Genomic DNA, 72089 nt, shown 5'->3' on the forward strand with positions numbered 1-72089 from the left:
TACACCTGAAACATTGACTTCTCCACCTGATTGACAGCTGTGACTGTGAGTACTATTGTCACCTTCACAATATTTATTTAATCGAGGTTAAGAGTTTCAGTGTTTGTGGTTTCTGCAGTTAAAGCTGCAATGAGTTTTGATGATTGCCAACATTTATATCCCACCGTAAAAAGAGGTTTATTTTAACGGAGTGGAAAGTTATGAAAGAATGAACTTCTAAAAAAATTTTCATAAATCCTGCTGTCAATATGTGGGTCATTGCTTCTGTACAGTGTACCGTGGGTAAATAGGCAGTGGTGCTCCCTAGCATTGGGGACTTGAGGGTCTATGGAGTTTGAGGGGCATACATTGACCTGGGCATACAAGAAACTGTAGGGTTTGTTTGTGGCCTGGATGGAAGGTTGGGGTGGGGATGACAGAATGGGTTTGGGACAATGACTGCAGGGTTTTTCTGTTTTTATTGGAACTGGGATGAAAAGGCTGCCTCCAAACTTTTTCCCAGGTTCATGGCCTGGCAGCAGCTCACAGCTGACTTCTGAGTGTCTTCCTTGTCATTTCCTCCAAGCGCAGGGAAGACAACTCTCACTTTCCATTTTCAGATGAAAATCTAGGCCTGCATCTCCAGATTCTCCAGCCAAGACAGACAGTTTCTCAGAATTCACCCTCTCAAGTGTCATCAGCAACTTGGATCTTGTAATGGGATCACCTTCTTCTAACATCTGGGGCCTCAGCACTTATATCCAGAGCATCCATTAATTATGCTTGCCATCATGAAAATGCTACTTTTATTTCTACTTCCTTTTTTCCTTCATTAACCAATACTCTTTCTTGCCGATATTTTACCTCCAATACTTACTGTCAAATTAGGTTTTTATGAACAACCTTATCAAAACATTTTAGAACTTTAAGCATTCTATTGGTACTGATTCCCTTTTACCCTCAAAAACCTCTTGCTTTCATTACCTAGATCACTGAGGAAAGGAATTGGGACGTCATGTTTTGACTGTACAGGATACTGGTGAAGTCAATTTTGGAGTCATGTATACAGTCTTTGTTGCACTGCTAAAGGAGAGATATTATTAAATTGGAGAAGGTTGAGAAAAGGTTTGCCAGGATGTTGCTGGTTCTGGAGGCTTTGAGTTATCAGGAGAGGCAGGATAGGCTGGAACTTTTTTCACTGGTGTGGCGGGGGTTGCTTGGTAACTTTATAGAGTCTTACAAGATCATGAGGGGCATAGATAAGATAAATAACAAATAACTCTGTGGTGTGTGAGTTCAAAAATAGAGGGCATTAGTTTTAATGTGAGAGGAGAAACATTTAAAAGGGACCTGAGGGTCAATGATGTTTCTTATGTGGAATAAACTGCCAGAGGCAGTGGTAGATGCAGGTACAGTTACAACATTTAAAAGACATTTGGGCAAGTTGATGAATAGGAAAGGTTTCAAGGAATATGGGCCAAACACGGGCAAGTGGAACTAATTTACTTTGGGAAACACGATCAGCATGGATGAGTTGGACTAAAGGGAATGTTTCTGTGCTTTATGGCTATGACTCTTTTACTGTATTTTAGCATCTGGAGAGATTTGGAAAATTAGACCTCACAGTTCCATTTTTCAGAACCTTTTCTATTCTATTGGTCTTCTTGAAATGTTTCTATCCTGGAATATTTATTTCCAAACATTGGTGTCTTTGTAAGAATATCTCTGGGTACTGGATCTATTTTCCTTTTATCTATTTATGTAACCAGTTTACCTGAAGTATTACAATTTATTTACTGATAATCTTTACATTGACCTTACTCACCGATACGCTATCCCCATGAAACTCTCTGTCTCTTCCTATGTCACTTGGCTTACCTTTTTCCAGGTCACCCCTCTGCCCTATTGCCTTGACTTTTGTCCCTGAGATTAGAAAACCTTACTTTACCCCACCTCGCTCTGGGCTGGATAAGGTTGCCATGTCCAAAGACAAATCAGAGATCATGATTGGAATGAGAAAGTGTGCTTGGTATCCCACTGTACCCATATATGGACAGCTTCCACAGATTCCAATAGGTTAGTAATGGAGGGCACAATGGACAGAATCCTGGAACAACCACTAAGATCAGCAAGCTGGAATCCTTTGGTCAGTGTGTTTCTACATACAGAAAGTTTCAAATAAGCCAGGTCAAATATTTCAGGGTTGTTTTCAATTCCAATGTTACAGTGAAGGAACAGGAAAATTACCTGCATCATTGTGGAACTGTGAATATTCAAAAAATCTTTTGAGGCCGGCCTCCACCACATTATTGATAACCATTCCGTGTATTTCTGTTTCAACCCAGGGGGCAAATTTAAATTCTGCTTCTTCATAACCCTAAAACAAGAAAATAACATTTATTAACATATGATGTGTGGGAAATCGTGTCTCACGAACTTAACTGAGATTTTTGAGCAAGTAACAAGATTGATGAGGGCAGAGTGGTGGCCATGATCTATATGAACTTCAGTAAGGTATTTGACAAGGTTCCTCATGGAAGACTGGTTAGCAAGGTTAGATCTCACAGAATTCAGGGAGAACTAGCCATTTGGATACAGAACTGGCTCAAAGATAGAAGACAGAGGGTGGTGGTGGAGGGTTGCCTTTCAAACTGGAGGCCTGTGACCAGTGGAGTGTCACAAGGATCGGTGCTGGGTCCTCTACTTTTTGTCATTTACATAAATGATTTGAATGTGAACAAGTAGGTATACTTGGTAACTTTGCAGATGACACCAAAATTGGAGGTGTAGTGGGCAGCAAAGTTACCTTGGAGTACAACATGATCTTGACCAAATGAGCCAATGGGCTGAGGCATGGCAGATTGAGTTAATTTAGATAAATGTGAGGCACTACATTTTGATTAAACAAATCACAGCAGGATTTATACTCTTAATAGTACGGTCCTAGCGAGTGTTGCTTAAAAAAGACCTTGGAGTGTAGGTTCATAGCTACTTGAGAGTAGAGTCGCGGGTAGATAGAGTAGTGAAAAGGGAGTTTAGTATGCTTTCGTTTATTGGTCAGAACATTGAGTATAGGAGTTGGGAGGTCATGTTGAGACTATAGAGAACATTGGCTCAGCCACATTTGGAATATTGCGTGCAATTCTGGTCTCCTTCCTAACGGAAGAATGTTGTGAAATTTGAACGCGTTCCAAAAAGATTTACAAAGATGTTGCCAGGGGTGGAGGATTTGAGCTATAGGGAGAGGCTGACTCTGCTGGGGCTGTTGTCCGTGGAGCATCGGAGGCTTAGGGGTGACCTTATAGAAGTTTGTAAAATCATGAGGGGCATGGATAGGATAAGTAGACAAACTCTTTTCCCTGGGGTAGGGGAGTCCAGAAATAGAGGGCATAGATTTAGGGTGAGAGGGGAAAGATGTAAAGGGACCTAAAGGGCAACCTTTCCACACAGAAGGTGCCACCGGAATGGAGGAGGCCGGCACAATTACAGCTTTTAAAAGGCATCTGGATGGGAATGGAAATAGGGAAGGTTTAGAATTACAATCTCTATAGTATGGAAATAGGCCCTTCGGCCCAACAAGTCCACACCGATCCTCCAAAGACTAACCCACCCAGACCCATTCCCCTACTCTATCTAATGCACCTAACCCTATGGGCAATTTAGCATGGCCAATTCACCTGACTTGCACATCTTTGGATTGTGGGAGGAAACCAGAGCACCCGGAGGAAACCCACACAGACACAGGGAGAGTGTGCAAACTCCACACAGACACTCGCCCGAGGCTGGAATTGAACCCAGGTCCCTGGTGCTGTGAGGCAGCAATGATGGCCACTGAGCCACCTTCAAGTTTAGAGGGATATGGGCCAAAGGCTGGCAAATGGGACTAGATTAGTTTAGGATAACTGGTTGACATGGATGAGTTTGACCAAAGGGTCTGTTTCCGTGCTGTACATCTCTATGACTGTAAAATGTCTCTGAAAAAGAACTTTGTTCAGAGGACTGTCCCAGGTGTCTGGATGGAGCATTAAGGTGTCATTTAAGCTTTGAGTTTTAAAGGGAATTGGGAGATGTTGTTGGGATCTTGGTCTCAACACTTCTTAATTCATTTTGTTTTCCATTCAACTCTTTCATCTTGGTCATTTTTTACACAATGGGCCATTTTCTCCCTTGGGTCTTTGGTATAAAATGTATGGAATGTTATTGAAAATCTTCCACACTCAGTTACTGCAGATGTACACAAGATCAAGAAAATGTCAATGGCGTTGAATTTGGTCCTCGTTTCTGGTTGAGAAATTTGGACAAAAAATAACCAATTTCAAAAGAATGTCTGATATTAGAAACAGGAACAAGGCAGTAAGATTTTGGCTGATCTTTGACTACACTTGATCTTCCAGTTTCTCACCTTGTTATGATACCTCCTGATGTGTTTTGAGCCCAAAGATTTATCTACCCCAGCCTTGAATATTCTCAGCAGTTGATCATCGACAACTAAATAGTCTAAAGATTGATGATCATCTGAGTGAAGCTGGAGATTCCACAACAGGCTCATCGCTGCTTTCCAATGCTATCCCTATCTCCCTTGATATTATTTAGAAATCTATCGGTTGATGTCTTAAACATAATCAATGGCCAAGCTCCAGGGGTAAAGGTTTCCAAACTTCACTGCCCTCTTAGTGAAGTGATTCTCCTCATCTCAGTCCGAAATGGCTGGTTCTCTTATTCTGAGACTGAGTTCTCCAATTCCCGAGACTCCAAGCCAACAGAAACACCCTTTCTACATAGAACATAGAACATAGAAGAATACAGCGCAGTACAGGCCCTTCGGCCCTCGATGTTGCGCCGATCCAAGCCCACCTAACCTACTAGCCCACTATCCTCCATATGCCTATCCAATGCCCGCTTAAATGCCCATAATGAGGGAGAGTCCACCACTGCTACTGGCAGGGCATTCCATGAACTCACGACTCGCTGAGTAAAGAACCTACCCCTAACATCTGTCCTATACCTACCCCCCTTAATTTAAAGCTATGCCCCCTTGTAATAGCTGACTCCATACGTGGAAAAAGATTCTCACTGTCGACCCTATCTAAACCCCTAATCATCTTTTACACCTCTATCAAGTCACCCCTAAACCTTCTTTTCTCCAATGAAAACAACCCCAAGTGCCTCAGCCTTTCCTCATACGATCTTCCTACCATACCAGGCAACATCCTGGTAAACCTCCTCTGCACCCATTCCAGTGCCTCCACATCCTTCCTATAGTATGGCGACCAAAACTGCACACAATACTCCAGATGCGACCGCACCAGAGTCTTATACAACTGCAACATGACCTCAGTACTCCGGAACTCAATTCCTCTACCAATAAAAGCCAGTACGCCATATGCCTTCTTCACCGCACTATTTACCTGGGTGGCAACTTTCAAAGATTTGTGTACATGGACACCAAGATCCCTCTGCTCATCCACACTACCAAGTATCCGACCATTAGCCCAGTACCCCATCTACCTTAGCTGGCCCTTTAAGTGTTTTTAAAATGTCAATGAGTAGACCTCGCAGTCTTGAAAACTCTGGAGATTATGTGCCCAATCTGTTGTCCTGAGGATGAATATCAGTGCAGTCATGTTTCAGAGTTGAGGGGTAGAGTGGTTGTGGGCGATCGGATACAGTCATTAAATAATTTATACTGGTACAAAAATGACAGAATGCAATAAACTTTGAATCGTACTTACATTCTCCAAGACGGCAGCCTCTGGTTCAGGACAGTTCAATTCTTCACAGAAATTTTCCACTTCTTGTACGTCGTTCTGCGCAGCAACCAGATACCCGAAGAGGACAGACACAGTTAAGAAGAGTCTCAGCATCTTGGTGTCTGCTCAAATCGGTCTTGAACGCACTGACTGACTCTCAGCACCTTCAGGTCGATCTGATGTTTGAGTAGAGACTATGGATTGCTTTATACTATTTTGGGGTGATAGTTTTGAATATGGCTTGGCTGCAGGCATGAATGTCACATGATAAGGAAACAGATACAGAAACACAACACCTGATTAAATATGGAAATATTATTTCATTACAACCTTGTGATGGATCATGGGTCCAGTTCGTCCTTTCTGTGGATAGTCAGAGGCTGGATACACCAAAAGATTTGAATCAGTGTCCCTCAGAAATCCCGATCCAATCTTGTGTCTTAAAGTCTTCGGGTGGGTCTCTCACCCTGAATTCGATGTGGAGACTTTGGAGAGATCTGATTAGATTCCTACAGTATGGAAACAGGCCCTTCAGCCCCACAAGTCTAGATTAACCCTCAGAAGATTAACTCACCCAAACCCATTACCCCACTCGATGTTTACCCCTCAGCAAAAGTGAGGACTGTAGATGCTAGAGATCAGAGTCAAGATTAGAGTGGTGCTGGAAAAGCACAACAGGTCAGGCAGCATCCGAGGAGCAGGAAAATCAACGTTTTGGGCAAAAGCCCTTCAGGAATGATTCCAGATGAAGGGCTTTTGTCTGAAACATTGATTTTCCTGTTCCTCAGATGCTGCCTGACCTGTTGTGCTTTTCCAGCACCACTCTAACCTTGACTATATTTACCCCTGACAAATGCACCTAACACTATGGGCAATTGAGCATGGCCAATTTACTGAACCTGCACGCCTTTGGATTGTGTGAGGAAACCAGAGCACCTGGAGGAAACCCACGCAGACACGGTGTGAATGTGCAAACTCCACACAGACAGTCGCCCAGGGCAGGAATCAAACCCGCATCCCTGACTCTGTGAGGCTGCAGTGCTAACCACTGTGCCGACTCACTGAGTTTGCCAAAGAAATAATTCATGGATAATAAAAACATTTCTAATTCCAGGTTAACTATACAGTTCACCCACTTGATTCCCACAGTGCCCCCACCTCCGATGTCACCAAATTCCCTGGCTACACAACAGTACTACAACCCACTATTCAACCATTCTGTGTGGATCTGGTTGTCCAGCATCACCCAATTATACCATTGACCAGGTGATTAACCCTCTCATCACCAGACTAGCCCTTCTGATCCAATGAACAACCCACCATGTGACTACACCCCGTCCTGATCTGACTTTCCCCAGACTGAACCAACCACTCACATATGTGTAGAACTGCAGGAGATAGGCGAGGTCCTCAATGAATATTTCTCCTCAGTGTTTACTGTGGAGAAAGACATGGTGACGTGAGAATTTGGGGAAGTTAATAGTGATACCTTGAAGACAATCCATATCAGAGTCGAGGATTGCTGGATGTATTAGAATGTATGAAGGTGGATAAATCACTGGTCCTGGCCAGATATACCCAAGAATCCAACAAGAGAAGAGAGAAGAAATTGCAGGGACCCCGGCTGATATTTTTACATCATCGTTAGCCACGGGTGAGGTTTGGGAAGGCTGGAAGGTAGCAAATGTTGTGCCCTTATTCAAGAAAGACAGCAAAGAAAAACCTGGAAACTATTGACCAGTAAGCCTAACCTCTGTGGGAGATAAGTTACTTGAGAAAATTCTCAGAGAGAAGTTATACATGCTTTTGGAAAGACAGAGTTTGATTAAGTGTAGTCAGCATGGCTTGGTGCACGGGAGATCATGTTTCACAAATTTGTTAGAGTTCTTTGATGAAGTGACCAGGAGAGTTGACAAGGACAGAGTGGTAAATGTAGTCTATATGGACTTCAATAAGGCCTTTGATACGGTTCCACATGGTAGGCTGCTCGAGAAGGTTAGATCGCTTGGAATCCAGAGAGAGTTGGCAAATTGGATACTCAATTGGCGTGATGGTAGGAAGCAGAGGGTAAGAGTGGAAGGATGCTTGTTATGCTGGAGGCCTGTGACTGGTGAAGTCCCTCAGGGGTCGGTGTTGGGCCCATTATTGTTTGTTATCGAGAGCGATGATTTGGATGAGAATGGGCAAGGCATGATTAGTAAGTTTGCAGATAACATTGAAGTAGGTGGTATTATGGACAGAGAGGAAGGCTTTCAGAAAATACAGCAGGACTTTGATCAGCTGGGGAAGTGGACCGAGAAATAGCAAATGGAGTTTAATATAGCAAGCGTGAGGTCTTGCATTTTGGAACAACAAATCAAAGCAGGAGTTTCTTGGTGAATGGTAGGGCCTTAAGGAGTGTAGTGGAACAGAGAGACCTTGGAGTTCTGGTGCACAGTTCCCTCAACATGGAGACCTACACTCCAAGTAGATGGGGGAATGAAGATGGCTTTTGGCACACTGGCCTTAATTAGTCAGGGCACTGAGTATAGAAATTGGGAAATGATGTTGCAGTTGTACAGGATGTTGGTGAGGCCACACTTGGAGCACTGTGTTCAGTTTTGGTCACCTTGCAATAGGAAGGATGTGATTAAACGGGAAAGAGTGCAGAAGAAATATACAAGGATGTTACCAGGACACAACAAAAGTTATAGGCAGAGGTTGGACAAGCTAGGACTTTTCAATTTAGGACATAGGAGACTGAGGGAGGATCTCACAGAAGGGTATAAGATCATCAGAGGCATGGATAAGGTGAATGCACTCTGTTTTTTGTCCCAAGGGTTGGGGAATCGAGCACTCGAGGGCATCAGTTTAAGGTTAGAGGGGAAAGAATAGAAAGGAACCTGAGGGGCAACCTTTTTACACAGAGGGTGGTATGCATATGGCATGAGCTGCCAGCAGAAGTGGTTGCTGTGGGTACATTAACAATATTTAAAAGGCATTTGGACAAATACATGGAGAGGAAAAATTTGGAAATATATGGGCCAAGTGTAGGGAAATGGGATTAGCGTGGTTAGACATTTTGTACGGCATCAACCAATTTGGACCAAAAGGCCTGTCTCTGGATTGTTCGAACTCTATGACTCTATGATTCACCTCCCTCACCGGCTCATGCAACCAAATCTAATCACTGACCCCACCACCAATGGTCTGACCTAACCTCTCTCCCACCACGGCCCTCCATGACCTTACGCAACTGCCTTTATCCCCCACCGACCTATCCTGACGTGAAGACACCCTCATCACACGATCACGACCCCATCACCCAAACCAACTAGTCCCAACCCTAAGATCAACCTCACCCTCACACCATTCCAGTAACTCCTCATCTGCTAATCTTTACTGTCCTTTAAGCCACCCGTCTGCCACTCTACCCCCAGACCTATCTACCACCCTGCTCACTCCCCCACCTGCCACTCTACTCCCTTACCCATCTGCCACACTGACACCTCCACCACCTGCCACTTTACCCATGTTTGTTACATTTTTACTATCTCTCTAGCTTTTCACAAAGGCTTTGGGATAACTCTTCACCTTATTGCGATGTTGGTGCTTGTGCTGTAAAAGGTGGGTACTGCTTCTACAAAGATTCTCAGTGCTGCTTTCTGTGGGGAGTCTTATACTGGGTGAGTTCTGCAGGATCCTCCATCTGAAGACTGGTTGAATAATTGGAGAGTTCAGTAATTATAGCTGGATTCTTCGGGGGGTTGGAGCAATGTGGGCAATGGTAAGATGTGTGGCTGAATCGGGAGAGATGTCTGGTGAGATTTACTTCAATGTTTTGATCATCTCAGTTCACCAATTGCACATTTCACAAGCAGCGTGGCAAATTCTCACTGGGCAATGGTGAGTCCCAATTGATGGCGATTATTGTTTGGTAATGTCCTGGTTGACAGTTTAACTCATTTCATTAATATTCCGGTTGTGCTCTTACCAAACTTGACAAACAAATAGCCATCAGGACATCTTTGCTAATTTTGAACCTGCTGGAACCATACCAGGATCGAGGGGCAATTGGAAAATTACAGCACTTTGCAACACTAGCCATAGGGTTTGTAGCATTGTTTCATTTTGTCTCCTTAAATTCTTCAATGCTTGTCTCTACAGATCTTAATTTCTTTCAGTATTAACACAAGTTGTTGGGATTTAGTGGCAGTTAGATTTAAAGTTGAAAACAAGATGTAAATTGATTTGAAAATTTTCCAGGTGATAACCAATCAGAAAGAATTGCAGGTAAATTTTAAATATCATTTGATAAAATCTTCAAGTAGTAAAATACATGGACTTGTTTGATACAAATCGGTCAGATGAATTGACTTTGCATTTTGTGACTGTTTTTCTGCATCTCTCATGAGTTCAACATCAAAAGATGTAAAATACCATGTAAATATTACTGAGTGGCCGAGAGATGGGTTGTGGGTGTCTGACCGCAAAGTACACAACTCAACTCTGTAGCTCCCTCAAATCCAGGATCATGGTCAATGTCCCTGAAATCTGGACCACAAAAAGTTCACTGAAGTAAAGCCAGCTTCCAGAGGCAAATCTGAAGCCTAATTCTATTTTTCCGTCTTGACATATAAGGGCCTACATTTCAGAGAAATAGGTAGCTCCCATTTTTAAATCTGTAAATTGTTCAAGTGCTCTTCAGTCCCCCAACAAACAATCTTCATTGTGCATTGCGTTCATGTTGTTTATTTCTTCCTGGGACATGAAAATTAGTGACAGACTGACATTTATTAGCCATTCCTTCCTTCCCTTTAGACAATGGTGGCAAGTTGTAATATTGAACCACTGCGGTCTGTGATATGAGTATTTGTAGCGAGACAGGAGGGTGACCTCTTCTGGATAAGACCATTTGTTAGACCGCAGCAAGATGATTGGGTACAGTCAGTGGGTGGCACATTATCAGAGAAGTATTGGACAGGGTGCAGAAGTGATTTACAAGAATGGTTCCAGGAATGAGACACTTCACTTATGAGGCTAGATTGAAGAAGTTAGGACTGTTTGCTTTGGAGAGAAGAAGGCTATGAGGAGATGTGATGGACTTTTCAAAATCATGATCGAGCTGGATAGAGTAGGTCAGGTGAAGTTGTTCCTGATGATAAAAGGAACAGAAATAAAAAGGCAGAGATTTAGAGTCAGTGGCAATCACCTGCTAATACATATGGTTGTCCACTTCGGACATTCCGTGTCACTGGTCAGGTTTGTGTGAGTCCTTGTGAGGCTGATGAGGCCGATCCTAGAGACGTATCTCCAACCACTTTGGGCAGGTGCTTCTGGGAGCAGGTGGAAGTGGTCCTTGGCCTTGAGATCATTGGCATTCCTTTCTCTGGTACCTTCTCTCTACTTCCTCTTGCCGAGGAGCTGCTCAAAGAATTGTGTCTTTTCATGCAGGAGTCTCCTCCAAGTCAGTTTCTTCTGAACAAAGGTCTCCCATATATTGATGTTTATGTTATATTTCTTGAGGGAAGTGTCAGGGAGTCTCTGAAATGCTGCTTTTGTCCCTCTATTCTTCACCCAGAAGGAAGGTTCTTGGAAAAGATTTGCTTTGACAGTCAGAACATGGACATCCTAAGCACATGGCCGGCCCAGGGGAGGTGGTTATTGATGGTCATGGCCTCGCTGTTGCTGCTATTAGCTACTTCAAGGAGGCTGATATTAAAATGCCTGTCCTCCCAGCTAATGTGGACAATCTGTCTCAAACAGTGTTAATCATATTTCTCAAGGGTCTTGAGGTGCCGTCTACATGTAGTCCAAGGTTTGCAGCCCAGTAAAAGGAGTCAGAAGTAAACCTGCCATATACTCAAGGGTCTTGGTATCAACACGAATATCATGGTCATTAACGGCTTTCATCCCAAAGTGTCAAAGATGATTCTCTCAGATTGGATGTGATGTTGAATCTCTGCATCAATATCAGCCTTAGATGAGAGATAGCTTCCCAGGTAAGGGAAATGTTTCAGGTTTGGGAGGATTTCTCTGTTGATCTTAACAGAGGAATTGGCTGGAGCTTGATCCGGGAAGGGCTGGAAAAGGATTAGAGCTTTCTTGAGAGTGCATGAAGATTCTCTTCCAAGAGAGCAGAAATGCCAATTGTCATCAGCGTACTGTGGGGGTTCATTTCTTTGTTGATTTCAACCAGTTGAAAAGTTTTTTCCTGTCCCCAAAAAAATGTCCACAGCGATGAGAAGCCTGTTCTTGACAAGATGGGGAATGGAGGCAATGAAGGTGGAGGAAAGGATGGGCTGTTGACCCATCCCTGCTTAACCCCAAAGGATTCTGTCATATTGTTGGCGAGGACTGACACTGATATCTTGCCACAGAGGAGATGGAGAATTTTGATGAATTTGATTGAACGGCCAGCCTGAATTGAAAGCCTCATTCACATTGGTGAAGGTCATGTAGAGTGCTTGGTCATGTAGAGTGGTTCGTGTTGTTCCTGGCTTTCCTCTTGAAGTTGGTGAGCAGTGAAAGGCACACATGTTTTCAGGAAAGATTTCCTCCCTCACTGGCGATGATCTTCTTGGTGATGGAGAGTGGGGAGACTCCTCGGTCGTTCCCACCAACCTCTTGCTCCTTTCTTGGAGATGGAGGTGATGGTGCCATCCCTAGGATTGACAGGGATTGCTTTGCCCCAGATTTTCAGGAACAGCTGATATTCAGCTCTGCTTCTCCAATTTGGAAATCTCTGCTCGAATCTCCTCTCTTCCTGTGGTTTTCCCATTTGTTATCTGTCAAATGGTGACTTCAATTTCTGCCAAACGATTATCTTTGATGGGGAGTGAGGAATTTTCACCCTGGCCTGGTGTTCCTGATGGCAGTAACCACAGTGTCCCCCACTTCCACTCTCTTCATTCTTGTTGGTTCCAGTTCAAATGTAAAGTACCCACAATGTGACTGGGGATGCATTCCTCATGTATTTAGAATACTCTGTGTGTCCGATGTTACTGTTTGCAAGGCCCTCACCCTCCTCCAGACTCCGGTCCACATCCCTCTTCCTCCTCTCACTTACCCTTGCTGGTCCTGAGCCTCAATGCAAGCTCCCACTATCCTGCCCCCTCCCCTTGTTCTGCAGAGTTCAACAAGTGAAACCTCTGACCTCAGACACAACAGCACAAAGCTGACTGATTCTTACGTGTCACTAACTTTCAGATGAAGGTGGGACATCATTACAAAAGGAGCACAACAATGAGTATTGATGGTTTACGAATCCATTCCATATAGGAATACTCCAAAGGGCAGTTCCAGCACTGACCAATCTCAAACAACCAGGCTCTGTAATCCCTCCCACTGTCAATGAGCTCTGACCACATCAACATGAAACCTTCTGACCCAGCATGATTGAGATTAAACAGAAGCATAATCTATCACCAGGACCATCCCTGTCTCAGGCCGTGCACAATGCATTCATTTCAAATAAGATTAGAGAAAAGGAAATCAAATCCCTGCTTCCCAGTGAAGGATCCAGCTCCCCATGTACAATTGAATTTAACCCTTTGTACATGCCATAAAACGACCTTAAATTGATGTCACCAATGCCCCACAGAGGTGGTTAGTTAGAAATGAATCTGAAACACTGACCAAAAATTTAGATTTGACAAGAAATCCCGATTATAAAGAATTATAATGACCAGTCACTGCATTCACTGGAAGGTAAGTATAAGAGTGTATCTTTCTCTAGGTAAGGCGACCCAAGTTATGCACAGTACTCTAGGTTAATTCAATTTGTAGTTTGGGGAAGATAAAACAGATTTTAGAATTCAGCATCTCACTGTTCAGTATTATAATGGTAACAGAATCAACCAGAAAAATTTCATTCTGATTCCTGTCTAAACCATATTTGCGTTAGTCCACCTTTATTATACCAAATGATAACAAATTTCCATTCAAATGTTCCTTTTTCTTCTTCCAGTTCCTTCAAGAAGTCCAGCACCAGTTCTTTATATTCTTCCCATTCATATTTCTCATGAAATGTCCTGCAACAGAATTAAGCGTATAGGCATTTAATTCTCATTCCTCATGACAAAACCTGTCTAGATCAGAGTAGATTAACAGGACAATAGGAATAGGAGTCAGTCTTTCAGCCCATTGAGAACCCTCCATTGTGATTACAGGAACAGAATCAATCGATGAGCAGAATAGACAGTCCCATAGCAAGTAAAGTGTTCTCAACATTACATGGGGCACAGTCAGAGAAATCTTAGTGAGAGACTGACTAATAAAGAAAATGGTATCATATAATTAGATGATTGATCACTGAATCAGGGAAGCCTTTCATTTTTATAGAATCCCTATATTGTGGAAACAGACCGTTTGGCCTTACAAGTCCAAACCGACCCCTCTGAAAAGTAACTTACCCAGACCCATTTCCCTAACCTATTATCCTACATTTACCCCTGACTAATGCACCTAACCTACACATCCCTGAACACTATTGGAAATTTAGCATGACCATTTCACCTAATCTTCATATTTCTGGACTGTGGGAGGAAACCGGAGCACCTAGAGGAAACCCACGCAGACACTGGGAGAATGTGCAGACTCCACGCAGACAGTCACCTGAGGCTGGAATCAAACCCGGGTGCCTGGCGTTGTGAGGCAGTAGTGCTAACCACTGAACCACCGTGCGACCCTGAGCCTCCATGAAAACCTGGAACGGCCCCAATTTGAGCATTGTGGCCATTTTAGCAAATACATGAATGCCCTTGAAAAGTTGCAGAGAGAGCTCTTTCTAGAAATTTCCATAAAGGACAAATAAGAAAGTCATCAGGAAGAGGAGAATTGAATATGTCTGTAATCCATCAAAAACACATAAATGAATTGCAAAAACTTGAAAGATAAGTCAAAATGACATTTTGGCTATATCAAAAGTGATTCAATTGCAGGCAGATTTAGGAGAATTGATAATGATGAACTGAGAAATGGCAGAAGAGTTGAATGTTTATGTTGTATCTGCAGTCACTGATATGGTGCATTCACTGATTATGCCATTGAATATCAGGGGGTGATGGTTAGACTCTGTGTTACAATTGTCTGACACTTATGTGGTGTGAAAGTCATTTGTCACAGTTTGAGCAACTCCTGTTAAAGAGAGAGGTCATTCATGAGCAAGTGTCAGGTATGTCTCCAACCAACCGATATCCTTCCCAGTTCCCATTGATTCCAGTTTTGCTCGAACTCCTTAAAGCCACATTTGTTCCAACACAGCCTTATTGGCAAGTGCAGTCACTCTTAGCTCAGGCCTAGAATTCAGCTGCTTTGGCTGTGTCTCCCTCTAACACTGACACACTATGGTAGCAATGTGCACCATCTACAAGGTACAATGTAATATCTCACTGAAGCCTGTCCACACTGACAAGGCATAGGTCAGGAATGTGATAGACTACACACCACCTGCTTGGATAGGTAAAGCTGCAAAATCACTCAAGAATCTCACCACCATCCAGGACATTGCAGCCCACTTGACTGGCACCTTTTCCACCACCTTCAATATTCGCTCCCTTCACCAATGCACAGTGGCACAGTGTGTACTATCTACCATGTCACGAATCACCTTGCTCCTTTGGCATTAACTTCCAGGAGGAACCCGTGAAGTAACTGAACTCAAACTGAAAAAGGGATATCACAGGAGGGCTGTGACCTGATTGGCGGGTAGGGAATCTGTCCCAAATTTGAAAAAATAACACGGCATAACTAACTAATAAATTAATTAAGTCGAGCTGGCTGGGCAGGTGATGTGCTGTAGCTGTATGATGTGGGAGCTGGCTGATCCCTTTGCGAGCTGTATTGACCACATCTGCAGCAAATGTTGGTTGCTCAAGGAACTTTGGCTCAGAATTAATGAGCTGAAATGTGAGCTTCAAACACTACGGCACATCAGGGAGGGGGAGAGTTACCTTGACGTTGTGTTTCAGGAGGCAGTCACACCTGGTAGATTAAGTATCACAAATTTGGTAAGGGACAGGGACAGCAGTGTGTGACTGCAAGTGAGGCAGATAGGAGGGTCCTGTATTCAGACAGATGAGCCTCAGCTCTTGACTTTGTACAAGGTGCATGAGGTACTTGCTGTCTGTGTAGATGAGGAACAGGGCTGTGGGGAGGGTGAGCCAGCTGACCATGGCATTGTGATAGAGGAGGCCATTCAAGAGGGGGGAGCAAAAAGACTAGTGGTAATTGTAGGGGATTCGAGAATTAGGGGAATAGATAGCATCCTTTGTAAGCAGGATAGAGAGAACTGCATGGTATGTTGCCTGCCTGGTGCCACTGTAAGGGCCACCTCTGACCGGCTTGAAAGGATATTGGAGAGGGAGGAGAAGGATCCAATTTTTGTGGTCCACGTTGGGACAATCAACATTGTCTCGATGAAGGAAGAGGATCAGTTTAGGGATTATTGGAAAGTAGGATCTAAATTAAAGAACAGGTCCTCAAGGGTTATAATCTCTGGATTACCATCTGAGCCACGTGCAGATTGGCATCGGGAAACAGGAACAAAGGAAGTAATCACGTGGCTAAAAGAGTGATGTGGGAAAGAGGGGTTCCTTTTCATGGGCGCAGGCATCGGTATTGGAACAGGAGGGATCTGTACCATTGGGATGGTCTCTACCTGAACCGAGCTGGGACTAATATTCTCTAGAGAAAGGTAAATAGGGTGGTCAACAAATTAGAAAGTTGGGGGAAAGCGAAGGGTAAAACTTAAAGAAGTATCAAGGCCAGTGGGAAACAAAGCAGCAGGTTAACATCACTGGAGGTGGATTCAACTGCATGGAAAAGTATGAAAAAAATGACAAGTAAGGAGAACTCAGAAGCAATTATTAAAGTCTCCAGAACACAAAATAGGACACGGTGTTTGGAAAGGGTCAGGTATCAAACTTCAAACACACTGAATAAACGAATAACAATGAGAAGAGGGATGGTAAATACAGGACTGAAGGTATATCTAAATGCACACAGTATACGGAATAAGGTAAATAAGCTTGTGTTGCAGATCACAATTGGCAGGTATGCTGTGGTGGGCATCACGGAGACGTGGCTGCAAAGGGATCAGGACTGGGAGCTAAATATCCAAGGATATGCATCCTATAGAAAAGACAGGCAAATGGACGGGGGGGGTGGTGTTGCCCTATGAATAAGAAATGAAATTAAATCAAGAGCAAGAAACGATGTCGGGTCGGATGATGTATAATATGTCTAGAATTGAGGAACCACAAAGGTAAAAAAACCAGAATGGGAGTTATGTACAGGCCTCCAAACAGTAGTCAGGATGTGGAGCGCACGATACACTAGGAGATAGAAAAGGCATATAAGAAAGGCAAGGTTACAATGATCACGGGGACTTCAATATGCAGGTGGACTGGGAAAATCAGGTTGGTAGTGGATTGTAAGAGAGGGAATTTGAACAATGTTTATGAGATGGCTTTTTGGAGCAGCTTGTGGTGGAGCCCACTAGAGAACGGTTTTTCTGAATTTATTGATACGCAATGAGGCAGACTTGATAAGGGAGCTTAAGGTGAAGGAACCCTTAGGAGGCAGTGACCATAATATGATAGAAATTACTCTGCAATTAGAGAGGGAGAAGGTGGAATCAGATGAAACGGTATTATAGCTCAATAAAGGCAACTACAGAGGCGTGGAGAGGAACTGACCAGAATGGACTAGAAGAGGAGCCCAGCAAGAAAGGCAGTGGCACAGCAACAGCAAGAGTTTCTGGGATACAGTAAAAATTCATCCCGAGGAGAAAGAAGTACCAAGGCCAGTGGGAAACAAAGCAGCAGGTTAACACCACTGGAGGTGGATTCAACTGCAAGGAAAAGTATGAAAAAAATGACAAGTAAGGAGAACTCAGAGGTTGAGGCAACCATGGCTGACACGAGAAGTCAGGGACAGCATAAAAGCAAAAGAGAAAGCATACAATGCGGTGAACAGCAGTGGGAACCCAGAGAATTGGGAAGCTTACAAAAACCAATAGAGGACAACGATAAAAGAAATAAGGAAGGAGAATATCGACTATGACCATAAGCTAGCCAGTAATATAAAAGAAGATTGCAAGAATTTCTTCAGATACCTAAAGGGCAAAAGAGAGGCAAAATAGACATTGGGTTGCTGGAAAACAAGGCTGGAGAAGTGGTAATGGGGAACAAAGAAATAGTGGAGGAACTGAATAAGTATTTTACATCAGTCTTCATGGTGGAAGACACGAGTAACATCCCAAAAATTCCAGAGAGTCAGAGGTGAGTATGGTGGCCGTCACCAAGGAGAAGGTGCTGGGAAATTTGGAAGGTTTGATTGGGGAGAAATAATCTGGACCAGATGGACCACACCCCAGAAAGAGACAGCTGAAGAGATAGTGGAGACATTAATGGTGATCTTCCAGGAATCACTGGAGTCAGGAAGGGTCCCAGAGGACTGGAAAATTGCTAATGTAACTCCCTTATTTAAAAAGGGAGTACGACAAAAGAGGGGAAATTACAGGCTGATTAGTCTGATCTTGATCGTTGTTAAGATTATGGAATCCATTGTGAAGGATGAAATTTCTCAATACTTGGAAGTGTATGATGAAATAGGGCAAAATCAGCAAGGTTGCATCAAGAGAAGGTCACACCTGACAAATCTGTTTGAATTCTTTGAGGAGGTAATGCACGAGTTAGACCAAGGGGAGCCAATGGATGTTATCTACTTGGACTTCCAGAAGGCCTTTGACAAGGTGCCACACAGGAGGCTACTGAGTAAGACAAGGGCCCGTGGTGTCAGAGGCAAGGTGCTAGCATGGATAGAAGATTGGCTGTCTGGCAGAAAGCAGAGAGTGGGGATAAAAAGAGTTCTTCTCAGGATGTCAGCCAGTGACTAGTAGTGTTCCTCAAGGCACTGTGTTGGGACTACAACTTTTCACTTTATACATTAATGATCTGATGAAGGAACTGAGGTATTCTGGCTAAATGTGCAGATGATATAATGATAGGTAGAGGGACAGGCATCATTGAGAAGGCAGGGAGGCTGCAGACTGATCTGGATCGGTTAAGAGAGTGGGCAAAAAAAGTGCAGATGGTGTACAGCTTGGAAAAGTGTGAGATCATGCACATTGGCCAGAAGAACAGAGACATAAACTATTTTCTAAATGGGGAGAAGATTCAAAAATCTGAAGTGCATAGGGACTTGGGAGTTCTCATCCAGGATTCTCTTAAGGTAAATTTGCAGGTTTTTAGGAAGGCAAATACAATCTTGGCATTTATTTGGAAAGGACTAGAATATAAAAGCAGGGATATACTTCCGAGGCTCTAAATGTCAGACCACATTTAGAGTAATGTGAGCAGCTTTGGCCCCCGTACCTCAGGAAGAATGTATTGGCCTTGGAGGGGTCCAGAGGAGGTTAATGAGAATGGTCCCAGGAATGAAAAGCTTAACATATGAAGAATGTTTTATTACCCTGGGTCGATACTCGATGGAATTTAGAAGGATGAAGGGGGATCTAATTGAAACTTACAGAATACTGAACGGCCTGGACAAAGTGGACGTAGGGAAGTTGCTTCCATGAGCAGGAGAGACTAGGATCCAAAGGCACAGCTTCAGAGTAAAGGGAAGATCCTTTAGAACAGAGATGAGGAGAAATGTCTTCAGCTAGAGCATGGTGAATCTATGGAATTCATTGTCACCAAAGGCTGTAGAGGCCAGGTCATTGAGTATATTTGAGACTGAGATCGATAGGTTCTTGATTGCCAAGGGGATCAAAGGTTATCATGAGAAAGCAGAATAATGGAGTTGAGAAACTTATCAACCATGGTTGAATGGCTGAGCTATGGGCCAAATGGCCTAATTTCTGCTCCGATGTCTTATGGTCTTATGGCCTAAAACTCTGCCCTCTACCATCGAGAAGGTCAGGGGCAGTAAGTACATGAGAATATCACCGCCCGCAAGATCCCCTCCAAACCACACACAATCCTGATTTGGTAATATATCATTGTGCCGTCAGTGTCAGTGGATCAAGTATCTGGAACTGCCTTCCTGACAGCAGGACTGCAACAGTTCAAGAGGACAACTCACCACCGCCATCTCCAGGGCAACTAGAGATAGGACAAGTCACATCCCAGGAATGAATAAAAAATAAACCACCATCAGGATCTAGCCATGAGAGAGACTCCGACACCTGCCCTTTCTGCTGACCCACCTCACCCACTCCACACCCCCAACACAGTTCTGTGATCCTCTACCTGGTATCACAGACCTATCAGCCTGGGAGTCAGTGCTGATGCTCGGCCTCTCAGGTACAGTGCCTCAGCAGCCAGGAGCCAGCAGTGCTTGAGGGTCACTGAATGCAGCAAGCTTTCCCTGAGAGAGCTGATGTGGGGCTCTTATCAGCTCTCCAGTCTGTGGGCGATACACTGATCACCTCCATTCAATTGTGAGCTAATGATTTACAACTGCATCTATTAGAACTGCACCCTTTGAAAAACAAATCCATCAAAAATATCCTTTCTGCTACAAGGTCTGATTCACAAAAGGATCTTGTCAGACAGTGATTTTCAAATCACTGAAAATTCCTGAAGGAGTGACTGTCTTCCTCTCAGGCTATAGGGAAAGTTTAATACTTTTTCGGTACTGTGCGAATGTTACTCATGGGACTGCTCGTGGAATCTTGCTGTGCTGAAATTGCTGCGGACAGTTTCCTGCCCTAAAAATGTTACCACCTTCTGCCAACCCACGTCAAGAATGGCACATGCCCACCCTGACATCTCAGAACCTTCAACATCACACTCTTTTGTTTTGATAGGTACATTTCCCAAGAAAGACAACATGAGATAGCTGCGGCAAATAGAATTAAGGAGAATCCAAAGAGTTTTTACAAATACATTAAGGACAAAAGGGTAGCTAGGGAGAGAATAGCGCCCCTCAAAGATCAGCAAGGCAGCCTTTGTGTGGAGCCACAGAAAATGGGGGGGATACTAAATGAATATTTTGCATCAGTATTTACTGTGGAAAAGGATATGGAAGATATAGACTATAGGGAAATAGATGGTGACATCTTGCAAAATGTCCAGATTACAGAGGAGAAACTGCTGGATGTCTTGAAACCGTTAAAGGTGGATAAATCCCCAGGACCTGATCAGGTGTACCGAGAACTTTGTGGGAAGCCAGAGACGTGATTGCTGGGCCTCTTGCTGAGGTATTGGTATCATAGATAGTCACAGGTGAGGTGCCGGAAGACTGGAGGTTGCCAAACGTGGTGCCACTGTTTAAGAAGGGCGGTAAGGACAAGCCAGGGAACTATAGACCAGTGAGCCTGACCTCGGTGGTGGGCAAGTTGTTGGAGGGAATCCTGAGGAACAGGATGTACATGTATTTGGAAAGGCAAGGACTGATTAGAATAGTCAACATGGCCTTGTGCGGGGGAAATCATGTCTCACAAACTTGATTGAGTTTTTTGAAGAAGTAACAAAGAGGATTGATGAGGGCAGAGCAGTAGACATGATCTATATGGACTTCATCAGTAAGGCGTTTGACAAGGTTCCCCATGTGTTTTAAAAAATTCTCAAGGTCAGGTTCGTAGGAGAGTAGTCTGACACAGAACAAACGACCAAGAGGCGAGTCTGCTAGAATATGAGCATTTTATTCCCCGCAGCGTCACCACAACCAGGTCTCATACTCACAACGGGTCTGGCTTATACTCACTCTACATGTTACCGGAACTGGGAGCCGTCAGTTCTTGTAGAGCGGTTGCCAACAACCCACGCTCGGCGGTTAAACGTAACCCCGGAGCAGACTCTACCGAACTGGAGACTTTTCCAGCTGATATACTCTTTTCCAGATATAAACATTCATGTGAACAGCAGAGCAAGGCTAAAAAACACATTCCATTCTGGTTACATACAGATAAGAAGATTCACACGGGGAGGTGTGTAATAAGATTCACACGGGACTAAGCAACACCTCCATTCCGGTTAGATTCACACATGTATTGGGACATAATTTTTAACCGTTTCACCACATTCCACTGCTTGGCCCAATACATGTGTTACATTATGCTTAATTCAGTTCAATTCGTTTCAGTTAATTTCAGTTCAGTCAATTCAGTGTAGTTCAATTCAGCTCAGTTCAGGTCTGTTCAGTTCAATTCAATTGTGTTCAATTCAGTTCCGTCCATTTCAATTCAATTTAGCTCAGTTCCATTTTGTTCCGTTCAATTTGATTCACTTCAGTTCAATTCAGTTCAGTTCCACTCAGTTCAGTTCAGTTCAATCCCATTCAATTCTGTTAACTCCGCTTCAGCTTTTTGGACATGCCCACATCCTCCGCTGTACCCCAGGCAAGGGGTTCTTCGGCAGGACTGGGATCCTCTCAAGGGTGGACAGCAGCGACCCTGGGGTTCCTCCGGTCGCCCCCCACCATTTCTCAAACAAACTGCCACGTCATGCCACGGTCCATGCCATCCCGGGACGGTCGGGACCTCCACAGTTTGTTCTTCTGGTTTCTTAGTCTTTTTCCAAAACATTGTTCTGTATCAAAATCTCTCCTCAATTGCGATTGACCCTGCTCGCAGCGCCAAAATGTTTTAAAAAATTCTCAAGGTCAGGTTCGTAGGAGAGTAGTCTGACACAGAACAAACGACCAAGAGGCGAGTCTGCTAGAATATGAGCATTTTATTCCCCGCAGCGTCGCCACAACCAGGTCTCATACTTACAACGGGTCTGGCTTATACTCACTCTACATGTTACCGGAACTGGGAGCCGTCAGTTCTCGTAGAGCGGTTGCCAACAACCCACGCTCGGCGGTTAAACGTAACCCCGGAGCAGACTCTACCGAACTGGAGACTTTTCCAGCTGATATACTCTTTTCCAGATATAAACATTCATGTGAACAGCAGAGCAAGGCTAAAAAACACATTCCATTCTGGTTACATACAGATAAGAAGATTCACACGGGGAGGTGTGTAATAAGATTCACACGGGACTAAGCAACACCTCCATTCCGGTTAGATTCACACATGTATTGGGACATAATTTTTAACCATTTCACCACATTCCACTGCTTGGCCCAATACATGTGTTACATTATGCTTAATTCAGTTCAATTCGTTTCAGTTAATTTCAGTTCAGTCAATTCAGTGTAGTTCAATTCAGCTTAGTTCAGGTCTGTTCAGTTCAATTCAATTGTGTTCAATTCAGTTCCGTCCATTTCAATTCAATTTAGCTCAGTTCCATTTTGTTCCGTTCAATTTGATTCACTTCAGTTCAATTCAGTTCAGTTCCACTCAGTTCAGTTCAGTTCAATCCCATTCAATTCTGTTAACTCCGCTTCAGCTTTTTGGACATGCCCACATCCTCCGCTGTACCCCAGGCAAGGGGTTCTTCGGCAGGACTGGGATCCTCTCAAGGGTGGACAGCAGTGACCCTGGGGTTCCTCCGGTCGCCCCCCACCATTTCTCAAACAAACTGCCACGTCATGCCACGGTCCATGCCATCCCGGGACGGTCGGGACCTCCACAGTTTGTTCTTCTGGTTTCTTAGTCTTTTTCCAAAACATTGTTCTGTATCAAAATCTCTCCTCAATTGCGATTGACCCTGCTCGCAGCGCCAAAATGTTTTAAAAAATTCTCAAGGTCAGGTTCGTAGGAGAGTAGTCTGACACAGAACAAACGACCAAGAGGCGAGTCTGCTAGAATATGAGCATTTTATTCCCCGCAGCGTCGCCACAACCAGGTCTCATACTTACAACGGGTCTGGCTTATACTCACTCTACATGTTACCGGAACTGGGAGCCGTCAGTTCTCGTAGAGCGGTTGCCAACAACCCACGCTCGGCGGTTAAACGTAACCCCGGAGCAGACTCTACCGAACTGGAGACTTTTCCAGCTGATATACTCTTTTCCAGATATAAACATTCATGTGAACAGCAGAGCAAGGCTAAAAAACACATTCCATTCTGGTTACATACAGATAAGAAGATTCACACGGGGAGGTGTGTAATAAGATTCACACGGGACTAAGCAACACCTCCATTCCGGTTAGATTCACACATGTATTGGGACATAATTTTTAACCGTTTCACCACACCATGGGAAACTGATGAGCAAGGTTAGATCTCATGGAGTACGGGGTGAACTAGCCATTTGGATACAGAACTGGCTCAAAGGTAGAAGACAGAGGGTGGTGGTGGAGGGTTGTTTTTCAGACTGGAGACCTGTGACCAGTGGAGTGCCACAAGGATCGGTGCTGGGGCCTCTACTTTTTGTCATTTACATAATTGATTTGGATGCGAGCATAAGAGGTACAGTTCGTAAGTTTGCAGATGACACCAAAATTGGAGGTGTAGTGGACAACGAAGAGGGTTAGCTCAAATTACAACAGGATCTTGACCAGATGGGCCAATGAGCTGAGAAGTGGCAGATGGAGTTTAATTCAGATAAATGCGAGGTGCTGCATTTTTGGAAAGCAAATCTTAGCAGGATTTATATACTTAATGGTAAGATCCTAGGGAGTGTTGCTGAACAAAGTGACCTTGGAGTGCAGGTTCATAGCTCCTTGAAAGTGGAGTCGCAAGTAGATAAGATAGTGAAGAAGGCGTTTGGTATGCTTTCCTTTATTGGTCAGAGTATTGAGTACAGGGGTTGGGAGGTCATATTGCAGCTGTACAGGACATTGGTTAGGCCACTGTTGGAATATTGGCGCAATTCTGGTCTCCTTCCTATTGGAAAGATGTTGTGAAACTTGAAAGGGTTCAGAAAAGATTTACAAGGATGTTGCCAGGGTTGGAGGATTTGAGCTATGGGAGAGGCTGAGCAGACTGGGACTGTTTTCCTTGGAGCGTCGAGGCTGAGGGGTGACCTTATAGAGGTTTACAAAATTATGAGGGGCATGGATAGAGTAAATAGGCAAAGTCTTTTCTCCAGGGTGGGGGGGTCCAGAACGAGAGGGCATAGGTTCAGGGTGAGAGGGGAAAGATATAAAAGAGACCTAAGGGTGGTACGTGTATGGAATGAGCTGCCAGAGGAAGTAGTGGAGGCTGGTACAATTGCAACATTTAAGAGGCATTGGGATGGGTATATGAATAGGAAGGGTTTGGAGGGATATGGGCCAGTGCTGGCAGGTGGGACTAGATTGGGTTGGAATATCTGGTCGGCATGGACGGGTTGGACCGAAGGTTTTGTTTCCATGCTGTACATCTCTATGACTGTATGACTCTAAGAGCTTTGTGGCATGGTGTTAAGGCCAACAGTCTCTTGCTCAATCTCAAAGAAGTAATCCACCGAAGCTAAATTATTATCTTGTGTTTGGCACGAAGCAAGACCAAAAAAATGTCTGGAAAATGACTGAGATACAGAGGCCAGTGAGAATGAGAAGTTGAAAGGAAAATGTCACAGTAAAGAAATGATGTTGGAGAAATTGATGGATGACATTTGAAATTCCCTGGGACTCTGATTATTCACATCCCAGTGAGGTGAAGGTGGGTAGAGAGATGTGGGGATATTGGCTTTTATTCTCAAATCTTCAAAGTACTATTGATTCTGGAATGCTGCCTTCTGAACCGTGGAAGCTCAGTCACTGAGTATGATCTAGACAGATATTGATGCACTTCAAGATAGTAATGACGTCAAGACATATGGGAATATTGTGGTAAAATTCCACTGAAGTGGATGATCTGCCATTACCTAGAAGGGTGAAGCAGTCTAAAGGATCTGAAAGACTTACTCCTACTCCAAAGTCCCTTTGTTCAAATGAAGTGGAAGTGTTCTGTGAAAAATGTTAAACATGTTGCAGATGAGACTTTTAGAATCGAGGAGCCAGCTTCTTGTGAGCTGGAGTAATGTGAATGTGGAGGACTGGCTGTGTTGTCAGGAGGTGGAGTTGCAGATTGTGAGAAATGAACCAATCCACAACTCTATTCACATTGACCAATGTCCCAGTGTGACTGAATGGACCTGTTAATCTCAGTCTGACCCAGACTGGAATGATGGTGACATAAAGAAACATTAATCACAATATTTCAGCATCAAAACTCACTTGACAAAGTAGTGACCTGGAGTTAATTCTTTTAATTTAATGTTTTGATCTGTAGGTTCAGGCATACTTCTGACTTCAGGAACAATGCCAACACCGATATAGACTGTCTCTGGAAATGTTTGATTTACCAAGTATCCGGCAAGTCCCCAAGGTGCAGTTAAAGGAACAATTGTTTCTGCAGATAAAGAAAACACTGTTATTTACATGTTTATCTTTCAATATTGTTGCTGAAGTTGCTTGCACCACTATTTCAGACAGTGAATTCTATATCATGTATGAACATATGTGCACATAAACATACAAACTGGGAACAGGAGACAGTCGTTCAACTCCTCACAGCTAAACCACTGATACCACAGCATTGCATTGCTTTTTGAAAATTTAACAAATATCTATTTAGGTTTCTTTCTTGCAATCCTAAATTTTAATTAATAAGCTTCAGGCACAAGCTTCTAAATATTGAGCATTGCATCATTGACTGTGCTGTACTCTGCAGTTCTACTCCACTTGTTCTTCTGACAATCTGGCATACACAGTCAGAGCTGTACCTTCCAAATTACTTTGTCCCGTTAAGGTCTGGACCTCTCTGAGTCACATCTTCTGTTTAACAACCTTTTCAAATGGGGTAAAAGAGCTTTTGATTCTACCTTCAGTAAATTTCAGCACTATGTGTAGATTCTTGGTTAAATCAAATCCCTCTTTGGGACAAGAATCATCCTCCAAGCTCCTCCCTCCTTCCTTCTTCATTCTTCGTTGAAGCTTTTCTTTGACTAAATCCAGTTGTCCAAGTTCCCTGTATAATTGGGGATCCAAGGTTTCCTCGTTCTCACTTGCACGTTTTACCACCTTCTCCATTCTAATTTTCTTTTAAGAATTCCTCCCATTCCATTTCAATTTTTCTGATTCTCTTTCCCTTATTTCTGTTTGTCTTCAAACTGAAGGCCTATCATTTCTAACTTGAGCTTTGCTAATTTCACCTATGACATTATATTTTCATTTTTCTTTCTTCTAATTGGGGATGTGATGGTCTAATGGTATTATTGCTTGTGTATTAATCCAGACAGCTAGATAATATCCTGTGGTAGAGTGTGAGTTCATGATGGAAAAAATGAATGGAATTCAAATTCTAATGATGACCATGCCATTGGTCGGAAATACCCATCTCATTCAGAATTCCCCTTTTGAAAAGAAAACTGCTGTCCTTACCTAATCTGGTCTATATGCAATTCTAGATTGACAGAATAGTGGTTGACTCTTAACTGCCCTCTGGTCAATACGACATGAGCAATAAAAACTGGCATAGCCAGCAATAAAAATTGGCATAGCCAGCAATGCCCACATTCTCATAAATGAATGAGAAAACAATGCTAACTGTTGAATAATAACTTGAACCATCTCATCTTGAGAACATCTTACTTTTCTAATTATAACTCTAATTTTAGTCTTCATCAAATAATCCACTGTTAGAGCTTTCATTTCAAGAAAGCTCTTAGCAACATTCAAATCCATCTTCAAGTTATATTGAATGAATGTCACCATAATGGAGCTGTTTTATGTCCTGAACCACACCTGAGTTGTTACTTTAAAAGAAAGAGATAGATCTCGCTTAAATCCAGCAATTTCAAAAATATTGCAAAAGAGCCAAATATTATGATGCCAGCTGATGTTATGACTGGACAAGTCAAATCTCAGGTGGCATTATGTGTTGATAGATCATGTTGTGAATTGTTTCTGGTTTTCGTGAGCTGGTCTTTCACAGAAAAGCGAACATTGAATTTTGCAGATTTGCCTTTAAAAGAAAACAGAAGATTATTATACAGAAGAGTTGAAACTAAGGCAGGTTAAAGTAAATTATTTTCATAGAATATACATTTGATGATTTCAAAACATATGGCAAAAATATTTTCCTATTCCAAAAGCACCCTGCACGATACTTGCACCAGAGAGAATCCCTTTCTCTATTTCCACCCCACCCCCCCGCCCACACACACATTAAATTTTATCTTCTCCTTCTTTCGAGAGAAATCAATTTACACATCTGGCCTCAGCCAAGAACACTTCAGAAAATCCGCTCAGCTAAACCAATTCCTTTTTCATTAAACTACGGATGTCATCATTACTTATCAAAATCAATCCCTGATTCTCTAAACTATAGCATAATACATAACTGCTTACTGTATTCACTCATACAGGTTTCCCAATGTGAATAAAAAGATATTTATGCAGAAATTGGATTATAATTGGAAACAGGAGAATGTGCCGATCTATGAGTAGAAAGTGCAGAAGTAGCATTTAGTGAATTGTTCCTTCAGAGAGCTGGCCCCGGCATGATGGGCTGAATGGGCTCTTATAATACTGTTCAATTTTAATATTCAATGGATTTCTCAGAGTTGAATTTCTCCAATGTGGAGTTGATCACATTGTGAGAAGGGAATATGACAATGCAAGAAATGCTTCCCCTTCACCTGACAGCAGTGTAGGAGTTTTGGAAACTAAGGTGGGAGGAGGTAAAGGGTAAAAGTTGTATCTTCTGGGCTAACCTGTGAAGGTGTGTGAGAATAGCTATCTGGATAATGGGGTTGATTGAGTAACAGTGGAATTTCAATTGAATGTGAAATGACAAAGTCAAAGACTTGAGCACAAATATCCTCGGCCTTAGTTCTTGCACCCCTGGTTAGTATTGTATCACGTAACCTGAATTGACTTTACTGTTTGAATCCTCCTTACTGTTAAGGGCATGTGGTGTTATCACTGGGCTAATAATCCACCCAGGCTATGGTTATGGTAACATTGGCTCAAATCCCATTACGAGAGACCGAGGAATTTTGAATTCAGTAAAGTTTGGATTTTAAAAATTGTCCTAGCGATCACCATATGAACTCCATTGATCAGTATAAAAAAAAACTTAACTGGTTCAATAATGTCCTTCATCCATATCTGGCCGGACTTACAGCAATGACCTTACAGGCAAATTAATACTGGGTCTGGCTAGTGATGTCAACATCCCATTGATAACTGACAAAAATATTCACTTCCCAACTATTTTGTATCACTTGTAAATGTTGAAATTACACCTTATACACTCAAGTCCAGATTATTAACATTCTGTGAAAGTGCAATATTGATCTCTGGGGAAAGGTGCTTTAGGTATTTTCAAATCAACCTGTTCAGAGATGTCATCATATACCTCTGGCCCAAGAGGATCTTGAAGATGGATCTCCAAGCTGAGAGGTGCAGACACTACCACTGCATCACAGAGCTCGAGGATGATACTTGCCTCGAGTATGAGAAATAGCTGTTTAACACTACTTTCTGCTTTCTCTCCATCAAACAATTGAGTCTCAATGCTGCCAATCTCTTTAATACCAACATCTGTAATTTTGCTCAGTGTTTTCCATAATAATTTGTCATACACCTTTTAAATTTTGATACATAAAACATCAAATGTGTTTCATTCCTCTGACCATTACCAGCTAATGGTAATGGTCAGAGGCAGGCACGGTGGCACAGTGGTTAGAACTGTTGCCTCACAGTGCCAGAAACCTGGGTTCAATTCCCGCCTCAGGCGATTGACTGTGGAGTTTGCACATTCTCCCCGTGTCTGCGTGGGTTTCCTCTGGATGCTCCGGTTTCCTCCCACAGTCCAAAAGTGTGCAGGTTAGGTGAATTGGCTGTGCTAAATTGCCCGTAGTGTTAGGTGAAGGGATAAAATGTAGGGGAATGGGTCTGGGCGGGTCGGTGTGGACTTGTTGGGCCAAAGGGCCTGTTTCCACACTGTAAGTAATCTAATCTAATGTCTATATGAAGTCAATTAAACATGATTTGTCTTTTGAACGGCAGAAATTCCTTCCACTTACCAACAGTCCAAACCTAACAGTCCAGCAATACCTGCAAATAAAGTTTATAATACATGATTTACCTGATTTAAAAACTTGGATTCCAATGCCAACTTGAATTTGTTTTATCATTTTTAGTTCTCTGAAGGTAACTTGCTCACTTAACGGTCGGATATGCATTATTTTTCAACTTGGTGGTGCTGTAGCTTTTCATGAAAGAACTTCACCTACTCTAAATGGAGAATTTACAAAATTTAGACTGTGTAATGATCTATAGAATGAGGCCAGGGGCCATAATGAGGTTCTATTCGAAAGACATGAAGGTGCTGATGTTGGACTAGGGTGGACAAGGACAGAATCACATGTCAGGTGAACCTGACGAAGAAGCAGCTTTCTGAAAGTTTGTGCTTTCAAATAAACCTGCTGGGCTATACCCTGGTGTCATGTCACTTCTGAGTCTGTTTAAAAGCAAGATAGCAGCTTAGTTTTAGGCAATCTGCTGGTCAACTGCCTCAAAGTATTCAATGTCAAAGAGAAGTCAATAAGTTAGTCTGTGTGTTTTTGGGAGAGATGGAGGGAATCACAATTAGTGGATGTGCAGAAAGTTGCCACCTGCAAACGTTTGTGTCCTCATCGATTGAGTAAACATTAAAGAGTGAAGATGTGAGTGACACTTTACTGAGTTTGAGTGTCAATATGCAAGGATATTGTTGGGAAAAGGGTTGAATCATTCATCTTGCTATTTATAATAATATTTTTTCAAATATTTTTAAAATTCCTTTACGAAATAAATGTATTTTTAAATTTGATGAATAGTGACAGCCTTGTGGAATTAGATTAGATTAGATTAGATTACAGTGTGGAAATAGGCCCTTCGGCCCAACAAGTCCACACCGACCCACCGAAGCGTATCCCACCCATACCCCTACATTTACCCCTTACCTAACACAACAGGCAATTTAGCATGGCCAATACACCTGACCTGCACATCTTTGGACTGTGGGAGGAAACCGGAGCCCCCGGAGGAAACCCACGCAGACACGGGGAGAACGTGCAAACTCCACACAGTCAGTCGCCTGAGGCGGGAATTGAACCTGGGTCTCTGGCGCTGTGAGGCAGCAGTGCTAACCACTGTGCCACCGTGCCGCCATGCCGCCCACAGGCACGGCACAGGTAATTCTTTGTCAATGCAGAACGTATCAAGCAAGAAATGCGAAAGAGTAAAAAGTCATTTCATATTCTGTTGTTACTTTGATGGAATATCTGACATACCATCAGCATTGCCAAAAAATGCATAATTGAACAGTTTATCCTGGCTGATTTCCATTCCTCTCTCCAAATCTGTCTTCAACTCCGAAACAAGAACTGCTGTTTCAGCCCATTGAATGTGTAGAAATTCTATTTCATCATAATCCTAAAATGAGAGTAAAATATGTATTACTGTTTAATATAACTGAACTTCTACCAAAGTTTGTCAATGCTGAAAGAACTGGACCAGGTGTTCAGGTGTGCAAGAGTCTTCATGTTCTGGAGCAACTGAACGTGAAACAGGGTTTGAAGTTTTTAATGGGATTCCTGACAGCAGCATTTCCTGATTCATTCCCTTTCTCTCTCACTCTTTCATCTTTCATGTTGTCCTGTTAGACTCACCTTGCTCCTTCCCTTTGGGTTTGCAATAGCAACATTTAGAGAATGTTATTGAAACCCTTCGACATTGAGCCAACGTTAATGACCACATGTCCCGGTGTTGTGTATCTCTCTGTGTGTTTTAACACATTATTTAAACAGAAAAATGCCTTGAGGAATGAGGGATGGGCAACAAATATCAGCCATGCCAGTGACACCTTCACTGAATGAAAGGATAAAAACACCATTACTTACAGCCTGCTGAATTGGGGCAGGTGATGGCCTCATGGGATTTATCACAAGGCTATTAATCCAGAGAGGCAAAAGTGAGGACTGCAGATGCTGGAAACTAGTGTCTAGATTAGAGCGGTGCTGGAAAGGCACAGCACGTCAGGCAGGATCCGAGAAGCAGGAAAATCCACCTTTCGGGCAAAAGCCCTTGATCAGGAAGGGCTTTTGCCCAAAACGTCAATTTTCCTGCTCCTTGATGCTGCCTGATCTGCCGTGCTTTTCCAGCACCTCTCTAATGGAGACACTATTAATCCAGAGTGCCAGGTCATGTTCTGGAGACCTGGAGTGAACCCCACGAGGGTAGATGATAGAATTTGAATTCAGTTAAAAAAACCTTGAATTAGGGGTCTTTCCAGGCTTGGAAATCAGAGGATTTCTCTCAAAACCAGACTTGGCCTCTTCCATATAGGACAGAACTGCCTTTCAGTAACAGGGCTGGATTGAGTGAAGACAGGAGCAGTAGGAGAGCTCCCTGCCTCTAAAGTCCTTGTGTTGTCCCCCACCAGCCCCCTCTCTGTGAGCACACTGACCCCTCCCTTCACCTGCTGCTGGAGATGGAAGCCCTGATATTCTTCTTACTGCACAAGCTGGCAGTGAGAGCCAGGCAGACGATGGCAGCTCATGTGGAAAGTGTTAATGAGGCCCGAGGAGTAATTTCAGTCCAGCCTCATGGTTCAGGGTTGGGATGTACACTGTTGGTGCACTGCAGGTTCGGGACTAAAAACAACATGGAATAATTTCCACTGGTACAAACACAACAGAGCAGAGGAAACTCTCAGCTATACTGACCGTGTCCTGGGTGACTTGTTCTGGCTTGAGACAGTCAACACCGTCACAGAAGTCGATCACCTCCTGCTCTGTTGTCCGTGCAGCAATTTGATGCCCAAAAAGGACAGACACAGTTAAGAAGATTCTCAGCATCATGGTGTTCTCTCAGATCACTGGTGAACGCACTGACTGACTCTCAGCACCTTCAGGTGGATCTGCAGTTTGAGCACAGAGTTACACTCGTTATATACTCTTTGATGAGGATGATTTTGAATGTAGTTTATCCTTAGGAAGGAACGTCATGATGGAGGAACATTCCAGCTGATTAATTATGGAAATTTCTCTTAGCTCTGACTTTACAATGGATTCAGAAATCCTTAACTCTCTGTGTGCTGGCTCGAGGGAACACTGAACACTTGGGAAAGCTGTTTCTGTAATGCTACCCACTCACATACTCAGGGTTGTCACTCTTCCCAGTTTGGGAATCCACTGGATTGGAAGATTAATTTCCCGGTCACTGGTGATGAGGAGAAAATGATTTCACCTTCGGGGTTCAGTTTTGTACATCTTCATTTCCTGCAGCTTTTCCTTCATTCAGCTTTGACATGGGGGCTATTCTGCTCCCTGACCATGGACAGTAGCAGGGTAAGGCCGGTGGGGTGTTCACTGCCCAATGATTGGAGCATCTCACAAAGATCCTGTTTGTGTCTTTCCCTCCTTCCCTGAGATATGCTGAGACTGGCAAAATGATTGCTCCCCCAACTTCAAAACTACTCCCACTGATATGCAGCTCCTGACACAGCCTGTCACTGGGGTACACTTCCCCTGGCACTGTTTATCACTGCATTAGTGTTCACATGGCATTGACTCTGGCGGGGTCACTCTTTCACTGTCATAGAAATGGACAGCACGGAAACAGACCCTTCGGTCCAACTAGTCCATGCCGACCAGATATCCCAATCTAGTCAGGTCCCATTTACCAACACTTGGCCCGTATCCCTCTAAACCCTTCCTATTCACATACCCATCCAAATGCCTTTTACCAGCCTCCACAACTTTCTCTGGCAGCTTATTCCATAGACACACCACCCTCGGCATGAAAAAATTGCCCCTTCGGTCCCTTTTATATCTGTCCCCCTCTCATCCTAAACCTATACCCTCGAGGTCTCGACTCCCCCACCCTGGTGAAAAGACTCATCTGCACAACTGTAAACATAACGTGGTGAGGATCACTCCCCCTTTCTGATCTTTATCTTTCTTCGGAATCGTCCATGAATATTTTCCTCTGGGGTGGGGATGGTCCGATGGGTTGAACCCATCTCTCAGTATTGCCTTCATCAATTTTGACTGTTGATCTGCTGTAAACCTGGTGCTGGAGCCCTCTGACATTCAATCCAATTTTACAGCCTTTTTCTCATTCCCCTCCCTGACTGCATTTTCCAAACTCCGACAACGAAATGTTTTTCTGCCCAACAGATGTGATTCTAACCACTGACACAGGCAGTGAGACTGTGACTCCTCTTGTGAGATCTGTCAGCTCAAACCTGGTGTATTTTCACATTTTGGTTGGTTAGGCCCAGCTAAATGTAAGGATTTAATGTGTTGTACGTTTTTTTCTGAGTAAAGGTGGCAGAATAGGGTATTCAACCCCTCGAGACTGTCCCTCTATTCCCACCCTCTGGTCTGTCCAAGTGTCACTCCAGCTCCCACTCCCATCTGTTCCCCACTCCCTGCTCCAGGTTTCCCTTCCCCTTCCCCAGTTGTAATCTCTCCCAGACCTTTTCCTGGACCACTTTCCCAATGCCAGGGATCTCAGGTGGTGACCCCATGCCGTGTGGGATCACTCTCCCACCCACCACCCACCTCCTCGTTCCTGCTTGGTTCAGGTTTTACCACAAGGTTTGTCACTGTTCCAGGGAGTAAAGAGCCTGGGGGAATTACAGATACATTTTCTGTCTCATGTTGTAAAATTTGCAGTTAGTCAAATTCAGGGATTTGGTTGGTCCTGGTGTGGGTGAAGTCACTTTATGTCTCGTAACAATATTTCTTTGCATGTCTCATGGTTCAACGTTAAAATGTATCGCCATGGAGACATTATTGTGAAATGGGCCAAATGGTGACGTGTATGTTTCTTTATGCAAAGTAATAAAATTAGCTCAGTATCTCACTCATGAACAGCAATGGTGTAAATGTTGGTCAAATCAGGACCACACAATATTCACTGAAAGAAAGATAGACCCAAACGGCAGACCTGAGGCTAAGTTTCAATTGTCCATCTGTACATTTACAGGGTCTGTATTTCAGAGCAATGGGTGGAGCTGGCATTTATCTTTATATGAGTGGTCCAAGTGCTCTTCATTCACATTGAAGAAATAAAAAATGTTAAAAAAACCTGAACCCGCAACAGTACTTCAGTTCAGTCATTTCACTTTGCAGACACACAGTATTTCCTGTTGCCTCTCGGTGTGCAGGAGATTCTGACAAGGTGGGTTTTATTGCTCATTCCTTCTTGCCTGAAGATGGTGGTGAGCCCTGTTCTTGAGTTGCTACAGTCCATGTCTTTTATCTAGTAATGAGTGTTTCTAAGAGACTGCAGACTCCTCGACCAGTGTACACAATATTTATTTACCCAGGATCCTTAGCGTGTATCAGGTAAGGACAACACAGCATGAGACTGCAGTCAGTCAGCCAAGTCCCAATTTTATTTGAGACAACAAAGGGAAAAACTACACTCGACAATTTTACCAAATCTATTTCTAACGATCCAATTCCTTTGAATATTAAAACACTTCCCAGACCTTTTGCTGCTCTGTTGAATTGTTCCGTCTGTACCTCTCTTCATGAGTTGATTCTCTCTCTGGTCGGAGGGTGAGCTGCTCTGCTCACTGCTGTGTCCTGACCTGCCTGTAGGTCGGCTGGAGAGTGGGGTCCGGTCAAGTCCTGCCAGGCCGGGTTCTTATACCCTCCTGGCTCCCTTGTGGAACCTTCCAAGGACTTGCTAATCAGGGGAATCGAACTAATTGGTTTTATCACCTTGAAATGCTGCTAATGGTACTCGATGGCTTGCTAACAGTGACCCGTTCGATGTGTCTGCCTTGGGCCTGGAAGTCTGGTTTCATCCCAGAATACACACCTGGTCTTCTGCCTTACTGAGGCATGTCCCATGCATCTTGTGATGTTTGTTTGACACACTTTGTAATGTGCTCTGGTGCCTCTCCAGTTTTCAATTATCCGAGCGTAAATCTTGCAAGGACCTTTCCCTGGGCAGAATTGTCTCTTGTATGTCTGTCTTGGCTCAGGATTCCCAGCATGCTTTGCTTTTTGACCAATTTTTGTGCCCTGTTTATTCCAGTTGCTGTTCCTGTATTTCTGCCCTCCCTTCTGAATGGTTTTTATTTCACCTGAGCAGTCGCAGGCATTTACAATGCTCCACCGCCAAACCCTGGTCACCCGACACCTGGAGAAAGAACGCCTCATCTTTCACCCTGGAACCCTCCAACCACACGGGATCAATGTGAATTTCATCGGCTTCCTCGTTTCCCCTCCCCCTACCTTATCCCAGCTTCCACCTCCAACTTGGCACCATCCTCTTGAACTGTCCTCCCTGTCCATCTTCCTTCCTCCATGTCTGCTCCACCCTCCTCTCTGCCCTATTACCTTCACCCCCACCTTCACCTACCTATCACAATCCCAGCCATCTTCCCGCCCACCCCATCCCCCTCCCATTTATCTCTCAGCCCCCTTGGCCCACAAGCCTCAATCCTGATGAAGGGCTTATGCCTGAAATGTTGATTCTCCCACTCCTGGGATGCTGCCTGACCGGCTGAGCTTTTCCAGCACCACACTCTTTGACTCTGATCTCCAGTATCTGCAGTCCTCACTTTCTCCTCCCTGCTACAATGTGGTGTCAGGAACCCAGCATTGTTCAGTGGGCAGTTCCAGGATTTGAAGACAATGACGGTCACACAATGGAGAGGGGACTCTGAGGTGATGGTGTTCCCATCCACGTGCTGCCCTCATCCTTCCAGTGGCCCTTATCCTTCCAGTAAGTTGATGATTGGATATAACAATGTTAATAAGATGGGAACAACAAGGAACAGTACATCACAGGAAGTAGGCCTTTGGCCCACCAAGCCTGTGCCAACACACGATACATTTCTAAACTAAAAACCTTTTGTCTCTGTGCAGTCCATGCCCCTTTTTCCCGTCTATTCATGTTTCTGACACTTTGCTTCTTAAATGTTGCTGTTGTATTCTCTGACAGCACATTCCAGGCATTTACCACCCTCTGGGTAAAAATCTTCCCTCTCACATCTGCTTTAAAAATTCACCTTTTCACCTGAAATCTATCTCCTCTAGTGAGTAACATTTTTGTCCTGAGGAAAAGATTCCATCTGTGCATTCTCTCCATGCCTCACGTAATTTTGAAAATTTCTATCAGGTAGCCCCTCAGCCTCTGAGGTTAGTTGAAAATAGAGCCTAGAAGAATACAGCACAGGAACGGACTCTTCAGCCCACGATGTTGTGGTGAAAATGACGCCAATTAAAACTAATCCCTTCTGCCTACCCTTTGTTCATACCCCTCCATCCCTTGCATATCCGTGTGGTTATCTAAAAATCTCTTAAATGCCCCGATTGTATCTCCCTCATCCATCATCGTTGGCAGTGCATTCCAGACCCTTACCACTCTCTGTGTAAAGAAAATGCATACTCCCTAACTTTAGATATTTCATCTCTGGGTAAAACCCTATCTATGCATCTCAAAATTTTATAAACTTCTATCAAATCTCCCTTCAGCCTCCTCCACCCCAGAGAAAACAACCCTAATTTTTCTAGCCTCTTCTTATTGCTCATACCCTCTAATCCAGGCAACATCCTGGGAAACCACTTTTACAATCTCTGCAAAGCCTCCACATCCTTCCTGTAAAGTGGTGAGCAGAACTGAACGCAATACCCTCAGTGTGGCTAGACTAGAGTCTTATAAAGCTGCATCATGAAATCTTGACTCTTGTACTTAATTCCTCAACCAATAAAGGCAAGCATGCCATACACCTTCCTTACCATCCTATCTACTGGTGTGGCCACTTCAAGGAAGCTATCGAATTGAACCCCAAAATCCCTTTGTACAGCAATGCTGTTCAGGGTCCTGCTATTAACTGTATACATTTCCTTAACATTTGAATTCCCAAATGCAGCACCTCACACTTACCCAGATTAAACTCCATCTATCATTTCTCCACCCATATCTGCACTGATCTATATCCTGCCAAATCCTTTGACAACCTTCTACACTATGCCCAACTCCACAGATCCTTGTATCATCTGCAGACTTACTAAACCACACATCTACATTTTCATCCAAGTCGTTTTTATAAATATCCCAACCAGCAGAGATCCCAGTACAGATCCCTGTGGAACACCATTAAGTCACGGAACTCCAGCTTGAAAAACACCCTTCTCCCACTACCCTCTGCCTTCTATGGGCAAGGCAATACTGAATCCATGTGGCCAAGTCACCGGCGATCCCATCCGACTGAGATCTGAATCTTCTGGATGAGCCTACCATGAGGAACATTACTGAAAGTCTTATTAAAATCCATGCAGCCAACATCCACTGCTCTTCCCTCATCAGTCACCATTGTCACGTTTTATAAAATGCAATCACTTTAGTCAGGCATGATCCGTGCTTCACAAAGCCATGCTGACCGTCCCTAATTAGGCGGCTTTTCCAAATGTGTGTAAATTCTATCCTATTCACTATCCCATTAATGTGAGACACACCCGTCTATAGTTTTCTGGATTATCCCTATTTCCCTTCTTGAACAGAGGAACAACATTAGCTACTCGCCAGTCCTCCAGGACCTCTCTGGTGGCTAATGAGGACACAAATCATCTAGGTCAAGATCCAAACAATCTCTTCCCCTGCCTCTCTCAATAACCTGGGGTGGATAGCATTATGCCCTGGGGACTTATCCATCTTAATGCTCTTTAAGAGACCCAACACCACTTCTTTCTTGATCTCAAAATACCATAGTATGTTAGCATGCTCCACCCAAATCTCACTGTCCTCTATTTCCTTCTCCTGGGGGAATACTGATACAAAGTACTCATTTAGGATCTCACCCACATCCTCAGTCTCCAAGCACAAGTGCCCTCCTTCCTTGAGTGGTCCTACTTTCTCCCTAGTTAGCCTCTTGATGGTAATGTATGTATAGAATGCCTTCGGATTCTCTTTAACCCGACTTGCCAAGGTCATTACATGTCCTCTTCTTGCTGTCCTCATTCCCTGCTTGAGTTCTTCCTACTTTTTTAGCATTCCTCACAGGCCCTGTCCAATTTTAGCTTCCTAAACTTTACATATGCTTCTTTTTTGCTTTTGCCTAAATTCATAACCTCCATTGTTATTCAAGGGTCCCTAACCTTGCCATCCTTGTCCTTCTTCCTTACGAGAACATGCAGGTCTTTAAACAATTCCCACATGTCAAATGTGGACCTGTCTGATAACAGCTCCTTCCAATTAATACTTTCTCACTCCTGCCTAATACTGACATAATTTTCCCATCTCCAATTTATCAGCTTGCCACAAGGTCCTGACTAATCCTTACTCATTGCTATCTTAAAACTGAAGGATTGTGATCACTGTTTCCAAGCTGCTCTCCCATTGAAAGGTCAGTCACTTGGCCAGGGTCATTTGCCAGCACAAGGTCCAGTATCGTCCCTCCATCCTCTAATTGGACTATCCACAAGCTATTTCAAAAAGCCTTCTCTGATATACTTAACAAATTCTGCCTGATCTAAACCTTTTGCTGCAAGGGAGTCCCTGTTGATATTGGGGAAGTTAAAGTCACCCAGTGTGAAAACACTTTTTATTGCATATTTCCATAATCTGCCTACATATTTATTTCTCGGTGTCTCGGTGGCTGTTAGGGGGCCTACAGTATAATCCTGTCAGCGTGATTACACCCATCTTTTGTTTGAGCTTTACCCATATTTCCCTCGTAGATAAGCCTCCAGTATGTCCTCTCTGAGTACGGATGTAATGCAACTCCTCCACCTCTTTTACCTTCCTGTCCATCTCGTCTAAAACAATGAAACCCTGGAATGTTAAGCAGCCAGCCCTGTCCCTCTCTCAATCAACTCTATAATAGCTGCAACATCACAGTTCCATGTAGGTCCAGGCTCTAAGCTCATCTGCCTTACCTTTAATACCTCTTGCATTGAAATAAACACACTTCAGCTCATTAGTACCATCGTGTATATTTACCTGTCTCTGCCTTTCTTTTCTTTCTGATTTACTGGTCCTAACATGTATCTTCCCCTTAATCCTTCCACTTGGTGACCTGCTGCTCTGGTTTCCATCCTCCTGCCACTCTAGTTTAACCTAACCGAGTAGCACCAGCAAACCTTCCTACGAGGATATCAGTTCCCCTCCAGTTTAGGTGCAAACTGTCCCTCTTGTACAGGTCACCCCTTCTCCAGAAGAGATCCCATTGATCCAAGAACCTGAAACCCTGCCACCTGCACCAGCTCCTTAGCCACACATTCATCTCTCCGACCTTTCTATTCCTTGCCTCACTAGCTCGTGGCATTGGTAATAACCCAGAGGTTACTATCCTTGAGGGTGGTAAATAAACCAAGTTTGTCCAATCTTACTCATAGCTAATACCCTCCAAACCAAGTGACATTCTGGTAAATCCTTTCTGTTCATTGTCCAAAGTCTTCAAATCCTTCTAGTTTTGTGGTGACCAGAACTAAATTCAATATTCCAAAAGTAGCCTAACTAAAATTCAATACAACTGCAACATAAATTGTCATGTTTTATACTCTATGCCCAGATCGATGGAGGCAAGGATGGCCTACACCTTCGTGACCACCTTAACTATTTGTGCTGCTACTTTCAGGGAACTGTGGGCCTGTGTACCTTGACCCTCTGTATGTCAATGCTTCCAAATGTTCTGCCATTTACTGGATACTTCCTTCCGACATGACAATGTCAATAATGCATCACCTCACATTTCTCTGGATTAAATTCAATCTGCTATTTCTGCACCCAGGTCACCACCATATCTATATCCTGCTGCATCCTCTGGCAATCCCACTTACTATCCACAGCTCCCCCAATCCTTGTGTCATTCACAAACTTATAAATCAGACCACATTTTATAAGATGCCATCAGGTAATAATCAGGAAATTATATGGAAATCAAATTTGAACAAATGTGTGAGGGAGGGTTTCAGATATGTGGATCATTGGGATACCTTGTGGGGAAGGTGGGACCTGTACAAGGAGGACGGGTTTCACCTGAACACAGAGAGTGTGTGAGGAAGGATAGACAGCTGATAGGGCAAAGTTGCAGTAAGTGTGATTGGTTGAAGAGTGTCTGTTTTAACTCAAGAAGTGTCAGGAATAATGGTAATGAACTTAGAGCATGGATCAGTGCTTGGAGCTACGATGTTGTGGCCATTACGGAGACTTGGATATCACAGGGATAGGAATGGTTATTGGATGTTCCAGGGTTGAGATGTTTCAAACGGAATAGGGAGGGAGGTAAAAGAGATGGGGGAGTGGTATTACTAATCAGCGATAGTATCACAGCTGCAGAAAGGGAGGTTATTGAGGAAAGTTTGTCTACTGAGTTAGTATGGTTGGAAATCAGAAACAGGCAGGGAGCAGTCACTTTATTGGGAGTTTCTTCGAGACCCCCCCAAGAGCAACAGAGACATGGAGCAGCAGATTGAGTGGCAAAAAAGCAAATTACTGCAGATGCTGGAATCTGAAACCAAAAGAGAAAATGCTGGAAAATCTCAGCAGGTGTGGCAGCATCTGTAAGGAGAGAAAAGAGCTGATGTTTCAAGTCTAACTGACCCTTTGTCAAAGCTAAAAACAGGGGAGAAATAGGGAGGTATTTATACGAGGCTGAGAGAAGGTGAGTCATGGCTCCAGAAGCAAAGGTCGCAGTAAAGAGGTGATACTGACAGTGCATCGAGAGATTATAGGGAGATTAGGGGCTGGGAATGACCAAGGCTGAAGCCAGTGCTATGTGACCAAATATGTGGGGGATGGGGGGTAGGGGTGAAGCAGAGGCAAAATGGAATACAGGGGAGAAGGGTAGCAAAGGGGGAAAAGGAGAGGAAGAAGGCGATGAGAGAGTGGGGAGTGAGAGAAAGAGAGACAATAAAGAAATAAGAGCTACAGAAAAGTGAAAACAATTTTTTAAAAATAAATGAAATAAAATATCTGAAGTTGTTGAATTCAGTGTTGAGAGCGGCAGGCTGTAACATACCGAGTCAGAAGATGAGATGCTGTTCCCCCAGTTTGCGTTGAGCTTTACTGGAACATTGCAGCAGGCCAAGGACAGACGTGTGGGCATGGGAGCAGGATTGGGTGTTTAAGTGGCAAGCCACAGGAAGGTCCGGGACCTGATTGCATACAGACGAAAGGTGCTCAAGCAAAGCGATCACCCAGTCGGCGTTTTGTCTCTCTGATATAGAGGAGACCACATTGGGAACAACGAACGCAAGAGACCAAATTGAAAGAGGTACAAGTAAAACGCTGCTTAATCTGAAATGAGTGTCTGGGGCCTTGGATGGTGAGCATGGAAGAGGTAAAGGGGCAGGTGTTGCACCTTCTGCGATTACATGGGAAGGTGCCGTGTGTGATGGGAGAGGTGTTGGGTGTGATGGAGGAGTGGACTAGGTTGTCCAGGAGGGAACGATTTCTGCGGATTGCAGACAGGGGGAGGGAAGGGAAGATGTGTTTAGTGGTGGCGTCGTGTTGGAGTTGGCGAAAATGGCGGAGGATTATTCTTTGCATGTGAAGGCTGGTGGGATGAAAGGTGAGAACAAGAGAGACCCTATCCTTGTTCTGGGAGGGGAGGGAGGGGGTGAGGGTCATGGCGTGGGAGATGGACCGCACGCTGTTGAGAGCCCTGTCAACAACTGTAGGTGGGAAGCCACGGTTGGAGAAGAAGGAGCACATATTAAGAGCACCACTTTGGAAAGTGGCCTCATTGGAACAAATGCGGCGGAGGCGAAGGAGCTGAGAGAAAGGGATAGAGTCCTTCCAGGACGGAGGGTGAGAAGAGCTGTAGTCCAGATAGCTGTGGGAGTCAGAGGGCTTGTAATGGATACTAGTGGTTAGACTATTGCCGGAAATGGAAACAGAAAGGTCAAGGAAAGGAAGGCAAGTGTCAGAGATGGACCAGGTGAAGGTGATGGAGGGATGGAAACTGAAAGCAAAGTTTATGAATTTTTCCAGGTCAGGGCGAGAGCATGAAGCCGCACTGAAATAGTCATCGACGTACTGATAAAGCAGTTGTGGGAGGGCACCCAGGTAGGCCTGGAACAAGAAATGTTCCACATACCCCATGAAAAGGCAGGCATAGCTAGGACCCATGTGGGTACCCATTGCTACAACTTTGATTTGGAGAAAATGGGATGAGTTGAAGGAGAAGTTGTTGAGAGAGAGAACAAGTTCAGCCAGGCAGAGGAGAGTGGCGGTGGATGGAGATTGTTCGGGCCTCTTTTTGAGAAAGAAGCGAAGAACTTTCAAGCCAAATTGGTGTGGGATGGAGGTGTAAAGAGATTGCACATCCATGGTGAATAGAAGGTGGTTAGGGCCTGCGAATTGAAAGCTGTCAATGTGTCGCAAGGCATCAAAGGAATCCCGGTTGTAGGTGGGGAGGGAATGAACCAGAGGAGTGTGGATGGAGTCAAGGGAGGAGGAAATAAGTTCAGTGGGGCAGGAGCATGCTGACACAATGGACCTGCTGGGACAGTCCCTCTTGTGGATTTTGGGCAGTAGGTAGAAACAGGCTGTCCGGGTTTAGGAGACTATGAGGTTGGAAGCTGTGGGGGGGGAGGCATCCGGAGGAAATGAATCAGTCACGGTGTTGGAGACAATGGCTTGATGCTCAGTGGTGTGATCATGCTCCAGGGAGAGGTAGGAGGAGGAATCTGAGAGTTGGCGCTCTCAGAGATTGGGTGGCAGATTTTGGAGAGATGCAGAAGTAACAGGGTTGTTGTCATGGGTGACTTCAACTTCCCTAATATTTATTGAAACCTCCTTAATGCAAATAGTTTGGGTAGAGCAGATTTTGTCAGCTGTGTCCAGGAAGGATTTCTAACTCAATATGTAGATAGGCTGAATGCAAGGAGGCCATATTGGATTTGGTGCTTGGTAATGAACCAGGTCAGGGGTCAGATCTCTCGGCGGGAGATGGTGATCACAATTCCCTGACCTTTACTATAGTCATAGAGAGGGATAGGAGCAGACAGTATGGGAAAATATTTAATTGGGGAGGGGGTATTACAATGCTCTTCGGCAGGGACTATGGAGAATACATTGGGAACAGCTGTTCTCAGGGAAATGCAGGACAGAATGTGGAGGTTGTCTGGGGAGCACTTGTTGCAAGTACAAGATAGGTTTGTCCCACTGAAGCAAGGAAGGGGTGGTAGGGTGAGGGAACCTTAGATGACAAGAGATGTGGAACATCGAGTCAAGAGGAAGAAGGAAACTTACTTAAGGTTGAAGAAGCAAGGATCAGACAGGACTCTAGAGGGTTACAAGGTAGCCAGGAAGGAACTGAAGAATGGACTTTGGAAAGCTAGAAGAAGGCATGAATAAGCCTTGATGGGTAAAGAAAACCCCAAGGTGTTTTACACTTACGTGAGGAACAAGAGGATGGCCAGAGTGAGGGTAGGGCTGATCAGGGATAGCAGAGGGAACATGTGCCTGGAGTTGGAGGAGGTAGGGGAGGCCCTAAAGGAATACTTTGCTTCAGTATTCACCTGTGAGAGGGACTTTGTCGTTTGTGAAGACAGCATGAAACAGGCTGATAAGCTCAAACAGATTGATGTTAAGAAGGAGGATGTGTTGGAAATTTTGAAAAAACGTGAGGATGGATAAGTCCCCTGGACACCAGAGAAGGATATATACAAGATTGCTAAGGGAAATGAGGTGAGAGATATCTGCGACTTTGGTGATGATCTTTGCGTCCTCACTGTCCACTGGAGTACTACCAGATAATTGGAGGGTGGCAAAAGTTGTTCCCTTGTGCAAGAAAGGGAATAGGGATAACCCTGGGAATTATGGGGCAGTCAGTCTTGCATCAGTGGTGGGTAAAATTATTGGAGAGGATTCTGAGAGACAGGATTTATAATTATTTGGAAATGCTTAATTTGATGAGAGATAGTCAACATGGCTTTGTGAGGAGCAGATTATGCCATATAAGCCTCATTGAATTATTTGAGGATGTAGGGAAAGCTGGATGATGAGAAATATTGAGGGTTTGGTTAAGAAAAAAACAAAACATGTCAGGTATACACAGGATGGATGGAGTGGATCCTTAGAAGAGTATAAAAGGCAATAGGAGGATACTTAAGAGGGAAATCAGGAGGGCAAAAGGGGGACATGAGAGAGCTCTGGCAAATAGGGTTAAAAAGAATCCAAGGGTCTTTACTAAAACTTTAAGGACAAAAGGGTGACTAGGGAGAGAATAGAGCCCCTCAGAGGTCAGCAAGGGAATGTTTGTGTGGAGCTGCAGGAGAGGGGGGGAGATAGTAAAAGAGTATTTTGCATCAGTGTTTACTGTGGAGTAGGACATGGAAGATATAGAATGTGGGGACAGAGATGGTGACATCTTGAAAAGTGTTAATATTACAGAGGAGGAAGTGCTGGATGTCTTGAAACGTATAAAGGTGGATAAATCCTCAGGACCTGATCAGGTGTTCCCTAAAACTCTGTGGGAAGCTAGGGAAATGATTGCTGGGCCCCTTGCTGAGATATTTGCATCATTGATAGTCACAGGTGAGGTGGCGGAAAACTGGAGGTTGGCAAACGTGGTGCCACTATTTAAGAAAAGTGGTAAGGACAAGCCAGGGAACTAAAGACTGGTGAGCCTGATGTCGGTGGGAGGCAAGTTGTTGGAGGAAATCCAGAGGGACAGAATGTACATGTATTTCGAAGGAAGGACTGATTAAGGATAGTCAATATGGTTCTGTGAAATCGTGTGGGTAATCATGTCTCAAACTTGATTGAGTTTTTTGAAGAAGCAACAAAGAAGCTTGATTACGGCAGAGTGGTAGATGTGATCTCTATGGACTTCAGTAAGATATGCGACAAGGTTCCCCAAGGAAGACTGATTAGCAAGGTTAGGTCCCATGGAATACAGGGGGAACTTGTCACTTGGATTCCGAACTGGCTTGAAGTTAGAAGACAAAGGGTGGTGGTGGAGGGTTGTTTTTCAGGCTGAAGGCCTGTGACCAGGGAGTGCTACAAGGATCGGTGCTGCGTCCACTACTTTTTGTCATTTATATAAATGATTTGGATGTGAGCATAAGAGGTATAGTTAGTAAATTTGCAGATGACACCAAAATTGGAGGTGTAGTGGACAGCGAAGAAGGTTAGCTCAGATTATAGTGGGATCTTGATCAGATGGGCCAATGGGCTGAGGAGTGGCACATGGAGTTTAATTTAGATAAATGCGAGGTGCTGCATTTTGAAAAGACAAATCAGAGCAGGACTTCTACACTTAATGGTAAGGTCCTGGGGAGTGTTGCTGAACAAAGAGACCTTAGAGTGCAGGTTCATAGCATCTTGAAAATGGAGTCGCAGGTCGTTAGGATAGTGAAGAAGGCGTTTGGTATGCTTTCCTTTATTGGTCAGAGTATTGAGTACAAGAGTTGGGAGGTCATATTGCGTCTGTACAGGACATTGATTAGGCCACAGTTGGAATATTGCATGTAAATCTGGTCTCCTTGCTGTCAGAAGGATGTTGTGAAAGGGTTCAGAAAAGATTTACAAGGATGTTGCCAGGGTTAGAGCATCTGAGCTACAGGGAGAGACTGAACACGCTGGGGCTGTTTTCCCTGGAGCGTCGGAGGCTGGGAGAGTGACCTTATAGAGGTTTATAAAATTATGAGGGACATGGATAGGATAAATAGACAAAGTATTTTCCCTGGGGTTGGGGAGTCCAGAACTAGAGGGCATAGGATTAGGGTGAGTGGGGAAAGATATAAAAGAGACCTAAGGGGCAACTTTTTGACACAGAGGGTGGTACATGTATGGAATGAGCTGTCAGAGGATGTGGTGGAGGCTGGTACAATTGCAACATTTAAGAGGCATTTGGATGGGTATACGAATAGGAAGGGTTTGGAGGGATATGGGCCGGGTGCTGGCAGGTGGGACTAGATTGGATTGGGATATCTGGTCGGCATGGATGGTTTGGACCGAAGGGTCTGTTTCCATGCTGTACATCTCTATGACTCTATCTTAACATCTTATCTGTGCTGACACCAATTGTTACAGTTAACCTGAGAATGTAACATTTTCAAAATGTTTAGTGATTTACATATGAAAGAAGTGAAACTATCGTGGTCATTCTAACAGATGAGACACTCAACAAACAATCAAGCTATTTTTCAATGTATAATTTTCGTTACATCACGCTGTAAACTTTTGCTATAAATTCTGTGCCTCCCAATTGTGTACTCCACAACCACCTGATGAAGGAGCGGCGCTCCAAAAGCTAGTGCTTCCAACTAAACCGGTTGGACTTTAACCTGGTGTTGTGTGATTTTTAACCTTGTGCATCTGGGTTCAACACCGGAATCTCCAAATCATGACTACTCTCCATCAAAGGAGAGATTTGGGACAGATACAGCATTATGTTCACGAGACATAATTAGCAATATGGATAAAAGTTCATATTTAATTCATCAGGACACAATATTCATTGGGTTTCCTGACTTAATACACCAAGCCCAATAGAACATAGAACAGTATAGCACACTACAGATCCTTCAGCCCTTGATATTGTGACAACCTTTTATCCTACTCTGAGATCACACTAATTTACATACCCCTCATTTTGCTCTCATCCAAGTGCTGATCCAATACTCACTAAATGTCTGTAATGTATCTGACTCTCCTCCCACTGCTGGCAGTGTATTCCACACACCCAGCACTCTCTGTGTAAAGAACCTACCTCTGACATCTCCCCTAAACCTTCCTCCAATCACCTTAAAATTATGCCCCCTTGTGATAGCCATTTCCACCCTGGGAAAAAGTCTCTGGCTATCCACTCTACCTCTGACTTGCATCATCTTGTATCAAGTCATCTCTCATCCTTCTTCGTTCCAATGAGAAATGGCCAAGGTCCCACAACCTTTCTTCATAAGACATGCCCTTGACTCCAGGCAGCATCCTAGTAAATCTCCTCTGCACCCTCTCTGAAGCTTCCATATCCTTCCTGTAATGAGGCAACCAGAACTGAACACAATATTCCAAGTGTGGTCTAACCAGGGCATGACAGAGCTACAATATAACCCTGCAGCTCTTAAACTCAATCTCCCTGTTAATGAAGGTCAACATACCATACGCCTTCTTAACAATCCTATCAACTTGCTTGGCAACTTTGAGGGATCTATGGACGTGAACCCCAAAATCCCTCTATTCCTCCACACTGCCAAGAATCCTGTCATTATCTTTGTAATCGACATTCAAATTCAACCTTTCAAAATGAATTACTTCACACTTTTCCAGGTAAAACTCCATTTGCCACTTCTCAGCCCAACTCTGCATCCTGTCAATGTTCTGCTGCAAACTACAACAGCCCTCCACACTATCCATAGATCTACCAACATTTGTGACATCAGCAAATGTACTAACTCTCCCTTCCACTTCCTCATCCAAGACATTTATAAGAATCACAAAGGGCAGAGGTCCAAGAACAGAACTCTGCATAACACACTAGTCACCGAGTGCCAGACTGAATACTTTCCATCTATACTACCCTCTGCCTTCGATGGCCCAGCTAATTCTGTATCCAGACAACCCACCCTCCCATCCTGGCACTTTCCCCTGCCACCGCAGGAACTGTAAAACCTGCGCCCTCACCTCCCACTCACCTCGATCCAAGGCCCTAAAGGAGCCTTCCACACCCATCAAAGTTTTACTTGCACTTCCACTAATATCATTTATTGTATCCGTTGCTCCCGATGCGGTTTCCTCTGTATTGGGGAGACTGGGCGCCTCCTAGAAGAGCGCTTTAGGGAACATCTCCGGGAAACCCGCACCAATCAACCACACCACCCCGTGGCCCAACATTTCAACTCCCCCTCCCACTCTGCTGAGGACATGGAGGACCTGGGCCTCCTTCACCGCCGCTCCCTCACCACCAGACGCCTGGATGAAGAACGCCTCATCTTCTGCCTCGGAACACTTCAACCCCAGGGCATCAATGTGGACTTCAACAGTTTCCTCATTCCCCTTCCCCCACCTCACCCTAGTTCTAAACTTCCAGCTCAGCACTGTCCCCATGACTTGCCCGGACTTGTCCTACCCGCCTATCTCCTTTTCCACCTATCCACTCCACCCTCTCCTCCCTGACCTATCACCTTCATCCCCTCCCCCACTCACCCACTGTACTCTATGCTACTTTCTCCCGACCCCCACCCTCCTCTAGCTTATCTCTCCACGCTTCAGGCTCGCTGCCTTTATTCCTGATGAAGGGCTTTTGCCCGAAACATCGATTTCGAAGCTCCTTGGATGCTGCCTGAACTGCTGTGCTCTTCCAGCACCACTGATCCAGAATCTGGTTTCCAGCATCTGCAGTCATTGTTTTTACTTTTCGAGCTACTCAGTGTTCTCGGGTACACCTGACCAGGTCCTGGGGATTTATCCACTTTAACCATTTCAAGTCATCCAGCACTTCCTCCTCTGTAATCTGGACACTTTGCAAAATGTCACCATCTATTTCCCTTCAGTCTTTTTCTTCCATATCCTTTTCCATGCAAAATATTCATTCAGTATCTCCCCCAGTTTCTGTGGCTCCACACAAAGGCCGCCTTGCTGATCTTTGAGGGGCCCTATTCTCTCCCAAGCTACCCTTTTGTCCTTAATATATTTGTAAAAACCCTTTGGATTCTCCTTAATTCTATTTGCCAAAGGTATCTCATGTCTCCGTTTTGCCCTCCTGATATCCCTCTTATGTATATTCCTACTTTCTTTATACTCTTCTAAGGATTCACTCGATCTACTCTGTCTGTACCTGACATATGCTTCCTTCTTTTTCTTAACCAAACCCTCAATTTCTTTAGTCATCCAGCATTCCCTATAACTACCAGCCTTCCCTTTCACCCTGACAGGAATATACTTTCTCTGGATTCTCGTTATCTCATTTCTGAAGGCTTCCCATTTTCCAGCCGTCCCTTTACCTGCGAACATCTGCCTCCAATCAGCTTTCAAAAGTTCTTGCCTAATACCGTCAAAATTGCCCTTTCTCCAATTTAGAACTTCAACTTTTAGATCTGGTCTATCCTTTTCCATCACTATTTTAAAACTAATAGAATTATGATCGCTGGCCCCAAAGTGCTCCCCCACTGTCACCTCAGTCACCTGCCCTGTCTTATTTCCCAAGAGTAGATCAAGTTTTGCCCTTCTCTAGTAGATACATCCAAATACTAAATCAGAAAATTGTCTCGTACACACTTAAAAAATTCCTCTCCATCTAAACCTTTAACACTATGGCAGCCCCAGTCGATGTTTGGAAAGTTAAAATCCCTGACCATAACCACCTTATTATTCTTACAAATAGCTGAGATCTCCGAACAAGTTTGTTTCTCAATTTCCTTCTGACTATTGGGGGGTCTATAATACAATCCCAACAAGGTGATCATCCCTGTCTTATTTCCCAGTTCCACCCAAATAACTTTCCCAGATGTATTTAACAAGATGTTGAACGTGTCCGCCGCCTGTGTTCCCTGTCTGTGCCATAATGTTTAGACTGATTCTAATCTAACAAGTGAGTTAAGAGAGTCTTATAGGGATTCATGCAGTTTTTGAGCAAAGTACAATGTAACTCTACAAGTACAAAATCACCCCACAAACGTGTGCGTGTCTGTGTGTGTGTCTGGAGTGGGGGGGTTGTGAGTGTCTGAAAGAGAGTGTATAAGTGTGTGTGCATGTGAGTGTAAACTCGCCCAAGTCTGTGAGAGGGTGCATGTGGGAGTCTGTATATCTGTTGGAGTGTGTGTGAGTGTGTCTGGCATGCGTGTGCCTGTGTGTGTATATGAGTGTGTGTGTGTTTGTGTGTGTGTATATAGTGCATTGGTGGTCACCTGTAGTGTGACATGAACCCATAACCCATGATGTCCTCCCTTTGGGTACGGATCTTAGCTATGAGCCTCTGCTCGGCCATTTTTCACCTCTGCCTGTCCCGGAGCCTGCCTTGGAGGATGGTCACCCGAAGGTCCAAGGTCGAATGTCCTGGACTGCTGGAGTGTTCCCCAACTGGAAGGGAATGCTCCTGTCTGTTGATTGTTGTGCGGTGCCCATTCATCCTTTGCCATAGCCTTTGCTCGGTTTCCCCAATGTACCGTGGCTCAGGGCATCCTTGCCTGCACCATATGAGATAGACAACATTGGCTGAGTAGCATGAGTACCTGCCACGGACATGGTGGGAGGTGTCCCCACGTGTAATGGTGGTATCCATGTGCACACTCTGACATGTCATGCAGTGCCTACCGTGTCAGGGTTGTAGTTGGGGAACACTTCAGCAGTCCAGGGCATTCGACCTTCGGGTGACCATCCTCCAAGGCGGACTTCGGGACAGGCAGCAGCAAAAAGTGGCCGAGCAGAGGCTGATAGCAAAGTTCCATACTCATAGGGAGGACCTCAACCGGGACCACACACACACATACACACACACACACACACGCACACGCACACACACACACACACAAACACACACACATACACACACACATACACACACACATACACACACACATACATACACACACATACATACAGACACCAACACTCCCACACTCACATGCAGACTCTCACAGACTTAGACACTTTACGCACACACACATATACACTCTCTCTCACACTCACAACACCCCACCCCAGACAGACAGACACACACACACACACATAAACATGCAAAAACCCACATGCACACATACACATGTACGTTTGTGGGGTGAATTTGTATTCTCAGAGTTACATTGTACTTTGCTCAAAAACTGCATGAATCCCTGTAAGACTCTGTTAACTCACTTTTTAGTTTAGAATCAGTCTAAACATTATGGCACAGACAGGGAACACAGGGGGCTAACACCTTCAACATCCTAACATCTTATGTGGCTGACACCAATAGTTACAGTTAATCTGAGACTGTAACTTTTAAAAAGGTTTTGTGATATACATATGAAAGAGGTGAAACTATCAATGATCATTCTAACGGATGAGAGACTCAACAAACAATCAAGGTATTTTTCAGTGTATAATTTCAGTTACATCACACTGTAAACTTTTGCCATAAATTCTATGTCTGACAACTGTGTCCTCCACATCCACCTGATGAAGGAGCCGCGCTCCAAAAGCTAGTGCTTCCAATTAAACCTATTAGACTATAACCTGGTCTTGTGTGATTTTTAACTTTAATGGATCAACCAGCAATTGAACAACCAGCTGAAACATCATTCTTGGAAAAGGGATTAAACTTTAATGTGATTTCTTAAAGTAAGAATTCTCCCTCTGTGTAAAACATGCTTCACATTTTCCCACAGGACTCAGAAACAAACATGATCAGCAAACTGATTGTCATCCTTCCATCTGTGAGAGATGGTGGGAAAGCAGCCTCAGTATTTGCTGAGATTATCTGCTGCCCTCCGAATGTCTGAACAATTGATTCTGGAAAGAATCATCATCAAACACACCCTGACAAGCTGTCTCTCTCTGACACGAATGATAATGAACTGGCCCAAAACAGGGCAGCAAACAGTGAGCTCCTGACCAAACTGAATTTGAATGAAATGTGCCCCAAGGACTGAAGGCAGAAAACTTCATGACAGAAATCAGCTGCCTCTTGATCAGCTCCTGTTCCTACAATTAACATCCTGAGGACGACAGACAGAATGAAGCAAAAACTCAAAATATCGATGTTCCCTCAGATCGGTGAATTCACGGCTGGATTCTCAGCATCTTCAGGTGGATCTGCAGTTTGAGCAGTGAGCTCAGATATTTACATACTGTTTTTGGATCTGTTTTTGGAATAAATTACTCAAACATGAAACACAGGAGGCAAATAGCAGCAATTTGCTTCTGGAACAGTTTCCTTCATTCCAACTTTGAGATGGATTTTGAAATGATTAACTCACTGAGTGCTGGCTCCAGGGAAGTCTGAAGGTCCCCAGCAGCATTTGCTTTCAGCTCCCACAGTGTCAGGCTGAGAGTTTCCCTGGTAATACAGAAAGTACAGTGTTGTCAGAGTAGTTTGTCAGAGTAGATGAGATAAATCAACTTCACTCAACAACCTTCCCTTGCTCTCAATGCTCCCATTAAGGAAGTCACACTCCAGGGTATTTAAACGGCTGGTGTAATCTGCAGTCTGTGCTGGGTTAGACAATTTCACCCAGGTGGCAGGAAGGTCACAACAGGAAGTTTAACCTCCTGGTGTCAGGAAGGTGACTAGCATCATCCCAGTTGAGGGGAATAGCCAGTGAGCTCCACTGAATTATGTCTCTGTGTGGGTGCTGAGTGAGGACAGTGATGTTTAAACAACACATCACTTCCAGTGGGGTCAGAAACATCTCAGAGGTGAGAAACCACACGAGTTACCGAGAGAGTCACCGTGATGTCTCGGTGAAATACAGGGCCAGCTCCTTCCTGCAGTGATGAGTGTTACAGTCTGGTATGGCAGGAGCACTTGCTCTGTCAATGTCTTTCTGAATTCTGCTTCCTCAATGGTGAACACAGAGTTAAATAATCCCCTCAGGGGGGCTGTTCTCTGCTGACTGGGGTCTTCAGATTCTTTCTTCATTCCTCAGATAATGAAGCAGTTCATGCACACACACAGCAATTCAGAGCGGGACAACATTGATGCCCAGATGGCAAGTGAAATCCATGCGGTGAAAGTGCCAGGCAGTTGCCATGTCTGATCATATTAATATTATTGGGTCCAAGTTTCAAACTCCTGGTCATGCTCATTGAATAGAAAGTGAATTGGACCACCCACATCAATACTGTTTCTATCAGGCCAGATTCGAGACTGCACTGACTAACCCTCTGCACAAACAAACCTCAATAAACATCACAATTCTGGTGTGCCATGGAATATTTCCAATTTCTTGGGGTGTGTTCCCACTCCAGAAACTAGACACAACAGACCTCAATAAACCAATCCCCTTGACCAGAATCCCATCCATTATCTTCAGAATTCATTTTCTCCTCTGTTGGTCTGCTGCATGTCAGTCTGTTCTTGCTATAGGATGGACTGCAGTGAGGTACTGCAGCTTCCTCAGCTGCTCATTCTCATTCCCTAACATTCACACTCAAAGGACAAATGCAGCAGGTTGATGGGAACACCATCACCTCCAAGTTCCTCTCTGAGACATTATTCTCCATTGTGTCACCATCACTGGCTTCATATCCTGGAACTGCCACCTTAACAATGCTGGTGTACAGACCCCAGATAGAATCATGGAGATGTACAGCATGGAAACAGTCCCTTCGGTCCCTTCGGTCCACCTTGTCCATGCCCACCAGATATCCCATTCCGGTCTAATCCCACCTGCCAGCATCTGGCCCATATCTCTCCAAACGCTTCCTATTCATGTACCCATCAGATGCCTTTTAAATGTTGCAATTGTATTTGCCTCCACCACTTCCTTCGGCAGCTCATTCCATGCACGTACCACCGTCTGCATGAAAACGTTCCCCCTTAGGTCTATTTTATACCTTTCCCCTATCACCCTAAACCTATGCCCTCCAGTTCTGGACTCCCCCACCGCAGGGAAAAGCCCTTGTCTTTTTACCCAGCACCAAACCTTGTGGCACTCCACTGGCCACAGGCCTCCAGTCTAAAAAACAACTCTCCACCACCACCCTCTGTCTTCTACCTACGAGCCAGTTCTGTATCCAAATGGCTAGTTCTCCCTGTATTACATCAGATCTAACCTTGCTAATCAGTCTCCCATGGGGAACCTTGTCGAATGCCTTATGAATCCATGCCCCTCATGATTTCATAAACCTCTATAAAGTCAAGTCTCAACCTCTGACACTCCAGGGAAAAAAGCCCCAGCCTATTCAACCTCTTCCTTTACCTCAGATCCTCCAATTCTGGCAACATCCTTGTTAATCTCTTCTGACCCCTTTCATGTTTTGCAATATCCTTCTGATAGGAAGGAGACCAGAATTGCGTGCAATATTCCAACAGTGGATGAAATAATATTCTGTATAACCGCAACATGACCTCCCAACTCCTGTACTCAATACTCTGACCAATAAAGGAAAGCATTCCAAACGCCTTTGTCACTATCCTACCAACCTGCAACTCTACTTTCAAGGAGCTTTGAACCTGCACTCCAAGGTCTCTTTGTTCAGCAACACTCCTAGGACCTTAGCATTAAGCATATAGGTCCTGCTAAGACTTGCTTTCCCAAAATGTAGCACCTCATATTTATCTAAATTAAACTTCACCTGCCACTGCTCAACGGATTGGCCCTCTGATCAAGATCCTGCTGTACTCTAAGGTAACCTTCTTCGCTGTCCATTATACCTCAAATTTTGGTGTCATCTGCAAACTTACTTACTATATCTCTTATGCTCACATCCAAATCTTTTATATAAAAGATGAAAAGCAGTGGACCCAGCACCGATCCTTGTGGCACTCCACTGGTCACAGGTTTCCAGTCTGAAAAAGAACCCTCCAAAACCACTCTCTGTCTTCTCCCTCGAGCCAGTTCTGTATCCAAATGGCTTTTTCTCCCTGTGTTCCATGAGATCTAACCTTGCTAACCAGTCTCCCATGGGGAACCTTGTTGAATGCCTTATAAGTCCATATAGATCACATCTACAGCTCTGCCTTCATCAATCCTCTTTGCTACTTCTTCAAAAAACTCAACAAAGTTTGTGAGACATGATTTCCCACACATCAAGCCATGTTGACTATCCCTAATCAGTCCTTACATTTCCAAGTACATGTACATCCTGTTGGTCAGAATTCCCTCCAACCACTTTCCCACCACCGACGTCAGGCTCACCGGTCCATAGTTCCCTGGCTTGTCCTTCCCAATTTTCTTAAATAGTGGCACCACATTAGCCAACCTCCAGTCTTCCGGCACCTCACCTGTGACTATCAATGATACAAATATCTCAGTAAAAGGCCCAGCAAATCACGTCCCTAGCTTTCATAAATGATGAAAAATAGTGGACCCAGCACCGATCCTTGTGGCACTCCACTGGTCACAGGCTTCCAGTCTGAAAAACAACTCTCCACTACCACCCTCTGTCTTCTACCTATGTGCCAGTTCTGTATCCAAATGGTTAGGTCTCCCTGTATTCCATGAGATCTAACCTTGCTCACCAATCTCCCATGGGGAACCTTATCAAATGCCTTACTGAAGTCCATATAGATCACGTCTACAGCTCTGCCCTCATCAATCCTCTTTGTTACTTCTTCAAAAAACTCAATAAAGTTTGTGAGGCATGATTTCCCACACACAGTGCCATGTTGACTATCCCTAATCAGTCCTTACCATTCCAAATACATGTACATCCTGTCCCTCAGAATTCCATCCAACAACTTTCCCACCACCAATGTCAGGCTCACGGGTCTATCGTTCCCTGCCTTGTCCTCTCCACCTTCCTTAAATAGTGGCACCAAATTAGCCAACCTCCAGTCTTCCAGCACCTCACCTGTGACTATCGATGACACAAATATCTCAGTATGAGGCCCAGCAAATCACTTCCCTTGCTTCCCACAGAGTTCAAGGGTACACCTGATCAGGTCCTGGGGTTTTATCCAGTTTTATTCATTTCAAGATATCCAGCACTTCCTCCTCTGTAATATGGACATTTTTCAAGATGTCACCATCTATTTCCCCACATTCTATATCTTTCATTTCTTTTTCCACAGTAAACACTGCTGCAAAATATTCATTTAGTATCTCCCCCATTTCCTGTGTCTCCACACCAATGCCACTTCCTGATCTTTGAGGGGCCCTACTCTCTCCCTAGTTACCCTTTTATCCTTAATGTATTTGTAAAAACCCTTTGATTTCTCCTGAACGCTATTTGTCAAAGCTATCTCATGTCCCCTTTTTGCCCTCCTGATTTCCCTCTTAACTGTACTCCTATTGCCTTTATCCTCTTCTAAGGATTCACTCGATCTATTCTGTCTATAACTGACATATGTTCCTTCTTTTTCCCGACCAAACCCTCAATTTCTGTAACCATCCCACATTCCCTACACCTACCAGCCTTTCCTTTCACCCTAACAGGTATATACTGTCTCTGGACTCTCATTATCTCATTTCTGAAGGATTCCCATTTTCCAGCTGTCCCTTTACCTGCGAACATCAGCCCCCAATTAGCTTTTGAAAGTTTTTGCCTTATACAGTCAAAATTAGCTTTCTTCCAAGTTCAAGCTTCAACGTTTAGATCTAGTTGGCGGCACAGAGACTCAGTGGTTAGCACTGCTGCCTCACAGCACCAGGGACCCAGGTTTGATTCCAGCCTCGGGCGCCTGTCTGTGTGGAGTGTGTCTGTGTGGGTTTCCTCCAGGTGCTCCGGTTTCCTCCCACAGTCCGAAGATGTGTAGATCATGTGAATTGGTCATGCTAAATTGCCCATAGAGTTATGTGCATTAGTCAGGGGTAAATATGGGGGTCTGGGTGGGTTACTCTTCAGTGGGTCAGTGTGGACTGGTTGGGCCGAAGGGCCTGTTTCCACACTGTAGGGAATCTAAAAATATCTAGTCTATCCTTTTCCATCAGTATTTTAAAACTAATAGAGTTATGGTCACTGGCCCCAAATGCTTCCCCATCGACAGCTCAGTTACCTGCCCTGCCTTATTTCCCAAGAGAAGGTCACGTTTTTCACTTTCTCCAAGAGTAACATCCACAGACTGAATCAGAAAATTTTCTTGTGCACACTTAACAAATTCCTTTCCATCTAAACCCTTAACACTATGGCAGTCCCAGTTGGACGACAGCAATTCAAACAGAGGACAGACCACCATCTTTGGGCATCAAGGAATGGTCAATAAACAACAATCTTGTCAGAATCTCCCACACCCCAAGAAGGAATAAACAACACTGAGTGTCTGCAATGTGAAATTCCTAAACCGGGTATGTGTCTGTTCAAGTGTTTTCCAGCTTCATTTTTTTGATGTAAATGAGGAACACCTGAACTACTTGTAAAGATGAACATCAGCTCCAGCCATTGCTCTGAAATGCAGACCCTGTAAATGTCTGATGGACGTTTGGAATTTAGCTTCAGGTCTGCCTTTTGAGTTTGACTTTACTTCAGTGAATATTGGGTGGTCCAGATTTGACCAACATTTACACCATTGCTGTTCATGAGCGAGATACTGAGCTAACTTTATTACTTTGCACTAACAGAAACACAAGTCACCAAATGGCCACTTTACTCATTAACGTCTCCATGGTGACAGAACATTTTAATGTTGAATCATGAGTGATACAGAAAAACATCATTCCGAGCCCGAAACTGACTTCATCCACACCTGACCATCCGAATCCCTGAATTTGATTAAATGGAAATTTTACAACATGAGACACAAAATGTACCTGTAATTCCGCCAGGCTCTTTACTCCCTGGAACAGTGACACATCTTGTGGTAAACCCTGAACCAAGCAGGAACAAGGAGGTGGGTGGTGGGTGGGAGAGTGATACCACACGGCATGGGGACACCACCTGAGACTGGAGGGAATGATCCCTGGCATTGGGAAAGTGGTCCAGGAAAAGGTCTGGGAGACATTCCGACTGGGGAAAGGGAAGGGAAACCTAAAGCTTGGAATTGTGAAGAGATGGGAGTGGGAGCTGGAGTGACACTTGGACAGACCAGAGGGTGGGAATGGAGGGACAGTCTCGAGGGGTTGAATACTCTATTCTGCCATTTTTACCCAGGAATAATATTACAAAACATTAAAGCCATACATTTAACTGGGCTTCTTCTAAACAAAATGCAAAACCACGTCAGGTTTGTGCTGACAGATCTCACAAGAGGAGTCACAGTCTCAATGCCTCTTCCAATGGTTAAAATCACATCTGAAGGGGAAAAGTATCATCATAGAATGTGTAACAATGCAGTCAGGGAGGGGAATGAGGAAAAGGCTGTAAACTTTGATTAAAAGTGTGAGGGCTCCATCATCGGGTTTACAGCAGAACAACAGTCAAAATTGATGAAGGGAATGCTGAGAGATGGGTTCAACCCATCGGGCCACCCCCCACCCCAGGGGAAAATGTTCATGGATGGTTCTGAAGAATGATAAAGATCAGAAAGGGGAAGTGATCATCACCATTTTATATTTACAGTTGTGTAGATGAGTTAATACTAAAACAAGAAGAAACGGTGAGTCAGTGGCTGCAGCAGGTGTCGATGAGGATAAGGTAGAAACAGCTGAAAAATGGGCAGTAGACAGGGACACCCCGTATACTGAATCACAGCTGTGTACCTCACTACACTGCACGGAGGTGGGAACTCACCCCATAGTTAAAGTGGGCTCACTGAAAATTAGGCTGTTGTTCATGCACAACATCAAAGATTCAAAATTGGTTTAATAATGAATTTCAAATCTTTGGGAGTGGAGTGAACTGTTTTTTGATTCTAATTAAAATCACATTTTTGTGCTATACACCCTCTGAGTCGTCTCACAATCTCGATAACCTGTCATTTGGCAAATATCAAACTGAACTCAGCTTTTGAAAAAAGTTTAACAGAAACATAGAAAATGTAAAGGTGAGAAATAAATGCTTCTGCTGTGAAGGTGATCTTAAAAATAGGAAAGCGATTGGAGCAATTGAAGATAAATTGTAAAACCAAAGGAAGGATTATCAACTTCAAAAGGTCAGTGTGAAAATGGACAGCAAATTTCAGCAGTGTTCTTTAACATCGACCCATCCAGGTGCCTTGTAAATGTTGCAATTGCACTAACCTCCACCACTTTCTCTGGCAGCTCATTCCTACACATGTGCCACCCTCTGCGTGAAAAAGTTGTCCCTTAGGTCTCTTTTACACCTTTTCCCTCTCACCCTAAACCTATGCACTCTAGTTCTGGACTTCCTCTCCCGAGGGAACAGACTTTATCTATTTATCCTATCCAAGCCCCTCATGATTTTATAATGCTCTACAAGGTCACCCCTCAGCCTTAGAAGTTCCAGGGAAAACAGCCCCAGCCTATTCAGACTGTCCCTATACCTCAAATCCTCCAACTCCGACAACATTCTTGTAAATCTGTTCTGAACTCTTTCAAGTTCGCAACATCCTTCTGACAGGAAGGTGACCAGAATTGCACAAAGGTGGCCTAACCAAAATCCTGTACAGCCGCAATATGACCTTTCAACTCCGATACTCAGTGGTCTGACCAATAAAGGAAAGCATACCAAATGCCTTCTTCACTATCCTATCGACCTGCGACTCCACCTTTCAGGAGCTATGAACCTGCACTCCAATGTCTCTTTGCTCAGCAACACTCCCTAGAACCTTACCACAAAGTGTGTAAGTCCTGCTAAGATTTGCTAACCCAAAATGCAGTATTTATCTAAATAAAACTCCATCTACCACTCCTCAGCTCATTGGCCCATCTGATCAAGTTCCTGTTGTAATCTGAGGTAACCTTCTTTGCTGTGCACTACACCTCCAATTTTGGTGTCAATTGCAAACTTACTAACTATACCTCCTATGTTCAAATCCAAATAATTTATATAAATGATGAAACATAGTGGACCCAGCACAAATCCTTGTGGTACTCCACTAGTCACAGGTCTCCAGACAGAAAAACAACCCTCCACTACCACTCTCTGTCTTCTACCTTCAAGCCAGTTTGGAATCCAAATGACTAGTTCTCCCTGTATTCCACGAGATCTAAACTTGCTAACCAGTCTCCCATAAGAAACCTTGTCGAACGCCTTACTGAAATCCATATAAATCATGTCTACATCTCCGCCCTCCTCAATCTTCCTTGTTACGTTTTCAAGAAACTCAATCAAGTTCATGAGACATGATTTCCCACGCACGAAGCCATGTTGACTATCCCTAATTAGTCCTTGCCTTTCCAAATATATGTACATCCTGTCCCTCATGATTCCCTCCAACAACTTACCCACATCCGACGTCAGGCTCATCGGTTTTTAGTTTCCTGGCTTATCTTTACAATCTTTCTTCAATAATGGTACCATGTTAGCCAACCTCCAGCCTTCTGGCACCTCACCTATGACTATCGATGATACAAATATGTCAGCAAGGGGCCCAGCAATCACTTCCCATCTTCCCACAGTGTTATAGGGTACACCTGGTTAGGTCCTCTGGAGTTATCCACTTTTATGTGTTTCAAGGCATCCAGCACTTCCTCCTCTGTAATATGGACATTTTTCAAGATGTCACCAGTTATGTCCCCACATTCTATATCTTCCAGGTCCTTCTCCACAGTAAACACTGATGCAAAATATTCATTTAGTATCTCCCCCCATCTCATGCAGCTCCACACAATGGCCACCTTGTTGATCTTTGAGGGACCCTATTCGCTGTTCAGTTACCCTTTTGTCCTTAATGTATTTGTAAAGACCCTTTGGATTCTCTTTAACCCTATTTTCCAAAGCTATCTCATGTCCCCCTTTTGCCCTCCTGATTTCCCTCTTAAGTATACTCCTACTGCTTTTATACTCTTCGAAGGATTCTCTCAATCTCTGCTGTCTATACCTGACATATGCTTCCTTCTTTTTCTTAACCAAAGCCTCAGTTTCTCCAGTCACCCAGCATTTCCCTACACCTACCAACCTTTCCTTTCACCCTTACAGGAATATAGTGTCTCTAGACTCTCATTATCTCATTTCTGAAGGCTTCCCATTTTCCAGTCTTCCCTTTACCCGCGAATGTCTGCCCCCAACTAGCTTTTGAAAGTTATGGTCTAATGCCGTCAAAATTAGCCTTCCTCCAACTTAAAACTTCAACTGTTAGACCTTTCCATCACTATTTTAAAACTAATAGAATTATGTTCGCTGGCCCCAAAGTACTCCCGCACTGACACCTCAGCCCCATTCATGCCTTATTTCCCAAGAGTAGGTCAAGCTCTGCACCTTCTCTAGTCGGTACATCCACACACTGACTCAGAACATTTACTTGGACACTCTTAACAAAGTCCTCTCCATCTAAACCCTTAACACTATGGCAGTCCCAGACTATGTTTGCAAAGTCAAAATCCCCTACAATAACCACCTTATTATTCTTACAGGTAACTGAAATCTCCTTACAAATTTGTTTCTCAATTTCCTGCTGACTATTAGGGGTTTATAATACAGTCCCAACAAGGTAACCATCCCTTTCTTATTTCTCAGTTCCACTCAAATAATTTCTCTGGGTGTATTTCCAGGAATATCCTCCCTAAGTACAGCTGTAATGCTATCCCTTATCAAGTATTTGTATTCTGGAACATTAAGCTGCCAGTCCTGTCCATCCCTGAGCCATGTTTCCATAATTGCTCTGATATCCCAGTTCCATGTTCCTAACCATGCCCTGAGTTCATCTGCCTTCCCTGTTAGGCCTCTTGTATTGAAATAAATGCAGTTTAATTTATCAGTCCTACCTTGTTCTCTGCTTTGTTCCTGCCTGCCCTGACTGTTTGACTTGCTTCTTTTCTCCACTGTACCAGTCTCAGATTGATCTCTTCCCTCACTATCTCCCTAAGCCCCACCCCCCCTTCCCCCTTTACTGGTTTAAATCTTCCTGAGGAGCTCTAGCAAATCTCCCTGCCAGTATATTAGTCCCCTTCCAATTCAAGCACAATCCATCCTTCTTGTATAAGTCACTTCTACCCCAGAAGAGATTCTAATGATCCAAAACAGTGAATTCTTTTCTCATACACCAGCTCCTGAGCCACGCATTCACCTGCTCTATCCTCCTATTCCTACCCTAATTAGCTCATAGTACCGAGAGTATTCCCGATAGTACTACCCTCGAGAATCAACATGAATATAAGCCAGTACTAATGAAAAATATTGCCAAATTGATTAGAAACAAAGTTACAATAACTTTTAATACTAAACACACAACGTCAAATCCTATTTGGCTCCTAAGGTTCCAATAATTCCCGAGTTTCTTGGAGATTTACACAATTGCTCTCCCTCTCTGGGTGTGTGAAGCTGCTTTCTTCCTCTCTCTCTCTCTCTCTCTCTCTGGATGGTCAGTTGGTCTTTGCCTCTTGCCATGTTAGTCTCCTCAGAACGCCTCCAGAAGATTCCAAGAGCAAAGTCTGTAGGTGAAGCCTGTTTTTATATCTTTGAGATGGTTTTCTGGAACTTTCTATTGTTCTGGCCAATCAGGGAGATACACTTAGTAGTTTGAAACAGAGTCAATCATTTGGATGGATCGCTGATGTCAGTTTATTTTTGTGTAGAAGGGCCCGGCACTGTACCTTGCTGTCAGGGCCCTCCTTTGTTCAGCAGATAACGAGGAGAATGCGGGTAAATGGAGTTGAAATGCCCATCAGCCATGATTAAATGGCGGAGTGGACTCGATGGGCCAAATGGCCTTACTTCCACTCCTATGTCTTAAGGTCTTATAAGTCATTGAGAGTATGTCTGTTCTGCATAAATGTTGCCTTTTACATTAGCAAATGTCATTAGCACCCGACTGCTGTGTTTGCACTGTGTCTGGTGTGTGGACTTTGTGACTTTCCAGCTTTACTTTGCCAATATACCCAGCATCCCTTGCTGTTCGGCCAAGTTAGCAATCTATCTGCGTTTTAGCAGCCAGGAGGCTGCTGAGGTACACAATGTATTAATCTAGACTACTGTGCATATTTCTGGTCGCTTTAAGAAAAATATATCCACTTATACCTACTTTCTAGGAATACAATGACTGTTCATACAATAGGTTATGTTACTGTGCCCATATTGGGACTTTGACCAATTCCATCAAGTTCCTATTTCAGAAATTCTGGGATACTGTTTATAAACACTGCCCTCTACTGGCAGTCAATAATTTAAACTTGAACCAAGAATACTGTACAGCATTTATTCTCAGTTGAAAATTATTCAGCTGCATTAACATCAGCAGGAAGCATTTCATTCCCCATTTACACTCACTGTTCCCACTGGTTCATTAGTTCAATGATTCTGATCAATGGCTTTATTCAAGTTTCTCACTTCATTGGCCCCAGAATTCTGGTCAGGAGTCAGTCATTGTCACCGACACACTTCCCCCCGTTCCCCCTGACCTGACACCAACCCCGTAATGACCCCCCTCAACCTGACACCCGTGATCTGATGGACCCAAAACTCCCTCACCTCCCCACCAACCCCAGGAGCCTACAGATCCCTCATCACTGACCCACTACTCCCCTTCTCCCCAAATACAACCCCATTGGAACTGTCACCACCCCCCCCCCACCCCATCACCAGCAAAACAACAACCCCTCCCTTTCATTAGACTTGATACCCCATTTGACCCAAAAGTGGCCCCTGCTCCTGCTAATGGGATTGGAACTACAACCACCCGCATCACCCAATACCACCCAACACCCACCCAGCCCCTCCCTCACTGACCTGAAACCCCACCCAAAGTGACCCAGGTGGTACTGACCCATCCTTCCAGATCTGGTAGCAGCACACCCCATCCCTAAAGCCTCTGGACCTGACACTGCCCCTTCAACACAGGGAATCACAGAGTCATACAGCATAGAAACAGACCCAATGTTCTAACTGTAATCCCAAACTAATCAGTTCCCCCTGCCTGCTCCTGGCCTATGTTCCTCCCAACCTTTTCTATTCATTTACTTATCCAAATGTCTTTTAAACACTGTAATGCTTTTCAGGCCTCCAGTCTGAAAAGCATTACTCTCCACCGTTACTCTCTGTCTCCTGCCATTAAGCCAATCTTGTATCCAATTGGCAAGCTCACCCTGAATCCCATGTGACCTAAACTTTACCAATTAATCTACCATGGAGAAGCTTGTCATAGGCTTTACTAAAATTCAAATAAACAACATCTAATGCTCTGTCATCATCAATCCTCATGGTAACTTCCTGAAAGAACTCAACCAAGTTTGTGAGACATGACTTTCCTCAGACAACACCATGCCAACTATCTTTAATCATTTGTGCCTCTCTGAAAGTCCACAAATCCCATCTTTGATAGTCACTTCCAACAGTTTACCCACAACCGCAGTCAGACTCACAGGTCTACAGTTCCCCGATTTCTCCTTACAGCCTTTCTTAAACAAAGATATATCAGCTACTCTCCAGTCATCAGGCACCTCACCCATAGTTACAGATGTTGCAAATATTTCTGCAAGGAGTCTTTTAATGTCCTCTCTTACTTCCCACAACACTCTGGCATTCATTAGCTCAGTTCCTGGAGATTTATCCACCTTTGTATTCTCTAAGACCTCCTGAACCTCCTCTTAGAACATAGAACATAGAATGTTACTAGCCCTTTGGCCCTTGGTGTTGTGCCAACTTGTAAAATAATCTGATGCCCATCTAACCTAGACTGTTCCAGTATAAACAATATGTATGTCCAATGCCCATTTAAATGCCCTTAACGTCAGCTAGTCTACTACTATTGCAGATACTGCATTCCACGCCCCCTACTACTTTCTGAGTGAAGAAACTACCCCTGATATCTGTTTTAAATCTATCACCCCTCAATTTACAGCTATGTCCCCTCATGTCAGCCTTCACCATCCAAAGAAAAAGGCTCTCCCTGTCCACCCTATCTAACCCTCTGATTATCTAATACGTCTTGATTAAGTCACCTCTCAACCTTCAACGAAAACAGCCCCAGTTCCCTCAGCCTTTCCTCGTAAGACCTTCCTTCCATACTTGGCAACATCCCAGTAACTCTCCTCTGAACCCTTTCCAAAGCTTTCACATCCTTCCTATAATGTGGTGGCCAGAACTGCACGCAATACTCCAGGTGCCACCTTACCAGTGTCTTGTGTAGCTGAAGCATGACCTTGTGGCTCCGAAACTCAATCCCCCAAATCAATAAATGCCAACACACCATATGCTTTCTTAACAACCCTATCAATCTGGGCCTATCAATCTATTCCTCTCGCCCACCCTCTGATGACCCCTTCTCCCGCCTCCAACACACCCCATCCACCTGGACACCCTGTGCTGGCCTCCTACCTGCCCTCGACCTCTTCATAGCCAACTGCCGCCGCGATATTAACCGCCACCTGAACTCCCCTACCCCTCTCACCCACTCCAACCTCTCACCCTCGGAACGCGCAGCCCTCCACTCCCTCCGTTGCAACCCCAACCTCACTATCAAACCAGCTGACAAGGGAGGCGCGGTAGTAGTTTGGCGCACCGACCTTTACACCGCTGAGGCCAAACGCCAGCTCGCAGATACCTCCTCCTACTGCCCCCTTGACCATGACCCCACCCCCCACCACCAAACCATCATCTCCCAGACCATCCATAACCTCATCACCTCAGGGGACCTCCCATCCACCGCCTCCAACCTCATAGTCCCACAACCCCACACTGCCCGCTTCTACCTCCTGCCCAAAATCCACAAACCTGACTGCCCCGGCCGACCCATTGTCTCCGCCTGCTCCTGCCCCACCGAACTCTTCTCCGCATACCTTGACACCGTCCTGTCCCCCTTAGTCCAAGAACTCCCCACCTACGTTCGGGACACCACCCATGCCCTCCACCTGCTCCATGATTTTCGCTTCCCCGGTCCCCAACGCCTTATTTTCATCATGGACATCCAGTCCCTATACACCCCCATCCCCCATCACGAAGGACTCAAAGCCCTCCGCTTCTTCCTTTCCCACCGTACCCTTCCACTGACACCCTCCTTCGACTGACTGAATTGATCCTCACCCTGAACAACTTCTCTTTCCAATCCTCCCACTTCCTCCAAACGAAAGGAGTAGCCATGGGCACCCGCATGGACCCCAGCTATGCCTGCCTCTTCGTAGGATATGTGGAACAATCCATCTTCCGCAACTACACTGGCCCCACCCCCCACCTTTTTCTCCGCTACATCGATGACTGTATCGGCGCTGCCTCGTGCTCCCACGAGGAGGTTGAACAGTTCATCCACTTCACCAACACCTTCCACCCCGACCTCAAATTCACCTGGACAGTCTCAGATTCCTCCCTCCCCTTCCTCGACCTTTCTATTTCTATCTCAGGCGACCAAATCAACACGGACATCTACTACAAACCGACCGACTCCCACAGCTACTTGGACTACACCTCCTCCCACCCTGCCCCCTGTAAAAACGCCATCCCATTCTCTCAATTCCTTCGACTCTGCCGCATCTGCTCCCAGGAGGACCAGTTCCAAAAACGCACAACCCAGATGGCCTCCTTCTTCAAGGACCGCAATTTCCCCCCCGACGTGGTCGACGATGCCCTCCACCCCATCTCTTCCACTTCCCGCTCCTCTGCCCTTGAGCCCTGCCCCTCCAACCGCCACCAGGACAGAACCCCACTGGTCCTCACCTACCACCCCACCAATCTCCATGTACAGCGCATCATCCGCCGTCATTTCCGCCACCTCCAAACGGACCCCACCACCAAGGATATATTTCCCTCCCCTCTCATATCAGCATTCCGTAAAGACCACTCCCTCCGTGACTCCCTCGTCAGATCCACACACCCCACCAACCCAACCTCCACTCCCGGCACCTTCCCCTGCAACCACAGGAGGTGCAAGACTTGCGCCCACACCTCCCCTCTCACCTCCCTCCAAGGCCCCAAAGGAAACTTCCATATCTGCCACAGCTTCACCTGCACCTCCACACACATCATCTATTGCATCCTCTGCACCCGATGTGGCCTCCTCTATATTGGGGAGACAGGCCGGCTACTTGCGGAGCGTTTCAGAGAACACCTCTGGGACACCCGGACCAACCAACCCAACCACCCTGTGGCTCAACATTTTAACTCCCCGTCCCACTCCACCAAGGATATGCAGGATTCATTCCTGAAGAAGGGCCTGTGCCCGAAACGTCGAATCTCCTGTTCCCTGGATGCTGCCTGACCTGCTGTGCTGTTCCAGCAATAAAGTTTCAACTTTGATCTCCAGCATTTGCAGACCTCACTTTCTCCTATGCAGGTCTTTGGACTCCTCCATTGCCAGACCACAACAAAACGACGGTTGGAGGAAGAGCGCCTCATCTTCCGCCTCGGAACCCTCCAACCACAAGGGATGAACTCGGATTTCACCAGTTTCCTCATTTCCCCTCCCCCCACCTTGTCTCAGTCAAATCCATCGAATTCAGCACCGCCTTCCTAACCTGCAATCTTCTTCCTGACCTCTCCGCCCCCACCCCAATCTGACCTATCACCCTCACCTTGACCTCTTTCCACCTATCACATTTCCGACGACCCTCCCCCAAGTCCCTCCTCCCTACCTTTTATTTTAGCCTGCTGGACAAACTTTCCTCATTCCTGAAGAAAGGCTTATGCCCAAAACGTTGATTCTCCTGTTCCCTGGATGCTGCCTGACCTGCTGCGCTTTTCCAGCAACACATTTTCAGCTCCTATCAATCTGGGAGGCAACTTTCAGGGATGTATGCACCCAGACACCGAGATCTCTCTGTTCATTTACACTGCCAAGAATTTTACCATTAGCCCAGTACTCTGTATTTCTGTTATTTCTTCCGAAGTGAAGTACCTCACACTTGTCTGCATTAAACTCCATTTGCCACTTCTCAGCCCAGTTCTGCATCTTATCTTTGTCCTTCAGTAACCCACAACATTCTTTGACATTATCCACAACTCTGTCTACCTGAGTGTCATCTGCAAATTTCCTAACCCACCTCCAGATCATTTATAAAAATGACAAACAGCAGTGGGGCCCGGAAAAAATCCTTGTGGCACACCACTAGTGACTGAGCTCCAGGATGAACATTTCCCATCAACCACCACCCCCTGTCTTCTTTCAGCTAACCAATTTCTGATCCAAACCACTAAATCACCTTCAACCACAAAACTCCAAATATTGTACAATAGCCTACCGTGTGGAACCTTATCAAACACCTTACTGAAGTCCGTATACACCACATCAATCACCTTACCTTCATCCACCTGTTTTGTCACCATCTTGAAGAATTCAATAAGGTTAGTGAGGCATGATGTACCGTTCACAAAACCTAATCAAATTAATCCTTTCCAGATTATTATAAATCCTATCTCTTACAATCTTTTCCAACATATTACCCACAACCGAAGTAAGGCTCACTGGCCTATAATTACCAGGGTTGTCCCGACTCCCCTTCTTAAACAAGGGAACAACATCTGCTATCCTCCAATCTCTGGCACTACTCCTGTCGACAAAGATGACATAAAGATCAAAGCCAAAGGCTCAGCAATCTCCTCCCTGGCTTCCCAGAGAATGTGAGGATAAATCCCATCTGGCCCAGGGGTCTTATTTTCAGATCTTCCAAAATTGCTTCATTATCCTCTTTGTCAACCACATTCCCATCTAATTTTGTAGCCTGTCTCCCCGTGTTCTCACTAACATTGCCCTTTTCCAATGTGAATACTGTCAAAACGTAAGAATCAAGTGCTTCCACTATGTCCTCAGATTCTACACACAACTTTCCACTACTATCTTTGATTAGCACCGACTCTTCCTAGCCCTCTCTGTCTATCTTTTCTGGCTAACTTCTACCTCCCAAGCCCCCTAACTGAGCCTCCTTCTTCCTCTTGACAAGAGCTTCAACTTCTTCAGTAAACCATGGCTCCTTCTCTCGACAACTACCTCCCTGCCTAATAAGTATATACTTATCAAGGACCTGCTGTTCATTGAATAAACTCCACATTTCAAGAGTGTCCATCCCCTGCAAGAATCCAAAACCCTCCCTCCTGTTCCCTTTCCTATCCCTGACAGTAACCCATTCACCTTCTTCTCACGGCTGTGGAGTAACTACCTCCCTGTAACTCCTCTCAACCCCCTTCACAAATGATCCGAAGTTCCTCCAGCTGCAGCTCCCTAACACGGTTCTCGAGGAGCTGGTGTTGGATGCACGTCCCACAATTGAAGTCAGCGGAGACACTAGAGGTGACCCTTACCTCCCACATACTGCAGGAGGAACATTCAACTGCCCAAACCTCCATTCCCGCTATTCTAAATTCCCAAATACACCGCTGGAAAAAAAACATGAATGAAAACACTTGTCACCGTACACACTGACACACAGAACTATTTTTTTGGTGAGAGGAGAAGGATGGGTGAGAGACACGACCCAGGTAGTGTTTCGGGTTAAGCAACTGCCCAAATATGTAACCTCGTGACCTCTCTGACTGCCTCCAGGAACTGAAGAAAACCAGAATGATAAAGAAATTTAAACTGTACACTCATGTATCCCAACAGGCTCCGCTGCTCCCTGGTGACCTCATGACCTCTCCAAGAACTGAAGAAATTGAGTCTAGAGAATGCAGAGAAATTCTTTTGTTTTAAAAGCATCAAAGTTTATTTCTCTGCATTCTCTAGACTCTACTTCTTTCTCCACAGCAAAAACTGATGCAAAATATTCATTTATTATCCTTCCCATCTCCTGGGATTCAGCACAAAGACAACCTCCTTGATCTTTAAGAGGCCCTACCCTCTCTGTAGTTACCCTCTTGCTATTAAATGTATTTGTAGAATCTCTTTGGATTATCCTTAACCTTATCTGCCAATGTTACCTCATATCCTCTCTTTGCATTCCTGATTTCTCTCTTAAGAATGCCCCTATGACTCCTTATATTGATTAAGAGATTCAGTTGAACCAAGTTGTCCTTCTCTAAAATAAGATTCTCTTTTATTCTTGACTAGAACCTCAATACCTTTATCCGTCCATTGTTCCTTCATCTTACCCACCTTACTCTTCACTCTAACAGGTACAAAATGTCTCTAAACTTTCATCATCACCCTCTTGAATGCCTGTCACTTGTCAGTCATCCTTTCACCTGTCAACAGTCTACTCCAAGTTCTTATCTCTTAGCATTAAAATTTGCCTCAGTCCAATTCAAATCTTTAACCTTTATGGAAGGTGTATCCTTCTCCATAACCATTTTGAAGCTATTAGAATTGTGACAGCTAGACCCAAAGTGTTCCTCCACATTTACTTCAGTTTCCTGCCCAGCCTTATTGCCCGAAAGAAGCTCCAATTTTGCACCTTCTCTCGTAGGAGCAACTGCATATTTATGAAGAAAATTCTTCACCATCCGGTCCTTTAACACTGTGGTAGCCCCCACCAATATTTGGAAAATTCAAATTCCCATTATTATAACCTTATTATGCATACATATATCTGAGATCTCCCTATATATTTGTTTTTCAATTTCTCTCTTGATATTGGGGGGATGTACAGTACAATCCCATCAAAGTGATCTTTCCATTCTTATTTTCAATTTCAACCAATATCATTTCATTGGATTATTTTTCAGAAATATCTTCCCCAGTTCCATGCTATTGATGGTTATGTCTGCAGGAAGTGGGCTTGGTTGTGAATCCTATCAGATCGCATGGATCAGTTGTAGCAGCAGTTAAAGGCAATGGGGGTGTGATGGATAGCAGTTGTAGGAAGGGAGATAAAAACGCAGATACAGTCAGATAGATGGATTACCTCCAGGAAAGATAGGAGAGGGAAGCAGGTAGTGCAAGAGTCTCCTGTAGCTAGTCCTATCTCAAACATGTATGCTGTTTTTGAAAAGGTCGGGGTGATGGACTCGCAGTAGAATGTAACATGAACAGCCAGGTTTCTGGTACCGAGACTGGCTCTTATACAATGAGGGGTACGTCAGGTTCCAAGCGATCGATTGTGATCGGGGACTCTCCAGTCAGAGGCATAGCCAGACATTTCTGTGGCCAAGATAGAGACATCAGTTGCCTCCCTGGTGCCAGGATCAAGGACATCTCAGAGAAGGGGCAGAATATTCTCAAAGGAGAGACAGAGAGAGAGAGACCAGCAGGGGGTCATTGTACACATTGGAACTAATGACTTCGGAAGACAAATAGACGAGATTCTGAGAAGAGATAGAGGAAGTTAGGCAGGAATTTAAAACATAGGTCCTTGAGGGTAGTAATATCTGGATACTCCTGGTGCCACAACCTGGCGAGAGAAGGAATAGTGTGACTGAGGAGCTGGTGCAGGGGAGAAGGGTTCACATTTTTGGATCATTGTAATTTTTTCTGGGATGGAGGTTACTGTGTCGGAAGGACAGATTGCACCTGAATTGGAAGGGGACTAATATATTGGGGGGAGACTTGCTGAAGCTGCTCGGGAAGAGTAAAGTGGGGTCACGTGGGATTGAGGGAGATAGTGAGAAAGCAGATCAGTCTGAAACTGGTGCAGTTGGGCAAAGGAGTGAGTCAAACAGACAGGGCAGGAAGGAACAAAACAGAAAATGAGGTAGGACTGATAAATTAAACAGAATTTATTTCAATGCAAGAGGCCTAAGGGTGATGAACTCAGGGCGTGGTTAGAAACATGGGACTGGGATATCATAGCAATTACAGAGACGTGGCTGAGGGATGGACAGGACTGGCAGCTTAATGTTCCATGATACAAATCCTTTGGGAAGGAGGGGGGGGGCGTAGTGGCATTTTTGATTAGGAATAATATTCCGGCTGTACTTTGGGAGGATATTCCTTGGAGTACGTCTCGGGAAGTTATTTGGGTGGAACTGAGAAATAAGAAAGGAATGGTCAACTTTGACCCTCCAATAATTCACGGAAAGTTGAGGAACAAATTTGTAAGGAAATCACAGTTATCTGTAAGAATAATGGAGTGGTAATGGTGGGGGAATTTAACTTTCCAAACGTAGAGTGG

General features: G+C 44.4%; 2 protein-coding genes across 2 annotated transcripts in view; both read right to left on the reverse strand.

Moving 5' to 3' along the window:
* The window catches only part of LOC148151340 (uncharacterized), a 9721-nt gene extending 3852 nt beyond the window's left edge, over positions 1-5869 (reverse strand). Inside the window, exons 1-2 of the mRNA XM_087976386.1 lie at positions 5712-5869; positions 2227-2356 (exon numbers count right to left, since the gene is read on the reverse strand). Coding sequence (XP_087832512.1) covers positions 2227-2356; positions 5712-5843 — 262 coding nt within the window. The 5' untranslated portion in view covers positions 5844-5869. The remainder of the gene's footprint in view (positions 1-2226; positions 2357-5711) is intronic.
* A 6687-nt stretch (positions 5870-12556) lies between these two features.
* Positions 12557-32467, reverse strand: LOC148151341 (uncharacterized). Its single transcript, XM_087976389.1, has 4 exons — positions 32295-32467; positions 30861-31002; positions 25753-25927; positions 12557-13741 (listed from the first exon to the last, which is right to left on the reverse strand). The coding sequence occupies exons 1-4, from the start codon at positions 32427-32429 to the stop codon at positions 13579-13581; spliced, it is 615 nt and encodes a 204-aa protein (XP_087832515.1). The 5' UTR covers positions 32430-32467; the 3' UTR covers positions 12557-13578.
* Positions 32468-72089: the final 39622 nt, after the last annotated feature.

This window comes from Chiloscyllium plagiosum, unplaced genomic scaffold (assembly GCF_037043375.1).
Source record: "Chiloscyllium plagiosum isolate Xiang-an unplaced genomic scaffold, Cpla_swu_hap1 HiC_scaffold_3, whole genome shotgun sequence".
Taxonomy (NCBI): Eukaryota; Metazoa; Chordata; class Chondrichthyes; order Orectolobiformes; family Hemiscylliidae; genus Chiloscyllium; species Chiloscyllium plagiosum.

Bases quoted from the DNA above. Each gene is read 5' to 3' on its own strand.
- LOC148151341 (XM_087976389.1), bottom strand. From the start codon at position 32,429: ATGATGCTGAGAATCTTCTTAACTGTGTCTGTCCTTTTTGGGCATCAA. The intron at 31,003-32,294 runs GTCAGTATAGCT...CTCTCATTTTAG, and splicing joins AACAAGTCACCCAGGACACG to GATTATGATGAAATAGAATT. The intron at 25,928-30,860 runs GTATGTCAGATA...CTTTATCTGCAG, and splicing joins ATTTTTTGGCAATGCTGATG to AAACAATTGTTCCTTTAACT.